Source organism: Uloborus diversus, unplaced genomic scaffold, assembly GCF_026930045.1.
Source record: "Uloborus diversus isolate 005 unplaced genomic scaffold, Udiv.v.3.1 scaffold_1132, whole genome shotgun sequence".
NCBI classification, from domain to species: Eukaryota; Metazoa; Arthropoda; class Arachnida; order Araneae; family Uloboridae; genus Uloborus; species Uloborus diversus.
The window spans coordinates 1-62,842 of NW_026557802.1; the positions used below are offsets into that span (position 1 = coordinate 1).

General features: G+C 34.5%; 1 protein-coding gene across 1 annotated transcript; it reads left to right on the forward strand.

The window, feature by feature from the left end:
* Positions 1-8,321: 8,321 nt before the first annotated feature.
* LOC129232263 (cystathionine gamma-lyase-like) lies at positions 8,322-50,095 on the forward strand (the record flags this gene model as incomplete). Its single annotated transcript, XM_054866465.1, has 5 exons — positions 8,322-8,451; positions 11,467-11,576; positions 28,285-28,416; positions 35,284-35,341; positions 50,018-50,095. Coding segments are annotated over exons 1-5 (508 nt in total), but the record flags the coding sequence as incomplete, so codon positions are not given.
* Positions 50,096-62,842: the final 12,747 nt, after the last annotated feature.

A 62,842-nucleotide genomic window follows, 5' to 3' on the forward strand; every position in this document is an offset into this window, starting at 1 on the left:
ACTTTTATTTCTTTGAAAATTGAATCGTGCGGATTATTTTGCTATTATCCTGCTAGAAATGAATCAATTTGTTCTTCCTTATCTTTCAAAGATAAAAACCGATTTAAAAGAATACATTTTTCTATTCATGTTACTTTTACTGTTTATAGTAAATGCGAAACTAAAAAAGTAAGTTAAAGAAATAAATAAAAAATATTATAATATAATGCAAAATATATCAAAAATAATAACTCTGCTGCTATAAATTACCATTGAAGTTACTGATATTTTTATATCTATATTATCTTGATATATTTACAATCAGTGATCAAATGGATATTCAATTTTGTGTTCGATGTTCAGTCGACTCTCGGAATTTCTTTGCATTTTACGGCAATGCCTGGTAGTTTGCACTACAAAATACCAGGGGAGGGGAGGTCCGTTATCTAATAAGTAGTGTTTTTTTTGTTTTTTTTTTTTGGAAATTTAAAGCTGCTTGTGAAAACACTGTTCTCTCTTGAAAACAAAAAGTGAAAATATTGTTATTTTATTTTTTCTTTTCTTGTAGTTTTTCTTAATACGCTTAACTTGTAGTTTTTCTTAATACGTATTCACAGGATCCAAGATTTCAAATATGTTTGTTTCCTTCGCTTTTAACGGGATAAGATTCTCATTTAAAGAATAACTTTTTATTTTCAGTTATCTTTGAAACGTTAAGAATACGCTTATTTGAGATGGTTTTTGACCGCATTTTTAGCATTTTGAACGTCAACGTTCCCGAATGGGAACATCAATTAAAAAAAAAAAACCTTTATAATAAGTTTCGCTTGCATTTTCAAAAAAATATTTTTATCAACAAAAGTAGATTTATTTTTTTAAAAGAAAAACACTCTTTCATTAAAATTGTTCCTTCAAAATTTGCAAAAAATCCGCTTTCATCGATTTTTATTGTTAAAACGTTTTTAGCTAAATGCTGATGAAATTTCACAGATGATATATATAGAAATCATGTTGATGAACAAACACGACCGATAAAAATGAGCTATCCATAAACCCCCTTCTTTAAGATAGAGAAAGGGTTTCATGCAACTCCGAAACATATGCTTGCTGTTACCTGAAAATTTATGGCTATGAACTTTGTTTTGTCTTCTTTTACTTTTCAGCACACAGGTATTTATTTAATTCTTACTTATATTCAGTATTTCATTCTTTTTATTTTTGAGATGGAAGGCTTCCAATTTCTTTTTATATCAATAAATTAAAGTTTCCGTTTAAAAAAAAATGTGTGTGGAGGGGGGGGGGGGTATAACCCCTTGGTGATTGTTCTGCATTATATCAATCGTCCCCCTCAATAAAGAAGAGCCAGCGACGCCCATGGTTTGTGACATGCCACGGGGGTGAGAATTCACATGTTGAAAAACAAAAATATACTAAAATAAAAATTATTATTAAAAAATTGATGGTAGGTTTAAATAGATTTATTTTTGATGAAATTAAAAATCGTTGTTAAATGAATTGTTACTTTAATTTTTTCTCCAATCACATTCGTGCTGCCATCTATCGTTATATAAGGGATTGAATTGCTATTTCTTTCAGTTAATGTTGAACGCAAACTCGACTTCTAGCCAGGGCGGCAGATCTGAAGGAACGAAAGAGCAACAAAATTTGAGCTCGAAAGCAATTGTTTCTCAAACTTTTTTTTTTAAGTTTTAAATTTGTTTGGAAGAACTCTAATGACAGAAATGTCAACAAGATAAGCTAAATTCGAATCGGAACTGGTGATGTTAATTTACACTGCACACTAGGGGTGCGACATCGATGTCGATGTTTAGGAAACATCGATGTTTTTGTTAAAACGTTGATGTTTTACTTTCGATGTTTTTGAAACATCGATGTTTTTAGTTCGATGTTTTTTCAATGTTGATGTTTTAGTATTTTAATTGAAAATTATAATAAAATTTCTCAGAGAAGCGACATCGATTGAGAACATCGATCTTCATTATGAAAAAGAAACAAAAAAAAAAAAAAAAAACATGGTATCTATAATTGACCCAAAAACATTTAACTCTCAGAATCATCGACATCACCTAAATTTGAAAAGGGCAAGAGCTGTGCTTCTTATTTTAGCTACCATGCAAAATAAGCTCAAACAGGGTTGACACTGCTCCGCATCAAACTGCGAAACTCCTGAGCTCCGCAAAAAAGTTCCGACAGAGCGTTTTCAAGCATGACATAGTGTTTGAAGCTGGTTTTTATTTTGATACTAGGGCTTAAATTGACTATTAAAGCTGAAAGCTCAAAAACAATTTTAGACAAGTGTTTCTCTTTTTTTTTTTTAAATTCCTTTTTTTTTTTTTTTTTTTTTTTTTTGCAAAATACCGAGCTGCTCCACAAAATTCAAAAAATGCTTCTTAAAATCACTACAGATGCTCCTCAAATTGTTTTTCCAAAGGTCGGCTCAGATATATACAGAATCCTCATTGCTTGGAAAATAACATAGAAAAGAATCGAACAAAGTAAATCCGCAGCTGCTTGTGTTAAGATTATCTAAAATTTCCCAAAACTATTTCCGCTTCAACGGAGTAATGAATGCATTCAGAATAAACATAGAGATTTTTTTCAGTGATATTATAAACAATATTATAAACATAAACGACGACAGGAAAGCTTCCTCCAGTCTGATTTGTTTACTTTTTTTCTGTTGACTTGCGAAATGTGGTGTTGTGTACGTAGTTGGTTAGAGAATATATAAATATAATTTAATATTAGCTTTACTTGGAAATTTCTGAAATAATAGCTATCATCTTACGAGTTGACGCAATGCCAAAAAAGAATTTCACTGGTCCACTAAGAAACATTTGTTAGAGATAATCATATATGTAAGTCTGTAGTGTACTATATTCAAAAATGTTTGTTATGTATTGATATAAAGATCGATGTTTTGAAACATCGATGCTTCAAAACATGATGTTTTTGATGTTTTTCAGTCGATGTTTTGAAACATCGATTTTTTCCATCGATGTCGCACCTCTACTGCACACATAGACACATTGATAGGTGACGAAATGATGCTTCACTCAACAAAGCTTCAGTGCAGCCTATCTTGAGGCTAGGCCTTTTTTCAAGCAGTTGAACGAATCAAATCGGTCAATTGTTTTTGGTTACGTTTCGTGTTAACAGTTTTCTTAAACAATTCATAATAGGCCTTGCCCTTATTTCCCCACTAAACACAGATCGTCTTTCTGTACAATTTGTCTACATTTTAGAAGCAGAAATAATCTTTCACATGTATATCTTGCGGTTGAGCAAGTTCACTGTGAGCTTCGACAAGCATTCAATGCGTTTATACAGTAGTTTTCTCCAAAACTATCAGACCATTGCTGTCCAATGTCCATAAATCGCAGTTTGTTGGCAAAAAAAAATCGGCATGTTTCATTTTGAAGAAACATATACCGATTTATGGAACTTTTGCTATTGTGTTGTTGAAAATCTTCATCGGCTGTTAGAAGGAGATGATGGCGCGCAGAAGTCCGTACGGTTCCTAAACTGATGTCCAGCATCAACTAAACGATGTTCTTTTTAGAAGTAGAGAACTTTAGGTTCAAATAAAACACAGTTAAATGTTGTTAACTGCCATGAACGTTGCTTTATTTGAAAGAAGATTCTTTGCCATTTTTATTTAAGTATGATTTCTGGCATATGCCTACCTTGACCGGCTCGCAGAAAGTCTAATCGGAAAGTCAAAATTTATCACTTTTTGCAGCAATAGAGGCCGTATGTCAGTTGGCGAATGTTCTCTTCCAAGACGTCAATCGTCTGTGGCTTATCGGTGTAGACCAGAGACTCCACATAGCCCCACAAAAACTAGTCCAGCGGTGTTAAGAGCCATTATTTTGAAGTTCAGACAAGGTGTGGCAGTGATCATTTTTGATTTTTATAATTTTTTTATATGTCAAAGTAGGTCATGAGAAGTGAACATTCTGAAATTTTTAGCTTTCTAAAAATTTTTTTTTTCGCTCGTTAAAAATTCCCAAAGTTTGACGTTTTGCAGCGCTTTTTAGAAAAATTCTAAAAGTCGCATTTCAGTGCGCTTTAGCTCTTTACAGAAACACCACCCCACGGTTATGTTTATATTTATTGGTTGTACTGTATCTAGTGATGACGACTTCATAGTTATTTTGGTTGGGGGTTGTTGCTTTCTTCAGATAAGATGTCGCAAAGTATGGATTTTATCCGTTTTCGCGCAAGTTGAACCTGCGTTATTTCCCCCAAAAAGCCACCCCTCGAAAAAAATGTAACATATACTGAAAGTTTATACTATGAAGAGAAGTAAATGGCACAAAATTTGTTTGAGGTTTAATTTTTTTTAGGAGAAAAATACCCTGATATTTTTTAAATTATCAAAAATTGGGCTTTTTTGATCGCAATTAACTCAAAACAGAATCACTAGGAAAAAAAAACCTTTTATATATTATGGTACCTGGCTATGTGTAAAACATCATGAAAAAGAAAGCAGCATGGGATCTCTTCTTGTTTTCCAGAAAATAATTTTTTTTGTAGCTCATTTTATGCGTTTTCTTGTATGTAAAACATGTGTCCAGTATGCAGATTAGATCTTCTAAAACTTCTAAAGGATGTAGTAAGAATGTATATATGTGTGTATAGAGAAAGAAAAAGACTAGTAATACTTTATTTTTCTGACTTTTACAAATTGATGGTATTTTAATTGCAGGTAATTCAGAAAACGATAAATCCATATCATATATATATATATATATATATATATATATATATATATATATATATATATATATATATATATATATATATATATATATATATATATATATATCATGAACAATATCTGCTTCACTTTCCTCTAAATGTCTATTTTCTATGTCATCTTCAAATACCTCTAAAAGGCTGTCAGTTCTTGATAAATCAGTATTATTCGCTTTTTTTTTGCTTGGGAGATATCAGCTAAAAACAGTTTGAATTTGACTTTTTGTCAGATATTCGTTCGGTTGGGATATTTTTATGTCTTCAATCATCTCTGTTCTCATTGCATGTTCTACTTGGTCGGACGTCTGTTTTCTGCCGGTTTTTTACCATAAAGGAACTTTTCATACAGAAATTCTATTTGTTTCAATGAAAATTGTGTACTTTTACGAGTTGAGAGAGCCCACCCCTCACATGAGATTTCCAAAATATTTTCTTCTTTGTTTTCTCTTTTGTTGCAGAACATGCAATGAGAATAGAGATGATTGAAGACATAAAAATATTCCAACCGAACGAATATCTGACAAAAAGTCAAATTGAAGCTGCTTTTAACCGATGTACAAAGGAAAAAAAAAAAGCGGATAATACTGATTTATCAAGAATCGACAGCCTTTTAGAGGTATTTGAAGATGACATAGAAAAAAGGCATTTAGAGGAAAGTGAAACAGATATTGTTCATGATATTTCTTCCATTGCTACGGACATAAAGGACATAAATAAGAAAGAATTATTTTGGGATTGATACGATAAATCTATATATATATATATATATATATATATATATATATATATATATATATATATATATATATATGCATGCATATATAAATATATAAATGTACTATATATATATATATATATATATGATATCGATTTATCGTTTTCTGAATTACCTACAATTAAAATAACATCAATTTGTAAAAATCAGAAAAATAAAGTATTACTAGTCTTTTTCTTTCTCTATACACACATATATACATTCTTACTACATCCTTAAAGTTTTAGAAGATCTAATCTGCATACTGGACACACGTTTTACGTACGAGAAAACGCATAAAATGAGTTACAAAAAAAATTATTTTCTGGAAAACAAGACGAGATCCCATGCTGCTTTCTTTTTCATGATGTTTTACACATAGCCAGGTACCATAATATATAAAAGGTTTTTTTTCCCAGTGATGCTGTTTTGAGTTAATTGTGATCAAAAAAGCACAATTTTTGATAATTTGAAAAATATCAGGGCATTTTTCTCCTAAAAAAAATTAAACCTCAAACAAATTTAGTGTCATTTACTCTCTTCATAGTATAAACTTTCAGTATATGTTACATTTTTTTCGGGAGGTGGCTTTTTGGGGGAAATAACGCAGGTTCAACTTGCGCGAAAACGGATAAAATCCATACTTTGCGACCCCTTATCTGAAGAAAGCAACAACCCCCAACCAAAATAACTATGAAGTCGTCATCACTAGATACAGTACAACCAATAAATATAAACATAACCGTGGGGTGGTGTTTCTGTAAAGAGCTAAAGCGCACTGAAATGCGACTTTTAGAATTTTTCTAAAAAGCGCTGCAAAACGTCAAACTTTGGGAATTTTTAACGAACGAAAAAAAAAATTTTTAGAAAGCTAAAAATTTCAGAATGTTTACTTCTTATGGCCTACTTTGAGATATAAAAAAATTAGGAAAATCAAAAATGGTCACTGCCAAAATTTCCGTTTTTTGTCTGAATTTCAAAATAATGGCTCTTAAATCGCATGATCTTGCAGGCCAATGCACTGGTCCATTACGCGAAATTATTCGTTCACCGAACGTTTCTTTCAATAAATCAATTGTGACGCGCGCTGTGTGGCATGTTGTCTATTCATGATGAAATGGCAAACCGAACTGAACACAAAACAAGTGACAGCTATCAAAATTTCACACATATCAAACAGTGTTGCCAACTTAAAATTCTATACAGTCGAGTCCCAACTTACGCGAGGGATGCGTTCCAAGATTCCTCTCGTAAGTCGAAATTTCGCGTTGTGGAAAAATTGTAGGTATAATTTTTTTTAGAAGAATACCAAATTCTTTTAGACACTTATAAACACCCCTTAGACTGCTTTAAAGCATTCCTCAAGTGTAAATTACAGTTTCTTACTTAAAGAACTAAACTTTTACTGGATTTGAAAAATTAAAAAAAGCTGTTTTATTCAACATGTAATACTTTAAGGAGCACAGAATGAATGATCAAAGATTTAAACAAAACAACACGGTATGTACAGTGGATTAGTAATAATAATTATGAGTGAAAAAAAAACAAGATGATGATTTATGTTCCATCATCAGATTATTATTTAAACATTTTAAAATGCGGTTGCTTTGCCTTTTCTTTAATACGTTTCCATTTATGGTAACAGTTTATCTTCCTATTATCTTTAAACCACAATACAAAAGCAGCTTCCATTTTCATAATATTTACTTTGCTTAGACATTACTCTGCAAGCTTCAATATTGAAACTAAGTTCTGAACTTTTACGGATATCGGTATAACTTTGATATACCCCCCAAAAATTACGCGCCAAATCTGGCACACCCTACGAACCATTTAAGGTTGCTGTTTCTTATTTTGGTGTTGCCAATTTAGTTTTTTTCAGTTTTTAGGTTTTTGTTGTTTCCAAATTCAATATTTTCTTGTATTTTGAGTTTTTTTTTTTTTTTTTTAAATTTTGTGGCAACAATTTTTGGATTTCATATATGTTTTAGCGCCATTTCATTTATTCGCCATTTCTTTGTGAAGTGATCAAGCAGATTTCTTATTTGCTGTATTTTGCTGCAAATCTGGTCGTATTTTCCAATTATATTTTTTTCTATTAATTATTTTTATCTTTTAGCTTTCAATATGCCTACTGTATGTAGTGTTGTTGAAAAGTTCCAGGGAATTTTGAGCCATAAAACAGGTATTTTGCTTGGCGAGAAAAAAAAGTCGCCAAATTTCCGATTGGGGGGGGGGGGGTATATCAAAGTAGTTCCCGGATATCTTTTTGTTTCGACTTTTTAATTGTATGTATGGTAGATTCCCTCATATTTTGTGTTGTGCTACCGTTGACGTTTGGTAGTTCTTCAAGCATATCTAGAATCTTAACAATTTTTCGTCAGAAAAAATTTTCCTCCCATCTTCACAAACTTTAGATGAAACCGCGCACTAGATGCCATTATATTTTATCAACTTTAATATTTAGAATGACAAAAAGATAAATGAAAGATACTGATTAGTTATTTGATGCACTAACAGCGCGATGTATAGACTAGTTTAGTGTGGGAACTTTCGCTGTCAGTGATGCTAAACGTATGTAATAATATTCTCGAAATCAGCATTTAGTAGCCGAAACTTCCTTCGAAAATTGTTCGTGTTGTGGATGACGAATTAGCTTTAGCTAGAAATTCAAAAAATACGCGTTATAGTCATTTCGCGTAAGTCGAATCGCGTTGTAGCGGGAGTCGACTTTACTTCTAAAAAAACACCCTTTACAAGTAGCTTCCGGTTCCATACTTGAACACCCGGCATACCTGCTTGTTAAATGATTGATTGTGGTTCACGTACTCCTTTTCTAGCTTTGGTTTACCCAAGCGGCACATGTGCTGTGGTAGCGGTAACACAACTTTTACAAGCTGGGGATCATGCTATTCTTTTTGACTCAGTTTATCATGGTAAGTTTTTTTGTTTTGATCGTTAAAGCATATTTGCATTCTCAATATGTGTGTTTGTCTGTTTGGAGCTGAGCGTTATAGCAGTATAGAGCAAAATACAGATGTATTTAAAACTAACAAAGAAACCTTAAAACCAAATCCCGGAGAGGCCATTTTGTCAATCATAATGAATTAAGGAGATTATATGTTCTTCTAAAGTTTGTGTCACTGTTAAATCTACCAGAGCGTGTTTAAGAATGGTATATTAATGAATTAAAGAACTACGTATTTAATTAATGAAGGAAAGAAATCTGCATAACTTCATCCCTGTTAAAAATATTCGATGTTTTAACTACTCAAAAGAGTAGATGCGTGTGTTCTTAATTTCTTTGACACTTACAAAATATATTGGATGTAAAGTTTGACACTTTCAAATTTAAAGAACTTTTTGTTAGCATCAGGTATTCATTTGAAGAAAAATGTTATTTTGTTTTATAAAAAAGGATATTCACAACAGCAACAATAAAAATAAATACTGCAGATAAAGTACAGAGTTTGTCCAATTCTTCAGTAGTAATAATAAAAGTAAGTAAATTTTAAAAATAAACAGGTATGTTGTAGCCATCACGAAACTTTCTTCTATATCTTTTTTATGAATTCTGGTCCCTCCCCATGCTTGTCGAGGAAGCAATATTCCCAACGAAAACAAAATTACACATGCAAAAACTTGACGACCATCCCAATTTTCAAATTATCGCAAAAGTAAACTAAAGAGCGAAAACTGAAAGTTATTTTAAAACCCTTGTATAAATTACTAACATTTTATTTTTCGACAAACACAAGGTGGCAACAGTTAAAAATATTAGATTATTGACATTTTCCAGTCATTTTCTCACAATTAAAATCACGCGAAATACGCAGACGCAGGCACGCATAACTCAAGAAACGTACCATTGCTCCACCCCCTTGAAGGAATTCGCGCCAAAAACTAATGGGCACAAGTTCTCATAAGGACACATATGTGTACCAAATGTCGTTCTATTTCATACGGTAGTTTTTGCTGTAGAGTAGTCACAAAAAAACAGACACACACATTAGACACACGGACACACACACAGACATTTTTCGAAAAGGATGCAGCACACCTCAAAACTCTCAAATCCGTCAAAATTTGAAAATTTGCACGAAACCAATACTTTCTTCTATATATTAGATATAGAAGAAAGTAATACAAAAATAAGAGACAAAATAGAAATAGTAGGTTTTTCAGCAAAGGAAAAAATAATAAAAAACCTTTTGGAATAGTTCTGAAAAATTTCGGACGGGGTGTGAACGCTAAAAATCCACCCCTAAAATACGGCCCTAAAATCTACTAAGCACTATATTGGTATGCTAGATGCTTAATAAATTAATTTTAAATTTTTGAACATCGCCCAGGCCAAAAACTTTAATGGTAGTATTTTATTTTGATAGTGGTTTGAAATATGGTCCTTTACTCTGATTTAGGTATTTGTTTCTTATCATCAACGCGTCAAATTGTGCGTTGTTTTCCCAGACTGATCGGAATTCATCATATTTTTTGTTACATTTCGGTCACAACTAACACTATCGTCGTAGGATTTCTTTTAAGCTTCTGACTGCTTGGGAAACCGGAGCTATTTATCTTTAGTCAAATAGCTTCTCCCATACGACCAATTCCAAACTTAGTTTTGGAAAAACAAGGCACCTGAAAATTTCGAGTATACTAGTGGTTTCAAACACAAGCCAAGGCAAAATCAAAACTACATGCAATATACCGACAGCCCTTTTAGCATATCCAGAGATCCTGCAGTTTCGTCCTTGTTGTAGACTCAATAGTCTGGTATAGCGAATAAGCGAGCTGAAGGCAGAAGGGCTTAAAATCAATAGGTGAGGTAAATTTATTTTATCTACCAGTTTGTTTTCACTCTCAGCTTCAATAAAATGACATCTGACTCCAGGTCGGTTATTCACTATTTCAGACTGATAAGTCTACAATAGCCGCGTTCATAACGCACTTTTCGACCCGGTAAATCCCCGCTCTGGTTCCACAAAAAAGCCGATTGAAAAATTCCCTGTTTCCATGTAAAAAGAGGTTCTCCCATTATACCAGAGAAAGCGGTTTTTACCCAGCATCCTTAGCGGCTAGTAGACGAACTTGTTTCACGTAATGCATTCTGGGTAAAAACACCGCTTTCACTCCAGAAACTAGCAGGAGTAGAGAGATTCCACATAAACAACGCAAATAACCGGAATGCGGTTATTTGCGGGGTCGAAAGTGTCCATGGAAACGGCCCTAATATGGACGGAACTGCCATCTCTGGATGGGATAACATAGCAAGGCTGTCGGTATATTGCATTATGTTCTGCTTTAGCCCTGGCTTGAGGGCGGTGACTTAGTGCATTAACTTAAAAGTTGAAGAACAAACAGGTATCGGACGAGTGAACTTTCGGTGTGAAACGTCAAAAATAGTCTATACATTGGCTCATGGGCGCCCACTTAGACCATTGAAGACCTTAGACCATTTTCTCTATGATCTAAGAGCGCCCATATAGGGGGGTAAGTGCAGGCTCAAGCCCTCCTTTAGAAGGCGAAATTTCCTTGCTTTTAGTACGTTTTTCTTTGCAAAAATGTAAAAACATTTCTTCTCCAGCTATTAATGAATAAGTTGTCAAATTTTAATAACTCTAATCTGTACTGAAATCGGTTTCCATGGGAAAGTATACTGTTAAACCAGGGGGAAAATATCTTACTCCCCCCTTCAAATTTTGCGTATGGGCACTCATGCATTGGTTAAAACATTTTCCTAACATATATTTTTTCTAATTTAGATGTGAGATCTTACGGAAGCATTTGCAAAAAAATTCGCAAGAAATACCAGTCATTATTTTGGAATTTTTGAAATTTATTTTATTTAGTACAAATGCCGTCTTTATTATTTAATTTAGTTGAAAAAAAAATCTTGTATTGACAAACAGCTTTCACTTTTTAATTTATATGCTTTCATATATTTATAGGTACCAGAACTTACCTAAGCATTTGCAGTGATTTGGAAAGAATCAACGTTTCGTTTGTTGATTTACGAGATCACCATCAACTGGAGAAACACATTCGAGATAATACGAAGGTAAACTGTCATAGAAGATTTCAATTTCTATTAAAAATACGTATTAAAGCATTTTTTTAAAACAATTAGTCGGAAAAATCTTGGGGTAATAATTATCTTTCAAAGTAGAATGATGTGTCGTAAAAATCTGTTTTCATGATCTTCAACCTAAAAATGTTTTATGTAGGTGGGTGTCCCTGTTATAACACTTGCGCTGCAAGTGAAATCTGGCAACAATATACAGCGCATGCCGCATTATCATTAAAACTGAGATTTTTGAAAGCAGACACGAAGAGAGCTTCAAACTCCGTGATATATCTCTAAAACTGTACTCCCACTAAAAGTCTAACTTTGTTATTATTATATCTGAATTAGTCGCACTTGTTACAATTGATGATCTTTTAACACTTTTCATAACATCACCATCATATCATACTCCAGGGTTCCCCGTACTTACCATTTTTCGTGATTTAACCGGTTGGATGGGACGCAACTCTACACAGCTCTGTTTGGTTCTGAATACAGCTCAGATTTTTTTTTTTTAATTTTATTCATCCAGAAAAGAAGCCGATCAATCCCTTGTTCAGCACCTCTAAAGGTATTCATTCACTTGGAGGACTTTGTGATCTCGAATTATTAAAAGAGCCCTAGTCACAACCAACGAACACGGAGGATCTTCGATCGACTGGCATCGAATCCAGGACCCTTCTTTTACGAGTCCGCCGCCTCACCGATCAGGCCACTACGGCCCCTAACACCTATTATTGTGAACTACTGAATGCGAACAAATCCATAAAGGAAAACTATGAATGATTTGACTGTAAAAAAGGGACAACGGTATCTTTCGCCAAAGGGTATACGGTCCGAGTCATGCAATAAAAACGAAGAAAATAGAGCAGAAACAAACAATAACGCGGAAAATGGATGAGCGATAATCCGGAAGTGAGAAAATGAAAGCGAAAACAGTGAAAAAGCAGAGAGCAAAACGCCTCGTGAAAGCGATGGAGGGTTGTGAAAATGCTTCACGAGAGAATGAAAACGTTTTGAAATAAATTTAAATCAAGGTCAAGGACTTAAGAATAGTAAAGATCGATACGTTCCTCGAAAAAGAAAAGGGTGCCGATCAGTCGAATTTCAGCAATCAAAGAATACGTGCGTTCTTTGAGCTTTACGGTTATATCACATCACTTCAGGGCTTCAGACACCCAGGGCTGTGGAGTCGGAGTCGAAGAGTCGGAGTCGGACTGATTTTGGAGCAAAAGAGTCGGAGTCTTTGAAAAACATACCAACTCCGACCTTCTTTTTTTTTTCTCTAATTTTCACTTACTCTCCTTACCTTAAAATAAATAAATAAATAAAAGCAACAGCAACTACAAATTGGTTCGATTTACGTATATAGACCTCCTAATAAAAGAACAACCATTGACAACTATCTGGCTTCTTCACTTATCGAACTTTCACTTTCTGTAATAGCAACAGCTTATTCCACCGCCCCGCTAGTTTGCTTGTTTTTTTTTTTACTTTTTTAAAATAATAGCAACTGTCAGCAAACGGTTTTGTTGCTATAACATTGATACAATAATCACTTTCAAATAAAAATAATAATATATTTTTTACTCCGATCTCAGTTAAATAGTAAAAGGAAGGTATACCTTGAGCAAGTCGGGAAAATATATCAGATTTTTAAATCTAAAGACTATGTCTATAAGCTTGGTTCTCACTAAAATGTATGAAATAAAATAAGTAGGGGAGGTTGTCCCAAAGCGGGTTGGCATTCGTTTGCCACCGTATGGAGTGCAAGCTGCGATGTATGCGTATGTAGTGTTTACTTGAACACCCCTGAGTTTCAATCAGTCATAGCAGCAGTGAAACGGCATGGCGTAACCAAGCTTAAAATAAGAAAAGTGATACATATCTAAACTGGTATGTTGTGGCCATCACGAAACTTTCTTCTATATTTTTCTTTTTTTTTTTCTGATCCCTCCCCATGCTTGACAATATGCCATATTCCCAACAAAAACAAAATTACACATGCAAAAACTAGACGACCATCCAAATGTCTGAATTATTGCAAAAGCAAAGCAAAGAGCGAAAATTCGGAACTCCAGCGCTCCAATACGCTACCTTGCGGTGATTTACAAAACTGCAAATGAAGCGTTCCACGTGTGTCTGTTGACGTAAACAGAGGCAGTTTGTTCTGAGTATTTATTAACGCAATCGATGTGTCTTAGTTTGCTTTCAGCTACAGAAATTAATTCGTCCCTTAGTAGTATTCTCGAGCTCCTCAAAATAATGTTAGTTTTCATTATTTCCTTAATAATTGGTAAAAGCGAAAATACTGGATTAACAAACTTGGATAACGTTATACAAGGTAAAAAATTTTATTGTTTTGTATGAATTTGTAAGAAAATAGGGTTTTTTTTTAAATCTTAAATTAATTAAACTTACCATATTTTACAGCAGCATTTAGTTGGAATGGACAGTATGCAAAATATTTTCTTGAATATATTATCATAGAACAAAATGAAAAATGTTTAACCGAGAAAGAATTTACTTTATTCCTTTTATTCTCAGCTGAAAGGTATCGCCAAATTTGTTTAGGGTTATAGTTTTGGTATTGTGCGAGCAAAGTAGCCTTGGCGAGATTTCGCGTTTTTAGTTAAACCATTTTCAATTTTTATCATGAGTGGAATAAAATGGTAGTAAGATTACAGAATTCGATAAGTAAAAAGAAATAATTGTCAATCAACTGAAAAGAAAACTACCACCATATATCCGTGAGAATTTTGTTGATGATTTGCATAACATGACACAATTAAATCGTAACTCAGAAATTAGAAAAATCGAAACAGAAAATTTTTAAATTAACCGATTCGGGAATTCAAGAGAAATAACTCAGCTACAAATGGAAAACAAGTGCTAGCCAAAGCAAAGCAAAGAAGTATCATCTTCTTTTGGTAATAATTTGTAATGTCATATTAAATTTTCTAGCATTAATTGTTATTCTTGTCAGGCCACAATTATTATTTAGTTTTATCAAGAATTGATAAATATCGAATTCAACATCGTGAAAATGGCTGCTTAGAACTATGAACTACGTATTTTGCATTAATGTTTGACGTTTAGTAATGCTTCTTGAATTCTCATTTCTTTCTACGTGGGTCAGAATATCAACAAGACTTTGAAAATTAAATTAAAAAGAACAAAGCGAAAAAATCATACGTACGAACAAAAATCACAACACTTTTAGCATTTTCTTCGTTACCATGTGCGTTTGTTTTAGTTTTCAATTCCGCCATTAGACAATGACTTCAGTGCCCCCTATAGTTCGTTGGAGTTGCGAATTGAAAGTTATTTTAAAAGCCTTGCTTGAATTATTTATAAATATTTTATTTGTTAACAAACATAAGATGGCAACAGTTAAAAATTTTTAAATCATTGAAATAATATTTCCGATCATTTCCATACAATTAAAATCACGAGAAATACGCAGACGACAATCTATTACGATTTATCTTTCTTATTGTTGCATTAATAAAGCTATTTTTATTCGCAAAAAAAAAAAAAAAAAAAAAAATGAATTTTGTCATCTTGAATTCAAATTATGTTTTTCGCAATCGCGAGTGTGTGTGTATATGTAAGCGTGTGTGTTCGTGTGTGGAGGGTATGTGTGTGTGTGTAGGCATATGTGTTTGTGTCTGTGTGCAGGCATGAGTGTGTGGGTAGTTGTGTGTATGTGAGTGTGTTTGTGTGTGTATGTGTTTGTGTATGTGTAGGTGTATATATGTGTATGTGTGTAGGTGTATATATGTATATGTGTGTAGGTGCGTGTATGTATGCGTGTGGGTGTAGGATATTGACGAAACCTGGAGACGGTTTTCGCTGGAGGTGCAGCATCGTGAGGACCCGGTCGACGGTGATGCTGTGGAGGGTGGCGGTGGGGAAAAATGATAGGACATCAAAAACAGTCAAATGAAAGCAATAAGCAATCGTGATTGCTCAAAAAAAAAAAAAAAATCAATACCTCTTGGAGCGATTGGCGTCAAAATTGAACCAAAGCCTGTTTACATATGGATTAACATATGTTCCAAATTTCAACCAGAACGTAGTATTACTTCTTGAGATAGGGCACTCACAATGGAAAAAAAGAACGGGCGATTGCGCTACTCCCTTTCTAGCTGTTGACACCAAAATAAAATCAGCTCTTATACTCACTAAGGGCTACTTGCCGATAAATTTTTCTTTCATTCCGTTCATTATTTCTTGAGATACAGCAGTCACAATTGACGACAAAAAACGTTCTATAGCTCAACCCCCGTTTGAGTTATTGACACCAAAATTGAATCAGCTCCTGTTCCTGTTGATGGCAACATATGGACCAAATTTTGTTTGATTCCGCCAGTTACTTCCTGAGGAATAGCAAGCACGCGTAACTCAAAAAACGTCCCATTGCTCCACCCCCTTTGGAGGAATTCGCGCCAAAAACCAATGGGCACAAGTTCACATAGGGGCACATATGTGTACCAAATTTCGTTCGATTTCATGCGGTAGTTCTTGCTGTAGAGCGGCCACAAAAAACTAGTCACACACAGACGTGACACACACACACACACATACACACACATATACACACACACATACATACACACAGACAGACAGACATTTTCCAAAAATAGTCAAAATGGACTCAGCACACCTCAAAACGTTCGAATCCGTCAAAATTCGAAACTTGAAAATTTGCACGAATCCAATACTTTCTTCTATATATTAGATATAGAAGAAAGTAAAAAAAACTAAAGGTTTTTAACTTGTGATTAGTCGAAAACCAGTTTATTACTTCCTTTTACCAAAAAGGAAGTATTGTATTCGCGAAAAAATTTTCACCCAAAAATCGGCCTTAATTTCATTTTGCTCACCCCAAATGAGTGTTGAGTTTTTTTTTTCCAACCCGACCACACGTGGATATGTGCCTAGGAACATACAGACACCCGAAATATCCACTTTGACGATCCCCGAGTTATTTACATAGAGTTTTCTCGTGACGTCTGTATGTACGTATGTGTGTATGTATGTCGCATAACTCAAGAACGGAATGTCTAGAAAGTTGAAATTTGGTAAGTACACTCCTAGTGGGGTCTAGTTGTGCACCTTCCTTTTTGGTTGCATTCGAATGCTCCAAAGGGGGTCTTTTGCCCCTTTTTAGGGGGAAATCATTGTTAATTTAGATGTAAACTCAAGTGGTGTTACAATTTGGCGGACACTTGGCGATATATCGCCAGTCTTTTGCTCGCCAAGTTTTGTCACCAACTTGGCAACAAATTTGGCGATTTTTTATTTATTTATTTTTTTTAAAATCTGGTTTTAATTTGGCCACTGGGGTGATATTTAGAGAATAAACTATTGAATCATATTAAAACTACCAATAATGAGATAATGACATTAAATTGAAGTAAAAGGAAGTCATGTGATGCACACATCAGCTCGTTTTTTTTAATGTCTATAACATTACGTTATTCTGACACTATCCACGTCAACTACGATGGTCATTTTGTTTGTTTCTTTCTTAAATTTAAGGTTATAATTATTGAAATTTAAAGCGTGCCTTCGGGCGAAGCGGGTATAAGACTTAATCATATATCTTAATATATAAAAACCTTCTGTGCGGACGTTTGTCACCATAAGGCTTTTAAACGTCTGAACCGATTTTGATCAAATTTTTTGTGCGTAATTAAGTTGTGGCAAGCATGGTTTCGAAGCGCGATGGATCGAATCGGAAACGTTTTTGTTAATTAATTAATTTAAAGATTGGATGGTTATATCTCCCAAATGATTAATATTTATTTTAATCTATTGTTCAGCGAGAACTGAAATAAATATTTAACCCGTTGCCAAAGGACAATAAGAAAGCCAGCTCTGCTTTTTGTAATGAAATTTCCTACTTTGATATGTCAATTGAGAATAGATAAAACGTAGAGAGAGAGAGAGAGAGAGAAGCCTTCATTTCTCTTGAAGGCAACGATTTTAAGTCCCGTGATATATTTTAAATTAAAGTATTGGAAGGTTCACGCAAAACGTATGTTCTGTCGTCGTAGTTGAACCATGTGACCAATGATCAGAGAGTACCGTACCTAGCAACATTTGTTTCTCGGCTGAAATCCATCTGAGTATTGGCATCAATGTCAAGAATACTTTAAGGATTATCTAACTAATCAGTACATTATTAAAGAAAAAGATGATGGAACTAAAAGACGAAACAAATTTTATTTTCGTCCAGATAAATTACAACAGAGTAGTTCTATACTCAAAAGATCAGTGCAGTGAAAGATCTTTATCTTTGGTGGAAAGAACAAATTAGGCAATATATGAAGTTTTAAAATTTTTCGTTCAAAAGATCGGATTTTAATCGATCGAAGCTGGCTTTGCTCACTGATCGGCTGGATTACAGTAACGTGGTGACTTGGCGACTTTGGCTATAAACAATAGAGTTGCGTGATCATTTGTTTACATTTTAAAGCTACTGTTAATGTAATTTATTGTATTTTTTCTTTATTTGGCGAAATATTTCATATGGTTTATTTTACATCGGGAGGGGGGGGGCGGGAGGGTGAGTGATTTTCGGTTATTCAAAGAACTGTTTTTACCTTTATCATTTTTTTAAACGGTATCCTTTCGATTGTTTTATTTTTTTTTTCATATGAGGGATGTTGCAGTGGGATTTCCCTTTTGTTCTAGATGGGCAGTTACTATTTTACACTTAATATCTGAAAACGCTTTTTACCTTTTGAGGATGGCTGAAGGAACAAACCGTCAAATGCGGGAGAAAAAATAGTTAACCTTTTACCTGCCGATGTTCCCAAATGGGAACATTTTTTTGTGAATTTTTTTAGTAACCTAATTATTTGTTTAGACTTGTCATATTTTCTGAAATGGCACATAACAGTATGAATTTATTTTAAGTGTTCTTAATTTTTAAAGTACGTTTAACCTTTATCTTGAAATTAAAGTCAAATTTACTGAGTTTCTGAACTTAGAATTTTTCTAAGTTTTTTTGTATCTGCTTTTAAAGAAAAAGATGTAAGAAATATTTTATTGGCGTTATTTAGTAGCCAGAGGGCATATATTTTATTTCAACTTAACAAAATGTTTTCAATTATTATTTCTTGTGAGTTATTTTCATAAGAACTGACACGTTCCCATTTGGGAACATCGGCGTTTAGAGTATAGTATTTGAGGGGGATTTTAGTCAATCGCGGAATTTGAGTGTGATTCCTCTTTATTTCAAATATTTTGTTGTGGAAGATCTGTTTTGTGTTGAATATGCGTGCTCTGTTTTCTTTCATTCATGAACATACATTTTTCATCAATCAGCTTGCCCTTCACTATTCTATTGTAAATATAACCTTCACACCCGCCTTCATGCATTCTCTCTATTATAAGTAAATCGCGTTTTCGGGGTTGGAATTCTTGTTTTCTACCCTACTCACTTTCTATGAATTGTATGTGTTTCACACTTTTAAAATGTATCTCGTGACTGACGGGTAGATAAAGATAAGGGCCTTTTATGAACTTTGACCAGTCTCATTTCATCATTTCATTTCATTACTCGGCTCACGTGCGTTCTGTTTCTTTTAGCGAGTCTCATACGTACCAACGATTTTGTTTTTAGACTCAGGAATAATGTAGTTTTAATCTATTTAGTGTTTTTGAACTATCATTCCGTATAAACAGGAATCTAGAGATGCTTCGCAAGTTTTTAACGTTAGAAGCTGCGTTAGATTATTTCCACAGCTTATTCAACAGCGAACTTGATGACGAACACGAGCATGATCTTTGTATTTTGCTGCCTGATAAACACGTGAGTCTGAGTGATGAAGAACACATAAATGATGAAGCCTTAAATGAAGTTTATCCTAAAGATGTCTGCGGCCATGTTGACTTGATGCTTAGCGATGAAGATACAGGTTCAAATAGTTCAGATGATCAGCTTCACAATTCAGGATATCAAAAGGGAAACACAACCTCATGCTCGACTCCAGAAGCAAAGAAGCAGAAACAAGAACCCTATCCCAGGTGGAAAAAATATTCTAAGTTGGAAGAAAATCTTCCGGGAAAAAAACTCGAAAAATTGACTGGAAAATTCCCCGAGCTTCAGGCAATGGATCTCCTGCAGTTATTTTTCAAAATACTTCCTCTGGATTATATGCAACATCTAGCTGATATCATATTAACTCTCAGTGAAGGTGTCAAGCAGACCTGAACCTAGATCACATCTTCCTGTTCTGAATTTAAAAACAGATAACCATTATCTTGTCCCCTTCACTCAGAGACGTTGTACGGTTTGTCAGAAGAACCTGCAAAAACGGACATTGAATGTGAAACGAGACTCCGCTCATCTTGCTTCCCCCAATACCATGGACAATAAGGAGGAAAAAGTGTCATTCAGAAGAGAAAAGTATAATAGTATGTAAAATAAACAAAAATATTCATATTTTTTTTATCCATTTCGAAGTAATAAAGTTTCGAGATCAATCCTCCCGTTTACTTCATTCCAAACGCCGATCTTCCCAAATGGGAACATCCTGAAATTCCTATTTAAAATTTTTTTTTCGCCAAAACATGTTTAGGTTAGCTATACTGGAGGTAAATTGAGACATTTAAGCAAAAAATTAAGAGTAAAAATTAAAAATTTGAATTACGGCGTTTAAAAGGTTAATAAAACAACTGCTCAGTGGGCATTAGATAAATCAATTTGTTATAAATATACGCATTCTGACACCAAGCAGCTTAAAATGTTTTCTTTTTACTTATTTTTTCAACAAAACGGTTCAAAGATTTGATAGTTTATTGAAATTTCTTAACTTTTAAATTTACAAAGTTTGAACAGAACAACGTCTGTCGGGTCCTCCAGTTTATTTATAATTTCTTGACACATGGTGCTGACTTCGATTTTCTATTTCAATAATATAAGTATAACTATAAAAAGTTACTTTTTATGATGGCAAGTCTATTAATTTAGTCAGTTATTTCTTTATGTTTAAAAAACAAATGTGCAGACTTTGATTTTCAATTTAACTTAGATAAGTATATTTTTTATGATGGCAGTTAGCTAGTCAATTAACTGAATCATTTATAAGTTCATATTTGATTGGCAAATGTACCAAATCACAATTAGTTACGCTTACCCGCTTTACCCGAACGGCTTACCCGCTTTAGGCCCCCTGGTTGGGTAAAGCGGATTTTCCAAGTGTTTGTAATGTTTGATAATAAATAAATATTTGGTTTGAAGTACTGCAAAATTATTTTTTTTTTTAAGTTCAAACACACTGCTAGGAAATAAAACCAATATTGTTGCGATAAAAATCCAAAAACTACTACTTTGGAGTGTTCTTTGTTAACCTGCCCGCTATGGGCCTCCCTCCCCTACATGATTTGTTGGTTACAATACTCAATAATTTCAATTAATCTTAAAATCTTCATTTTAAGGTTAATTCTAAAGCAGCCAGTAAAATTAAAATTAAAAATTGGACGAAGAAGAAATGTAGGTACAGTAAAAGCTATTCGCATAAGGCTGTATACCGCCGCATTTTGTGTAAAATTTGTTCAAACCGTACATGTACCCGGCCTCTCTTCGTAAAAAAATAATATTACGCTTACATTTTATAGATGCAATATAAAGATTTATTGGAGACATTTTTCAGAATGAAAGAATTTATATATTTTTTTTAAATATAACTCTGAAATTAACTTGGGGTGGAACCTACCACATGGGTGTCATCCGGATCAGACCTCTCCTTCTCAAGAAAAGGTTTTGACTTTGCGAAAAAGGTTTTTTCTCTCTCAAGTTACAGCTCTCAGAAATTGAAAGCACACGATTTGATCAACATTTATTTGTAAAACATTAAAGGAGAGAAAATTAATCGTTTCCAATTTTTTTAAAAAATTTGACTTTTAAGTACTTTTATTTTTAAAATCGTAACTGTTGGAAAATTTGAGGCTCAAATTTTATTTCAAACGTTTTGGGCATCATAGGTTTACAATAAACTACCACGCGAAAACTTCATAAAAAGAATTAATATTTCATTCGCTGTTTAGAGGTTTCTTCCCCTTCCCATGAGGGGGGAAACCGAAATAAAGAAGAGAAAATAGATAAAGAAAAATCTGGGATAAATAAAAATCCTGGATTTTAAATCTATCGTTTTAAAATCCAGGAGTCGGAGTTGGCCAATTTCCTTCCGACTCCGCAGCCCTGCAGACACCGCATAATGGCACGGTTGTCTTGACCTTGACCCAAAAAAGCGAGACTACAGTTGCAAGAAAAAGTAAAAAAAATAAACACTTCAGTTGTTGTGGCTGTTTAGATTATATAATAAGGAAGAGTTCTGAAGGAATCTTTTCATATTCCTGAGTGACCTTCGGATAAAAATGAAAAACAGTTACATAAGTAATCAAAAAGCAGAAGCAAAAGAAAAGAATAAATCAACCTTTGAAAAAATACGATAAATGCCATTAAAAGAAAAGTCACGATCCAGTGGAACAACTTTAGTTCTAGAACGTTAAATGATGACTTTTTTCTTTTAATGATCAAAAAAAAAAAAAAAATTCTAGCACCAAAGGTTAGGAAGCAAATGCGAATATAAAAACCTTGAAAATAAGCTGAATCAGAGTGGAGGTTTTGAGATGACCTTTCAAAAGAGTAGAACCAGAATTCAATGATTTTTGGATACATAATCAATGGTGTGAACAGGACCGAATTTAAGGGAGGGCAGGCGGAGCTACTGCCCCGGGGCCTCCACAACAAAGGGGCCGCCACAATAAATTTTTTACAAAATATCCTAACTTTCACGGGTTGAAAATATCGGATATATACATACATATCAAAATACTTGGATATTATATCAAAGTATCGGATATTTTCGAAAAATATGATGATTTTTTCGAACCCTGATTATGGGTCTCCACTCCTTCATTGCCCCGGGGCCCCCACACTTGCAAATTCGGCCCTGGGTGTGAAGCAACCTTGATTCAGAGTAAAAAATTTAATGATTAGGGAAAAAAAGATCTAAATACAGTTCAAGCAACAAGATTTAGATGAAGAACAGATTTTCAAATTACGGACACTAAATAATGCTTAAAGAAACTAGCATTTTCTTTGAAACAAAAATATTTTTGTATGAAGATACCCAGCGAATTAACATCGAAGAGCTACGAAACAGTTTTCTGAATTAATTTGTTTGTAATTGCTGGAAAAAAAAAATAGAAAGTCTTTCCTCGAAGATTTTTTTTTTCTCCACAGAAATGTCTTCTTATTATTTAGAACCATTAGTATTGATTATAGTGCTCACGTAAATTCATTTGTGCATTCTTTTTTACTGTGGCTGCGGCTTCTGCATTGTAATTTATACGGTTGGTCTCTGTGAAGCAAACAAAAACGGTAAGCGGAGGTTGAATGACGCAAATTGAAAATACCAAATAAATGTAGTGGAATTCAGAAAAGACAAAAAAAAAAAAAAAAAAAAAAAAAAAACAAGAAGTTCTGTCTAGAACTAAACGAGCCTACTATACCCATACTACTTTCTAGTACCTGATCAATATTCTCAAAAATAGCTAAAATTTGCAAATTGTTTCAAATATATTTTTTTAAATATTTTAAGCTGATTTCTTGGAATAAAATATTCCTCACTCATCTTAAAAAAAGAAAAAAAAAGCAGCAGCACCTTTTAAACAAAACATCTAATACACTTTTTTCCATAAAATCTTTAACAGCTTTCAAAACGAAAAAATAATAATTAAAATTAATAAGCTTATTAAAATAAATACATCATATAAAAAAATCGTTTCTTTTTCCCCTGTTTCCAAAAATAATTTTTATTTGAATTAATGCAATTACCAAAATAAATAAAAACAATAAAATGTCAACTTAAAGATATAATTTTCATTGTCAAAAAAAAAAAAAAAAAAAAAAAAAAAATCGTCTGCGTATATCTTTATGTAGAAACATGAATGACTTCGAGTTTATTCGCCGAAAACTGAATGCCTAAATTAAAACTTTAGCGTCAAAATAAAGACAAGTCATACCAACAATAATTATTTCACAGTTGAAACCATAGCTGCGGAGTCGGAGTCAATCTCATTTTGGGATAAAGGAGTCGGAGTCGAATATCCAAAAATCAGAGTCAGTCATCTGTCCTCCGTGTATAAATTTTTGCTAAAGCTACGAGGTCAGAGTCGAAGTCGGGGAGTCGGAGTCCGATTAATTATCGGGCACAGGAGTCGAGTCGGAGTCAGGTGCCCCTAAATTCTCCGAGTCGGAGTCTGGAGTTTGGCGTCAAGAGCTGTTTCCAACAAAATTTGTTTGAAGTAAATCCGCCTTCAAGTACGGAATCTACATTGACTTTCAGTTTCCCCGTAGGCGCTAATGTTAAGGGATTTGAACTGTTCAAAATTGAACGGAAAATTGTTGAAATCAGAAAGATATTTTATACACAAGTTTTTCATCAAAAGTTCTTCCTACAAAGTTTGTTTGAAGCAAATTCACCTCACAGTTTGGAATTGCCTTGAATTTCCCCGAAGGCGCTAATGTTAAGTTTTTTGAACTGTTCAAAATTGAGCAAAAAATAGTTCAAATCAAAAAGTGAAATATGGGAATGAGGTGTACTCGCCGAGATCTTTCGAACAAAAAACAGTTTGTTCGAATCGGACTATTCTTTCAAAAGTTATTAGGGGGGGACAGACAGACAGACCGACAGACAGACCGACCAACAGACCGACAGACAGACAGACCGATAGACATTTTTCCCCATCTCAATACCCTACTTTCCAATTTTTAATTTTTCAATATTTATCTAACTATTTTATTTATTTTTGACTTTTTTTTTGTTTTTCGGGATATTTTTAAGATGCATTAAGCCTTTTTTCATGCTTTTTTCCACTTTCTCTGACTTTTACTGGGAAAGTAGGCTAAAAAGGAAAGAAATCGTTAAAATTGAATTATTTTATTACTGGAAAATCGCACGTCAACGTATGACTTGTGAAAATTGCTTCTACATTTGAAAAAAGCCATTGTCTGTTTGGTGATATATTGATGAGTGAAAATTTAACCCAACTCCAGTGGATTAACCCTAAACTCTAGTAGATAGCGTTCATTGTTGTCCTTTTTTCGTTTCTTCATTCTGCTAAAATGAGGCTTACCAGTGAAACAGTTAAGTTACCGAATCCAGCTCAGTCTTGCCAAAATTAAAGAATTTCCCTGTATGTCAAACATTATCAAAAAATATTATCGAATTATCATGTCGTGGCGCGATTTTCATTGTTGGTGACGTCAGGAGTGTTACTCGATCAGTGAATGGCTATTAGATGTATGAGGATGCGGAGGCTAGGGGCCTGTGCGGATATCTCTACAGGGAGACAAATCAATGCGCAATCAAGGCTTCCAGGGCTTTCGAGAATTTGGTTCTTGGGAGTTTAGATTCCTTGATGAAAAATTCATTAAATATTTTACCGACAAAAATAATTGAAAACTTATCAGCTCTAGCCCTGGATGTTATTTCTCTCTTTATGTTCTATAAGCAGGGTTGCCAGACGTCCCGGATTTCAAGGGACAGTCCCGTATTTTGAAAAGGAATTGCATTTAGGGTTTGAAGGTGCATTTTAGGTTTCGCGTATAAATGAACAAGAGTTAACATTGTTTCCTTATATCGTTGGCCGGGCCCGTGAAAAAACGCGTATAAGTGAAAAATGCGTGTAACAGAGGTCGCGTATAAGCGAGAGATCACTGTATACCGTACTTAGAGAGCAAAAGAACAATTTACTTAAGTCAGGGTGTTTAGCTCATATAGTTAACACTGCATTTCGCCATGCTGTTGTTGCTTTAGAAATTGATGTCAAAACTATTGTTTTAAAAATTTATTCAAATTTTTCTAGATCTGCAACTAAGCGGAATGATCTGAAGGAGTTTTTTGAGTTTGCTAACCTAGATTTTAAAGAGCTACTAAAACATATCCCGACATGATGGCTAAGTTTAGCTCCTGTTGTAGATCGCATTTAATCTTGGCCTTCTCTCATGAATTATTTTATAGGCGAGGGAGAATCCATTCCTAAGCCCCTCAGAAAATTATTGCTTTCAAGTGAAGAAAGTGCAGCTCAAACGTGTGAAACCAATAAGTTTGCATTAGTTTTCCATTTTCTTGGTAATGTGTCCCCCGTTTTTGAAGTTGCCCGTAAAAAACTTCAAAATGAATCTACAACTGCAGCTGATAACTTTATGATATTATGACACATTTGGTGAAACAGCTAGAGAGCCAGATTTGAAGATAAGTTTTATGAATCGTTCGTCACTAAAACCTTAAAACATCTAGATGGTAGAAAAATACAATGTCTGACTGAAGGATACCAGAGATTTTTTGAAACAGCTCTGAAATACAAACACACACACACACACGAGTAAATGGTTTGATTTCATAGATAAAAATCCCCCTTTTGTTTTAAGACCAATGGCTTTAATGGATAAAGTAGTTTTCTGACTTCTCAGCTATTGTAGAACAGTTACATATTGAAAATAAAGTATCAGTAGATGATCTATACGATGACTTTTCAACAATAAAGGAAGTGCTTAATAGCTTAGTTGCACAAAAAGATATGAATGAAAATGATAAGTGGCAAATGATGCATTCAAATTATTTTACTCATTCAGATTTCTCCATTGGCTGGTATGGCATTGAAAAACAAGTTATACTGTACGATTAATTGCATTACTATTTGAGATAAAGTAGCCACATTTAACAAGAAAAATTTTCAATTGCACCGTTTAACTTATAGCGAACGCAAGTAAAAAACTAATTTTTACCTGTTCCTATTAACGTCGCTATGTTTACTGAGCTTCGTTCTATTGCTTGCTTTATTCTTTGAGTTAGAGTTCCTTCTAAAATGTGCTCACCCATAAATATACTGAGAGAAATCTATGGAAAGCTATTATAACATGGTTGTTTATCACTCCTTAAAAATACATAAACAATGATTGTCCTCAACCTCAAAAATCTCTCCCCCCCCCCTTCACTCCTCGAAGCCTGTCCCGTATTTACTGTTCTTAAATCTGGAAACCCTGTCTATAAGTGTCCTGCTTCTTAACTGTTTTTCAATTGCACAATTTTTACACCGTTTTTTAAGAAATTGTTCTGAATAATTTATTATTGAGATGTGAGTTTTAGTATTCCATATCACAATTTTCCACTTTTGATTTTTAAGATTAATAACTGACCATCTACAACAGTTTCATTTACAAAAAAAAAAAAAAAAAAAAGAAAAGAAAAAGAACAGGGGTGATTGTGTTCCGGTATTTTACCGAATTTCCGGTATTTTCGGACGTATTTCCGGTATTTTTATGTCCGAAAATACCGGAATTATGTTTTTTTTTTGTTATACTTTTATCTCCCTACCTCCACATTTTTTAAAAATTATATAATACTCGTCAAATATACCTGCAAGTGCCTTAAGATGGACACCTATCCCTTAAGATGGACAAATGTCAAGATAATTTGTATAACACCAACTCGTAACTTTGTAATCCATTAAAAATTTAATCAAACGTAAACACAATATTTTGACTCAGAACTATTTAATACTATAGCAAAGGTGCACTTAAGTAATAGGGACCAAAGATTCCCCCCCCCCCGTTCTCGCTTTGAAAATTTCAGGTATTTTTTGATGAATTCAAGCACTGTGTGCAATCCAACCTTTTTGAGGATATCGCTTAGTTTATCTCTAAGTAACGGCCACTGTTTAGTGCTTTATCAATTTCGTTGTGGAGGAATATGGGGCTAAGTGAACAAGCGGGTTAAAGTGAAAAGGTGAAATATTTACTCTGCTTTTACTGCCACCAATCGGGTATTATTTTAACTATGCAATACCACATGTAGTGTATTACAGTCAGGAAAAAAATACCGCCGAAGATTAAAGCATTTGGTAATACAGGCAATTTAAAAAAATGATACTCATATTGTAATATTTTGTTGTAAGCCAAAAATTATTTTTGTTACGATAAAATGATAAAGTTCATGCAATTAACATTTTAAATATTAATTCAGACCTTCTAATACTCAGTGAAATATTTATTTAGTTAATATTAAGCTTATTTGTATTTTAAATAAGTTGTTCATTTACTCAAGTACATGGGGCAAAGTGGATGGGGCAAAGTGAAATAATTTATTTCATTTACTCACTCAATCGTTTAATTTAAATCACTTACGGTTTCATTAGAAATTGATTCATTTACATTCCTTCATTTAAAAACTGCCTTATATTTATTAGTTCATTCACTTATTTTCTTATGTATTCATTCTTTAACTGGCTCATATAGTTTTCTTCATACATTAATTGATTTATTCATTTAATTATTCGTTTATTAATTCATTTATTGATTCAATCTTGTATTTACTGATTCTTTTAATCAAAAATACGTTTTAAAATCGAATAGAAAATATTTCATTAGAAAAATATTTCATTTTTCACCTTGCCCCATAAAAAAAAGTGAAAAAATTCAACTTTTTTTTCGAAAACTCAAATTTACTGCCAAAAGTAAAAAATACTGTTTCAACGCAAGTTTTATTATAAAATACAATGTTTTTTCTTTATGTCCTGTAATTTTCGAAACAAATTTCAGATTTGTTCATTTTGAAAAAACTCAGTCTTCTTAACTTTGCCCCACATTCCCCTATTACTCTAAATTTCTTTCTAGATGGTTTGGATAGAGACCCCTTCTAATCCTACGATGAAAATGATAGATATAGCAGCAGTTGCAGCGATCCTGAAAAAATATCCTGACATCTTCTTAGCTGTGGATAATACGTTTATGACACCTTATTGCCAAGTAAGTGCTGTAATTAATTAAAAAAAAAAAAAAAACATGTTCGTTAGTTTGAGCTTTCATAACATGGAAAGAATCAGTATCATAAAAAATAAAACAAATAAATAGAAAATTAAATTCTTTGTTTTACGAGCAAAAGGGCTTTTAAAAATCCAATTGCAAACAACAAGGGAGATACATAAGAAATACCTAAAGATGCTATACAAACAAAATTTCAACCTTCTTCTGCTAGCAACCTTTTGTACATCACGACCCTTATTTTACTAATTTAACAACGTGCGGTTACATATGGGGCAGCGAGAAGCAAAGGGATCTAAATGGACTATTTCAAGTTTCGAGTAAAACGCATTTAACGTTCCTATCCTAGATCGGCTTTCATTATATTTTTTTTACTTCCTTTTACAAAAAAGGAAGTATTGTATTCGCGAAAAAATTTTCACTCAAAAATCGACCTTAATTTCCATTTTACTCATCCCCGAATGAATGTTGAGTTTTTTTTCGACTCGACCACACGTGGAAAAGTGCCTAAGAACGTACAGACACGCGAAATATCCATTTTTACCATTCCCGTGTTAATTGCAACGAGTTTTCTCGTGACGTCTGTATATACGTATGTACGTTGCATAAATCAAGAACGGTAAGTCATAGAAAGTTGAAATTTGGTACTTAGACTCCTAATGGGGTCTAGTTGTGTATCTCCCCTTTTGTTTGCATTCGGTTGTTTCCAAAGGAATCTTTTGCCCCTTTGGGGGGGGGGGGGAATCATTGGTGGTGTTAAAAATTGGCGGACACTTGACGATATATCGCCAGTCTTTTGGTCGCCAAGATTTGTTGCCAACTTGGCGACAAATTTGGCGGATTTTTTAAATTTTATTTTGAAAATTTTTTAAATCTGTTTTCAATTTGGACACTGTTGGTGATATTTAGAGAGTAAACTATTGAATCACATTAAAACTGCCAGGAATGGGGAAATGGCATTATATTGGAGTATAAGGAAGTCATGTGATGCACAAATCAGCACGTTTTTTTTAAAACATCATGCTGTATAGCAGCAACTATCAGGGCTACTAGTACAATCTCTTGCCCTAAAAGAGAGGAGAGTGTTGCCCTACCATTTATACTAATTATCTCAAATTTTAAATTTTGGCACTTACAATCCCTTTGCTTCTCATGGACTCATATGTGAACTCCCTATATACATTGCGCATGTTTTACATGACAATTTATGGCACTTGAAACATTTTATTTATGCATAATAATGCGTTAAACACAACTTTTGTAGAAATCAGAAAAATACATCTTCTATAATTTTTGAAGCATATGTTGACAGAAAGTATTTATTCAAATATAAATTTTCCAGTTTCTCACGCATTTGTGATCAATACGAATCATAAAAAATCAGATTATTTAAATTTACAAAACGCGACCCGCACTACCATTCGTTAGCGACTTTACAAAACATTAATGATGGTGAAACCCCAGTATCTGGGTGCTATAGTCTGCCCATCGGTACTACCTTGCACAGTTCCAGCTGCTTATTAAAATCACATTCTATCTGAAGACATTTGATATTGTAAAGCTGGTGATTTTATAAACCGGCATACCTGCACCTAATGAAATAAAATGTTTTAAAGTTTAAACGTTCTAAAAAAAGAAATGACTTGCTACTGTTGATGTATGTGCTGTTAAATGTATTGATGAATGCACTGCGTTTAAGTGTTTCAAAATACAGTTGACATTTTCACGAAACAAAACGTACATTTATTTTATTAGCACAAGGGTCTCAAATATTGGCGTCTTTTTGTTTGATTAACCGAATTTGAAAAAGGCGTATTCAACATTGTTTGAAAGTTTAAAAAAAATATTACATTCAACATTACCTTTGTTTTATTCATGTTTTATACTTTGTTCTTTAAACTCATTGTCGTATGGCATCAATTTCTTTCCAGACATCGATTGATAAAATAATTTTGATATTCTTGTAATTTTTAACATATTATAGTCTTTTCAATTTTTAGCGAGCTTAATTTTATAAAACGGCGATAGTGATTTAATTAAAGGTTGGTTTTTACTCGTTTGGATACTGTGATGATTATATTCTTCCAGAATTGATTTTAAAAAGTGACTGGTTTTATCATCCATTGATTAAATAATCATCCAATGATAACTGTATTGTGGTATCCTGATCGGTAAGGCATCGGACTTGTGATCGGAGGGTCTCTGGTTCGATCCTGGCTGGTCGAAGATCCATCGTCTTTATTAATAGCGAGTGGGGAACGTTAAATATGCTCGTGGTCACAAAGTCCTCCAAGTGAAACGATACCTCTGGGGGTGCTGGACAAGGGATTGCTTGAGTATCTGGTCTGGATCAAAAAATCAGAGCTGTCTTCAGGGTATCAGGGTCCCATCATCCAACCTTAGAGAAGGAATCAGTAAATGGGGGGAGCACGTCCAATCAATTGCTTAGCAAATGCTCAGGTAAGGACTCCAAGTCACGTGACTCAATAACGACGAATGGTCAACACGTCTGCGTGAAACTAGCGAATGAAACCTGATTTCTTCCAATGCTTTGCTTCAAGATCACGTGACTCGGGATCTTTGTTTCACAAATGAAAGTTTTCACTCCCTCCACTGTATCTCTTCTCAATGCATCCAACTGGTTTAACCATAAATAATGATGATTATCCTGGAGTGAAAAGTGATTACTGTATTAGAAGAGGTTTTCTTTCCCCTGTCTGATAATTTTTCCTCTTCAATCCCTTAATTTTTTCTTTGCAGGAATATTACAATTCCTGTCAAATTGTTTATTTACAAACGTTCTAGCATCAGCACGTGTATTTTTTTCTTTTTTTAAAAAACTTTTATATATTTATTAGGGGCCTTCCTTCTACGAATGTCCTTACGCTTTAAAGGGAGAAGAGACACTTCACGAAGTGTAACATCACGCATTTTTTAATTAAAATATGTTCATGAAAAACAGCATGACATCTGACGAGGGAAAGGGGTAAGGTGAAGTGTGACTCATTGTGACAAGGGAGAGAGGATCAAAATTGTTGAAAAAAGTATGACATTCACACACACACACATATATGTAGATTGCCTCTTTTTGCAATTTACATAATTCGATTTCTGTAATTTAAAGTTTAACTATTGTCAACTCTCAATAATTCGAAGTCCCAAAAGACCGGTTAAAAACTTCGAGTTATCGGTAGCTCGAATTATTTGATCTTCCTTTCCCAGAAGTTTAAAAATGATTTTTTTTTTTTTTTTAAAGAAATAGTGCATAATAGATTGACTACAAAACGTAAAGTTTAGATAAAGTAAATTATTATTTTAGCTCTTCATAAAAAAATATTTTAGCAGTGAAATTCTAGGCCGTCAGCCATGACAAAAAGTAGCCCAATCGGATAGTTTTCAAGATATCTTGCAACACATTAAGGAGCACTATTGTAAATAAATTATCCCTCTTCTACAAGTAGTACAGTAAAAATAGGGGTCGGACCCAAACATCCAAAAAAAAAAAAGCTAAACCTGGTGCAAATTGTTTATTACCCTCCCAATAAGAACAGGTAAAAAGTACCACCCCATTGTGCGTCGGGTTTTGGAATGGGGGGCATCTAAAAATTGCAGTTTTGAGTATTTTTTCAGAATTTTTAGAATAAATTTAAAGTGAGAATATTATGTTATACTAAATTTAAAAGCATAAAATTAAAGGTGTTTGACCCCCAAGAGGGATGACAAAACCCACAAATGCTACAGAGCCCCCCTATCCCCGTAAAGTGAAGCAGTACCCCCGAACCCCCCTCCATACATTTCATATGGAAACATTATTTTATGCTAAGAAAATTGTTAGAAATCAAGTGCGTCCATTTTCCAAGAGCGATGGTGCACCTCCTCTCAAAGCTACAACACCCCCCCCCCCTCTGCCAAAAAAAATAAATCTTCACCCCCCCCACCTTTTATTTCAAGTAGAAGTATTATTTCATGCAAATTTAAAATGCATAAATCAGGACTGTCCACCCCATAAGAACAGTAGCTCACGTCCCAAAACGAAATTATGTACTAAAATATTATTCCCCCCATCCCCTCTGATGGTGCATATTTGATTAAATGGCCAGAAAAATAACGCTGAACTGTTTTTTGCTTTCAAACGATTTCTCCTAAGCTTGTAACAAAAAGTCTTCGTTATCAAAATGTTTTTTGGAATCTAGATCCTCAGCAAAATCGTTATTGTTGCAGCTATGTCTAACACAGTTTGTGCATATAATTGAGCACTTCAGCCCACTTTCAGACTTTTCAAACATTCACTATATCCAATGAACCCCTCAGAGCAAGCACAAGATTTGAGACGCAGAAAGTCTTCTAGAGCAGAAGGCTTGGCTGTTGTAATAGGACTTCATTTATATTTCTGTGGTGCTTTCTTTACACCCATCAAAAATGACACTAGCTTTCCCATACTTACAAGTGACCTACACGCTGCATTGCTGGCATATTTCTTTGAAACTTACATATCATTACCAAAAATATGTTCAAGCGGGTATCTTCCTTCTATTACATATGAGACAGTGCGAAGCAAAGGGCAAAATTAAAAATTTGGAGATAACCAGTACAAATGGTTGGTGAACCTCTCCTATATCTTGGGGAAAGAAATGGTCCTAGTAGACCTGGTAGTTGCTTCTATACAGCATGATTTAGAAAAAAAAATCAATGAAAGTCTACCTAGCATCTTATCTTTAAACGCGTTTTATTCAAAACTTGAAAATGTCCACTTACATCCCTTTGCTTCTCACTGCCTCATATATGACACCAGCTGTTCGTTCTGTGATTTTGGATGAACCTTTTGCTTCAGATAATAGTACTTTAACGATACAGGATTTCTTTCCTTCTGAAACCAGATTCATCGAATACTGATGGAGGATCAGCGCATAACTCGTACCAGAAGTTTTTAGCAATTTGTTATTCCATCTTTAGTTCATACCATTCGGTGTAAAAGATGGTTTGGGCTTACACATCTTTACAGATAGTAACTACTCTCGTAACAGAAGCTAAAGACATAACTGCTTACCTCCTTTACAAAGAAATGCCACAAAATTGTTTGACTTCAATATGATTTGATGTTACTACCCGAACGTTAAAGGTCTTATCGCAACTCACCTTATCATCAGCGAGCAATACATATACCAACTTGAGAGGGAAGAAACTTCTGGGGCTTTAGAAACGGATTGAGATTTCCAAACTGGGAGACAAAAAGGTGTAAATATTTAGCATTCTATTGATGTATTGCTCATTGCTCTCATCAAGACTTGTTCTATCGTTGAATCACTACAGGTTCTAGACCACCTGAATTTGTCACTGCTTTAGATCGATGGATAACTGATGTTTGATGTGATCAAATTTTTTTTATCGCATAATGTACTCAAAAGTTTCAGAGTTGCAAGTATATGTCCGCATATTTAGCATAATTCACATAACCAGCTGCGTAAAAGAGAGGTAGCTTGGTGTTTGCAAATGAGAACCCCCACCGACTTAGAGGGGGCAGAATTGCAGCATTGCCCGTCTCACTATTGGCAATTCCGGTTTGTCCCACCCTTACGGTGATGGCAAAAGATTGTAGAAAAGTTGAAGTAAGTTAATCAAGAAGAAGTAGGGAAACTTTAGTCAATTTGGACTTTTTTTATGCTGCACATCAATTTTTTTTCCAGCGCTCTAAACAGTTTAATAACTCCAGTCACAAATAATTTGGTTATTGAGCTCGCTTAGATCTTTTAGAATTATCATTCTGACATTACCATATCATTGTGAGGCATTTTGTACTTCGGAAAAGTTTAAGTCAGGGAAATTTTTTCGTGAACTTCACTGCAAATGTGCACTCACTGTGATTTTGGAATGTAAATTCAGGGTCCCCCCCCCCTCAAAGCGATGGCGCACCCTTTAAGTGTGACGGAGTACCCAATAAAAATAAAAGTCCTCAATAAAGAAAGAAATACCCCTTGAAAAAACTGCCTTAAAAATTCCAATGACGCAAAGCTGCTCCGTGGACAGCCCCCCCCATCCCCCCCCGCCTGTACACCCCTGTTAATTAGAATTTTTTTTGTGAGAGTTTATTGTTTTACTATTATAGAGAGGTTTCTGCGAGGTTTCAGAATTTTTTTTAGTATAATAGTAGTAATAGTAATTATTTTTATTTAAATAGAGGATTATTTCGTCTCCCCCCCTTCCCCCCAAAACCCGACGCGCAAAGTGCTGGGACTTTTTACCCCTTCTTGCTGGAAGGGTAAGAAGTAATTTGCAACAGGTTTCACTTTTTTTTTTTTGGATGTTTGGGTTTGGCCATTTTTTGGCCTAATTTTACTGTACTAAAGGTGATAGCAAAACAATTTTTTAAATTAGAAAAACCACTTTTTTCTTATTTTGACTGCATTTTTATGCATAAAATTGAAACCAACCTGCGTTAAAACTTCGGCTTAAGAGAAGTATGTATTCGAGATACAGAGACAACTTTGTATTGAAAACACGAAACTAATTTGGGACCAAATGCAAACTTCGATATAAAGGAATATTCGAGTTATAAGGCTTCGAGTTATCAAGAGTCGGCTGCATATGTCTTTTTTTCTTCATGATGAGTTTAGCAAAAAGAAGAATTGTTATTAGAGTTGATTTCAGTGAGGTTATCTTATAGGCAATGGTACTGATGCGATAACCCGACTCATTTTCTCGTTCAGTTAAGCACCCAAGAAGAAATAACCACTCTTAAAGTCAGGGTATAAGTTATTGCAGCAGAAATACACGTATATATTTTGTACTTACAACCACATTCAGTCGTATGTGTGCTTACCATAATACTTTTATTTCTTTATTTTTTTTTTTCAGAACCCATTGCTACTTGGAGCAGATATTGCAATGCATTCTCTTACAAAGTATATGAATGGTATGAGCCGATTTTGTCCGTTTAAAGAGAAATTACAGTCGAAATCGCTTATAACGAGCCCTGATTTAACGAAACCCCGATTTAACGAGGAAATCAGAATTACTTCGTATAATGTGAAGTCTACTGGAGCATTTCTTGTTTTTAACGAGCAAACCGTTGCTTAAAGCGGGCAATATTTTGGGATTCATAAAATTTCTATTGACTTCCAGTGCAGTTTATATTTCCTTGGAAAAATTCCTTATACTTTCTGAAGTTAGTGATGAGTCAGACAGGGGTTTCCCTCTTAACAGCAAGGGCGCATCTCCCTCAATATAGTAAAGAACCCCGAAGCATGAGCCCCCCAAAAATTGAAAAATACTCCTCAAAACACCCCCTAAAAATACCATGCCCCAGCGCCATGATCCCCCCCCCCCCAGGTGGGCACCCCTGAGTCCGAAATCATGAGAACAAGTGATTGCTGTACTTTTCTTTAGTTTATGGAGTAGAGAAGCATTTGAAAAATATTTGTCGAGTAGTCGCTGCCAATGTTATTACTATTGTAGCTTTTATTCAAACTAAATCAGATAAAAACAATCATGATATCAATAACGATAATATCAAATGTGAAGAATTTCAAGCTGACCCACGCTCAACGTAGTCGATGGCTTTTGATGTGCAGAAAAGCAGCCAACTGTTTTAGAGGTCAGGGGTGTAAGTGACGAAGGATATCTAGCCATAAGCATTTCTCGAAAACAGTAAAGTAAGAAAGAGACAATAAGACTAGTTCTAAGCATATTAACTAATATGTTTGGTACTGCACAGAAATTAAAATCACATAAAGCAAATGTGTTTTGAATTCTTATTTCTTCACAAACCCATTTTTTGCGAGCACTTGGTTATAACGAACAAATATCGCGGTCCCTTCGCACTCGTTACAAGCCAGTTCGACTGTATTATTATTTAATATTTTATCAGTGAAATTCTAGGTCGTCAGCCATGATAAAAAGTAGCACAATCGGATAGTTTTCAAGATATCTTGCAACACATTAAGGAGCACTATTGTAAATAAATTATCCCTCTTCTACAAGGTGATAGCAAAACAATTTGCTAAAGGAGAAAAACCACTTTTTTCTTATTTTGACTGCATTTTTATGCATAAAATTGAAACCAACCTGCGTTAAAACTTCGGCTTAAGAGAAGTATGTATTCGAGATACAGAGACAACTTTGTATTGAAAACACGAAACTAATTTGGGACCAAATGCAAACTTCGATATAAAGGAATATTCGAGTTATAAGGCTTCGAGTTATCAAGAGCATATGTCTTTTTTTCTTCATGATGAGTTTAGCAAAAAGAAGAATTGTTATTAGAGTTGATTTCAGTGAGGTTCTCTTATAGGCAATGGTACTGATGCGATAACCCGACTCATTTTCTCGTTCAATTAAGCACCCAAGAAGAAATAACCACTCTTAAAGTCAGGGTATAAGTTATTGCAGCAGAAATACACGTATATATTTTGTACTTACAACCACATTCAGGCGTATGTGTGCTTACCATAATACTTTTATTTCTTTATTTTCTTTTTTCAGAACCCATTGCTACTTGGAGCAGATATTGCAATGCATTCTCTTACAAAGTATATGAATGGTATGAGCCGGTTTTGTCCGTTTAAAGAGAAATTACAGTCGAAATCGCTTATAACGAGCCCTGATTTAACGAAACCCCGATTTAACGAGGAAATCAGAATTACTTCGTATAATGTGAAGTCTACTGGAGCATTTCTTGTTTTTAACGAGCAAACCGTTGCTTAAAGCGGGCAATATTTTGGGATTCATAAAATTTCTATTGACTTCCAGTGCAGTTTATATTTCCTTGGAAAAATTCCTTATACTTTCTGAAGTTAGTGATGAGTCAGACAGGGGTTTCCCTCTTAACAGCAAGGGCGCATCTCCCTCAATATAGTAAAGAACCCCGAAGCATGAGCCCCCCAAAAATTGAAAAATACTCCTCAAAACACCCCCTAAAAATACCATGCCCCAGCGCCATGATCCCCCCCCCCCCAGGTGGGCACCCCTGAGTCCGAAATCATGAGAACAAGTGATTGCTGTACTTTTCTTTAGTTTATGGAGTAGAGAAGCATTTGAAAAATATTTGTCGAGTAGTCGCTGCCAATGTTATTACTATTGTAGCTTTTATTCAAACTAAATCAGATAAAAACAATCATGATATCAATAACGATAATATCAAATGTGAAGAATTTCAAGCTGACCCACGCTCAACGTAGTCGATGGCTTTTGATGTGCAGAAAAGCAGCCAACTGTTTTAGAGGTCAGGGGTGTAAGTGACGAAGGATATCTAGCCATATAGTACAGTAAAATTAGGCCAAAAAATGGCCAAACCCAAACATCCAAAAAAAAAAGGTGAAACCTGTTGCAAATTACTTCTTACCCTTCCAGCAAGACGGGGTAAAAAGTCTCAGCACTTTGCGCGTCGGGTTTTGGGGGGAAGGGGGGGGACGAAAAATCCTCTATTTAAATAAAAATAATTTCTATTACTTAAAAAAAATTCTCAAACCTCTCAGAAACCACTCTATAATAGTAAAATAATAAACTCTCACAGAAAAAAATTCTAATTAACAGAGGTGCACAGGCGGGGAGGGGGGACGGGGGGGGGGGGGAGTTTCATGGAACAGCTTTGCGTTATTGAAATTTTTAAGGCAGTTTTTTCAAAGGGTATTTCTTTCTTTTTTGAGGGCTTTTATTCTGGATGGATACTCAGTCACACTTAAGGGGTGCGCCATCGCTTTTTTTTTGGGGGGGGGGGGACCCTGAATTTACATTCTAAAATCAACTATTGCAGTGGAGGTCACGAAAAAATTTCCCTGATTTAAACTTTTCCGAAGTACAAAATGCCACACAATAATATGGTAATGTCAGAATGATAATTCTAAAAGATCTAAGCGAGCTCAGTAACCAAATTATTTGTGACTGGAGTTATTAAACTGTTTAGAGCGTTGGAAAACAAAATTCCTGTGCAGCATAAAAAAAATCCAAATTGAACAGTTTCCCTACTTCTTGATTAACAAACTTCAAGTATTCTATACAAACTTTTGCCATCACCGTAAGGGGGGACAAACCGAAATTGCCAATAGTGAGACGGGCAATGCTGCAATTCTGCACCCTCTAAGTCAGTGGGGGTTCTCATTTGCAAACACCGACCTACCTCTCTTTTACGCAGCTGGTTATGTGAATTATGCTAAATATGCGGACATATACTTTCAACACTATCTCAAACTTTTGAGTACATTATGCGATAAAAAAAAATTTGATCACATCAAACATCAGCTATCCAACGATCTAACGCAGTGACAAATTCAGGTGGTCTAGAACCTGTAGTGATTCAACGATAGAACAAGTCTTGATGAGAGCAATGAGCAATACAACAATAGAATGCTAAATATTTACATCTTTTTGTCTCCCAGTTTGGAAATCACAATCCGTTTCTAAAGCCCCCAGAAGTTTCTTCCCTCTTAAATTGGTAGTGGTATTGCTCGTTGATGATAAGATGAGTTGCGATGAGACCTTTAACGTTCGGGTAGTAATATCAAAGGATATTGAAGAAAAACAATTTTGTGGCATTTCTTTGTAAAGGAGGTAAACAGTTATGTCTTTAGCTTCTGTTACGAGAGTAGTTACTATCTGTTAAGATGTGTAAACCCAAATTATCTTTTACACCGAATGGTATGAACTAAAGATGGAATAACAAATTGCTAAAAACTTCTGGTACGAGTTATGCGCTGATCCTCCATCAGTATTCGATGAATCTGGTTTCGGAAGGAAAGAAATCTTGTATCGTTAAAGTGCTATTAACTGAAGCAAAAGGTTCATCAACCATCACAGAACGAACATCTGGTGTCATATATGAGGCAGTGAGAAGCAAAGGGATGTAAGTGGATATTTTCAAGTTTTGAATAAAACGCATTTAAAGATAAGATCCTAGGTAGGCTTTTATTGATTTTCTTTTCTAAATCATGCTGTATAGAAGCAACTACTAGGTCTACTAGTACCATCTCTTGCCTCAAGATAGAGGAGAGGTTCACCAACCATTTGTACTGGTTATCTCCAAATTTTTAATTTTGCCACTTGCATCCCTTTGCTTCTCACTGCCTCATATGTAATAGATGGAAGATACCTGCTTGATCATATTTTTGGTAATGATCTGTAAGCTTCAAGAAAATATGCCAGCAATGCAGTGTATAGGTAATTTGTAAGTATGGGAAAGCTAGTGTCGTTTTTGATGGGTGCAAAGAAAGAACCACAGAATTATAATGTACGTCCTATTACAACAGTCAAGCCTTCTGCTCTAGAAGACTTTCTGCGTCTCAAATCTTGTGCTTGCTCTAAGGAGTTCATTGGATATAGTGGATGTTTGAAAAGTCTGAAATTGGACTGAAGTGCTCAATTATGTGCACAAACTGTGAGACATAGCTGCAACAATAACGATTTTGCTGAGGATCAAGATTCCAAAAAATATCTTGATAACGAAGACTTTTTGTTACAAGCTTAGGAGAAATCATTTGAAAGCAAAAAACAGTTCAGGGTAATTTTTCTGGCCATTTAATCAAATGTGCGGTATACGCCCAAAATGTCGCGGCCAAAATGTCGCCGGCCCAAAATGTCGCCGGTCCAAAATGTCACCGGCCCAAAATATCGCCGGTCCAAAATGTCGCCGGTCCACAATGTCGCCGGCCCAAAATGTCGCCAGTCCAAAATGTCGCCGGCCCAAAATGTCGCCAGTCCAAAATGTCGCCGGTCCAAAATGTCGCCGGCCCAAAATGTCGCCGGTCCAAAATGTCGCCGGCCTAAAATTCGCTAGTTCAATTTGTACGAAAAATTTAAATGTACGTCGATGCTTTCCAGCATAAAAGTTGCGAAAGAATATTAATTGCCTTTCAAAGTAAGTTCCTTCAAAAATTCCAAACGTTTTCTCCTGTCTTAATTCGTAAACATCAGATTAATTCCAGAAAATTAATAGTTTTCAGAAAAACACGTTTTTCTGTATACTATTACAAACGTAAACATGTGAAAGGCTGCTGCAACGGAATTCTTTTTCTCGTTTAATCTGATTAATAATAATACTCAAGATGTAACATAAAGGATCAAGATGTAACGCAAGGATTCAGACAAAAAATTGGTATGGAAGTAAAACTAAACTGTTCTAAACGCGAATGAAAGAATAGTGAGGCGCAATTTGAATATGGCAAGAGAATAGGCGGTTTGTATTTTTTGGCGTAATGAAGTAAAAACAAATAACTCCTTCACTCTAGCATATTATTACGGTAGCGACAGGTCAGTCATTTAGGGGATCAGGCGGAATGGCCCTCGACTTTGAATTTTTTTTTATACACAAGTGGGAGTGGTTTTTATAGCAATCCTATGAAATTTGCATTGGTTATACATACGCCCGTTATCCTCCCTCTCCCCTTTCACTGGAAAAATTCGAAATCACGGGCCAGGGTGGAAATAAAGTAGAAAAGTATCTTAATGAAATTTAATTTTCTCATAGATTTATCAACATTACCCTAAGAACTGTAAAGAAAAAAAAAACTATGTTTTCAGTGAGATATACGTTGGTTAAAGTAAGATCAAAACTGCCGTGGGAACTCCCATCTCTTATGAGTAAAATTCTGAAATTACGTCGAAATGTTCACCGTCAAATCTTTTGAAATCAATGAAACCCGTAACTGCTAAAACAGGTGTCTTTCACTCAGATTTTTGAAAAACGACTCTACGCGATTACAAATATTTTAAATTCTCAACATTCATGAAATTTATAATAATCGATAGAACATCAAGGGACAATTTCAGAACAGCTATTTTATTGAAGGTTTTCAAGAGGATATTTTCATGCATGCGAAGTAGCGCTTGTCAGCTAATCACATTTTCCAATTTTAAATAGAAAAGAAAAAATTTCATAATGAAGGGTGAAATAACTGATATCAATGAGATTATTCAGATCAATTTTGACCTAGACCTATTTTTAAAATGAGTTTCAAAAAGTAATAGTTCCAGCTCAATATAGCTTGGTAATTCAGAAAGAAAAGAATATTGATAATAATAATAATAATAAACAAATAAGTTTTTCTCTATCAGAAAAAATTGCTGTTTTAATTAGTGAATTTTTACTACGCAAATTATATAAGAATGCAAACTCAGTTTTTATTTAACACTCACGCTAGTTAAAGTGCTACAAAAATGAGAGGAATACACGGCTAATTTAGATTTTATTGATATCATGCTCAACCTCTCATATATAAATTTAGTATATTTTTCATTGTTTATTTAATTACACTGACTCACGTAAACGATTACGAAACTCAACTTAGAACGAAAATAAGGCTTGTTTTCGTTTAATTTCACTTGCATACTACATTTTTGTATGAATCCTCGCATTACTTCTTGAGATATAGCAGTCACATAAAACGATAAAACTTATTCTCTGATCCATCCTTTAGGATGACTAAAGCCAAAAATAAATGAGCAACTCGCCCTTTAAGATATACCTGTAGACCAAATTTTGTCTTAACCCTTGTACAGTAGACCCTCGTTTTACGCGGGGGTTATGTTCCACGGAAATGCTGCGTAAATCGAAACCGCGTAAATTGAGACCTAATATTAGTGTCAAAATAGGAATTAGGTTCCGTAGATTAAAAAAAATACTTCATTCTAGTGATGACTAATTGTATAATAAGTTTAATGTGTACTTATATCAATTTTTATGCACAATATGCATAAAGAAAACAAACTAATTTCTTTTTCTGTTTATGAAGAAGAGCTGACTATGATAGTTTTTTGGGAGTCATTAAGAATTTTTCCTCTAATTCTTTGCTTAGCATTAACTCATCCATGATCACTTGCGTCATTTCCATGATAGAATCTTCTTTCAGTAACAAATCAGAAAGATCATTCCTATTGTCTACGGATGGTTCGAAAATTTTCAATGTGAGCGTTTTTGGTTGTGTGTCACCGGAGTCGGTATCCGCGTTGGTTTTGACCTCCTTTGTCACTCCTAAAAGCTCTTTTTCCAGTGAGTTCTGAACTGTGTGAGTTTAATCACTTTACTTCTGATGGAAAAAGCTCTGGAACCAATCGCATAAAATGTTTCCAAGGACCCAAGTTCGATTATTAGCACGCCAAAATGCAGTTAGTTACGTGTAATCTGCAATCTTTAGGAGCTTGGGTTTTGAAAGAGAGGAAAATGTTACCTGTTTGCATTGCCACATCTGCGTAAAACCGAAACTCATCTGCGTAAATAAAATAAAGGTGTCAAATCTTCAACCGCGTATAATCGAAACCGCGTAAAATAAACCCGCTGAAAACGAGGGTCTACTGTATTACTTTTTGAGATATATCAATCACAGATAATAAAAAAGAAAGGAAAAAACATTCGATTGCTCCACCCTCTGGTGTTATTGAGCCCAAAATCTGTCCCCCTGCTGCTTCCTAACATTTTATTTGATTCCGTTCATCATTTTTTGAGCAATGACAGTCACGCATATCGATGAAAACGTTCAGTTACTCCACTATCTTGAACGAATTGACGCAAAAAACCACGCAGCCCTAAATCATATATGGGTACTTGCGGGTATCGTTCGAATTCTTACTACAGGTTTTGACGTAGAATTTCCCCAAAAAATCGGTCACATACAAACACACTATTCTCGAAGAAAAGTTTAAAATAATTTAGTGAACGTCAGAACTGAACGCCGTCAGAACGTTTTACAGTTGGTAGATAGCGAGTCACAAGAAATAAGATAACGTAACGCTTGTATTCTATTTGTTTGCTGAAAAACAGTCGAGAGTTGCGAATCAAAACGGAATAATCTTTTTAGAATTTATCATGAAACTCAGTTAGTCCAGTCCCATTTTTAACGGAGACATACATTAAAGGCAGTAACCATTTATTCTGCAAATTTGGTGTTAAACATAATTTTTGTACATTTAAATTTGTCTTACCAACTGAATAAACGAATTTTGGATCTACAACATTTTGAACAGGCGACATTTTGCCCCGACGACGTTTTGGACAGGCGACGTTTTAGCCCGGTGACATTTTGGACCGGCGACATTTTGGATCGGCAATATTTTGGCACGGCAATATTTTGGCCCGGCGATACTTTGGCCCGGCGACATTTTGGACCGGCGACATTTTGGCCCGGCGACATTTTGGACCGACGACATTTTGGACCGGCGACATTTCGCGCCGGCGACATTTTGGACCGGCGACATTTTCGACAGGCGACATTTTGGCCCGGCGACATTTTGGAACGGCGACATTTTGGCCGCGACATTTCGGTGGCGACATTTTGACCCCAAACCAAATGTGCACCATTAGAAGGGGTGGGGGGGAGGATAATATTTTAGTATATAATTTCGTTTTGGGAGGTGAGCTACTGTTCTTATGGGGTGGACAGTCATGATTTAATGCATTTTTGATTTGCATGAAATAATACTTCTACTTGAAATAAAAAGGGGGGGATTTATTTTATTTGGCGGAGGGGGGGGGGATGCTGTAGCTTTGAGAGGAGATGGACCATCAATCTTGGAAGATGGACACACGCGATTTCTAACTTTAACTTAGCATAAAATAATGTTTCCATATGAAATGTATGGAGGGGGGTTCGGGGGTACTGCTTCCTTTTACGGGGATAGGGAGGGGGGTTCTGTAGCATTGGTGGGTTATGTCATCCCTCTTGTCGGGGGTACTGCTTCCTTTTACGGGGATAGGGGGGGGGGGGTTCTGTAGCATTGGTGGGTTATGTCATCCCTCTTGGGGGCAGGGGCGGCATTTCAGCATTTCATTTGGGGGGTCGAGATTCTTAAATATGTACTTCCACAGTGCGTACCAAGCACACATTAGGTAACAGGAAGTGGTCATAAAATCGGTTTAATATGAACAAAAATTAGTGTTTAGAAATAATTAAAATTTTGATTCACTTTCTAATAAGTTATACAAAATATCTCGATACTAAAGTTTTTGTACCTTTTGGAAAAGTTTTAATGCATGATTTTTGGAATTCGGAAGAGCAGGGAATCGTGTTACTAATCTATCAGTGCCCAGTGTCGTGCTGTTTTGCCAGTACAGCTAAATATAAAAGATGGTGAGAAAGCTCATGCCCTTTAGCATGTATGACTTCGTTTGAATATTTCGCCCATTGTGCTTCGAAAATAATTCTCTAACCTCCTGAGACATAAAAAATCTTTCTACTAGCTGAGGTAATTGAAGTAACAAAGTGATGTATGAAAACACTTTTTACATCTTGCTCTTCAAAATCACCCAGGCCAACTTCAAAAATTGTGAGTTGCTTAATTTTTCATCAGTGAATAATCTAGTCTCGTCGGCGCTCTCAGCTTCAATGAGAAGTCATCTGCCTCCAGTTCTTTTATTCACTATTCAAGACTGATGAGTCCATAACAAGGACGAACTGCAGTCTCTGGATGTGATAACCAATCTGTCGCTATATTGCTTGTAATTTTTCATGCCTCGTGCAAAAAATTTTACTCATAACTGAAACATTTTATTTTTCGTTTCAAAAATCCAATCCAGATAATATAGAGCCAACCATACAGAAAAATAATTATCATTAAATCTTGTGTTAATTTCATTCGAAACTGAATCTATTACTTCATACAAAATTTAAAAAATGAATATTTGACTTCACATCATCATGTGGATTTTTGTCTTTTTTTTTTTTTTTTAAGTTTCACGCTTGATTGAAACACACATCTATGTAAAATCTATTTTCTGTTTCAATTGTAAATTAAACTATGGTAGTGTGGTGCACAGATCAGTTGTAGATTGAACTGTGGCTTGAATAGTTCGAAAATTAAGGGTAACGGATTGAAGTTGTTTTAATAGAGTAAAGTATTTTTCAAAAACTTTCCTCAGTACAAAAAAATTGAATAAAAATTCAAACGAAGTCAAATATGCTAAAAGGCATGAGCTTTTTCATCATTGAAAGAATCGTTTTGTAATAATTCTTCCAGTCGTCAATTCACTGCTTTGAAGTTATAGAGAAATATTTTTATGGTTTTAACTCTTGAAGAACATTTTGTGTCACTCCGAGCTTGCATAATTATACGCATAACAGGTATTTGTTGATATGTTTTTTTTTTAAATTCAATAATCACATGCATTTTTAAGAAGTTTTTTTGAAAGCATATAATGCATTGAGCAGCTGAAACGTGTTTCTAGCAGAAGAAAGCGGTGGACACTCATTAAATAAATATACATTCAAAAATGAGCGTAAAATGAATGTAAAACATCAAGAAATTTTCTTGTGAAAACCATGCAGCCATACCACTTTGCACGAGCCTCTCATATTGGACATACCATCGTTACACTGGGCACACAAGTATGAAATATTTAGCCTATATAAGAAAACGTCTTCTTTAGTTAATAAAATTAATCATGATTCTCTATCAGTTTTCTATGTTCTGAAAAGGCCGGAAAATACTTCAAGAATTCCTAAGTCATTATCCAAATAACGAAAAACACTTTTTATAGTCTGGGAATGTGTCGAGTTTCATCAAACAGTTACTGAGAACCAGCGAGATTTCTTTTAATGAACATTGATTTCCGACTTACATAAATTGAATTCACCCATTTTCTATCATTCTGCGCAAAAAATTTGGGGGTGCGACCGCCCCCTCTTGACCCCCCTATTTGCCGCCCCTGCTTGGGGGTCAAACACCTTTTATTTCATGCTTTTAAATTTAGTAAAACATAATATTCTCACTTTAAATTTACTCTAAAAATTCTGGAAAAATACCCAAAACAGCAATTTTTAGATGCCCCCCATTCCAAAACCCGACGCACAATGGGGTGGGACTTTTTACCTGTTCTTATTGGGAGGGTAATAAACAATTTGCACCAGGTTTAGCTTTTTTTTTTTGGATGTTTGGGTCCGACCCCTATTTTTACTGTACTAATAAGCATTTCTCGAAAACAGTAAAGTAAGAAAGAGACAATAAGACTAGTTCTAAGCATATTAACTAATTTGTTTGGTACTGTACAGAAATAAAAATCACATAAAGCAAATGTGTTTTGAATTCTTATGATTTCTTCACAAACCCATTTTTTACGAGTACTTGGTTATAACGAACACATATCGCGGTCCCTTCGCACTCGTTTACAAGCCAGTTCGACTGTATTATTATTTAAGAAAAAAGTATTTCTTGTATGAAAACACACAATAATGTATTTGCCTCAAAACTTTGTTTTCCCAATTCAATTTTATTCGTTATAATAGTATGATAAGTCACGAGAGTATTCACGAGAAGTTACACTGCATACGAATAAGAAGCAAAATCTGCAAAAAATTTCATCGCTCAGATTTTGTGGTTGCGCACTGCTTACACTATATCATTTTTGTACATCATACTCAAGTGAGACACCAGATCAAAGATACTTTTGTTATTGCTCCAGTATTAAGGAGGTATTCTAGTCTAGAAATTCAAAAAAAAAAAAATCAATTTTTTTTTTCTTTCATATTCTCAAAGTTTAGACCTTTAAGAATAAGTTTCTAAGAGGATTTATGGAAACTCAAATAATTTTTGAGTTACAGTTAATTTTGTTAAAATAAACTCTTCTCTGCTGGAATGACACTGCAAACTTTAAACGCGTTTTTCTCGAAACTAGTTTTTTTCGATACGGTTGACAATATATCTCAAGTTCTAATGTACCGATTTACTTGAAATTTGGTACAGACTTTCTTAGTACTATCAAAATTGTCTCGACGTAGGGTTTTTTTATTTTTTTATTTTCATTATTTTTTAAAATACCAAAGTTTAAAAAAGGAGCCAAAAATTGGACTTTTTTTTTTTTTGAAATCGACGCCATTTTGTTTAAAAAAATGTTTTCAAATCGGCTACGTCCAGACAATTCTACAGCCTTGTTTAATAAGAAGTAACCTTAACTATATGTTTCAGACCACCTGGAGGATTAGAATCATGTCAACCAGGAGACCCCCCTTTTTTTTGAGCCCCCACTTTGCCAGCCTCCACCAACTTCAATTTTTTTTTTCAACTATTATGCGTTTTTATAATTTTAAAGTATGAATAAATAACTGATAAAAATGGATAATGAAAATAGCTACTGTTTTTTTTTTTCTATTACGCCCGTAAAATCACCTTAAAATCAAGCAACGCAACCGTTGCAGCTTTCTACCAAGTAAGCTTTTTACTCCATTCCCCTCCCTCGTTTAATTTAGCGAATTTTGAACGTGTTGCGGGAGGCCGTATGGCAACACGCACAAATAACTATCTTTACTAATAATAAAGCTGAAAGTCTCTCTATCCGGAGGATGTCTGGATGTCTGTAGGATGTTTGGATATCTGTGACGCGCATAACGCCTAGACCGTTCGGCCGATTTTCATGAAATTTGGCACAAAGTTAGTTTGTAGTATGGGGGTGTGCACCTCGAAGCGATTTTTCGAAAATTCGATGTGGTTCTTTTTCTATTCTAATTTTAAGAACAAAAAGATAAGATGGACGAGTAAATTACGAAATTATCATAACGTGGAACCATAACATCAGCTCAAGCCAATTGGCGAGATACGAAATTATCATAACGTAGAACCGTAACATGGGTACAAGCCAATTGGCGTGAAAATTCACCACACATTATTTGCAAACATACAGGCGAACCAAAGATTTTTCTATTACGGGCAAAGCCGTGCGAGTACCACTAGTGTTTTAACTATAAGAAAACGTTTTAATAACTTGATACTTAAGATTTTAGATTATGATACGTAGCGGTTCCTTATGTTTGAATATAATTAAAAGACTAACTTTAAAACTCCAGGAATAAAGTGCAAATATTCATATATATAATAGCGAATTCACTGATCGAGTAACGCTGACGTCACCAACAATGAAACTCGCGCCATAGCGTGGTAATTTGATAATATTTTTTGGCAATCTTTGGCATGCCGGGAAATGCTTTATTGTGACACGAATGAAATGGATCCAGTAACTTAAACTGTTTTACTGGTAAGACTAATTTTAGGAGAATGAAAAAATGTGGTCGACAGTGGTCAACAATGAACGCTATCTACTGGAGTTTAGGGTTAATCCACTAGAGTTCGGGTCAAAATTTCAACCATCAAAATATCACGAAACAGGCAATTGCTTCGTTTAAGTAAAGGGTGTTTTTTTTAGAAGCATAGAACTTTAGGTTCAAATAAAACACAGTTAAATGGTATTAATTACCATGAATTTGGTTTCATTCGAAAGATGATTCTTTGCCATTTTTATATAAATATAATATCCGGCATATGGCCACTTCGGCCGGCTCAAAGAAAGTCCAATCGGGAAGTCCAATTTTCTCACTTTTTTGAGCAATTGGAGGCCGTATGTCAGTGATAACGAAGCGAATGTTCTCTTCCAAGACGTCTGCGGCTTATCGGTGTAGACTAGAGACTTCACATAGCCCCGCAAAAATAGTCCTACAGGACAATTCACGGGTCCATTACGCGAAATTATTCGTTCACATAACGTTTCTTTCAATAAATCAATTGTGACACGCGTTGTGTGGCATGTTGCACCGCCTTGTTGTCTATTCATGATGAAATGGTAAACCGAACTGAACACAAAACAAGTGACAGCTATCAAAGTGGCTCACATATCAAACAGTGTTGCCAAGTTAAAAGTTCTATACCTCGAAAAAAAACTCCCTTTAGAAGCAATTTTCTCCCGTCACACCTTGACGGGCGATTTTCTAGTTTATGCATAAAAGTGTATCATTTGGAATAGTGGATTGAGCATCATATAAGTTATGAGTTGTTGTTGTAGTCGTGTGGCAAGTACAAAATGAAAATAGAAAAAGGTTACAATAAAACAAAAGTCAATGATAAAGAAAGACTGAAAGAAAGAGCCAGATTGAGTCGGAGACTTGAAGATGTCACTTGCCATGATTTTTGCCGGAACCTGGAAGGTTAGACTTCTTTGCCTGTAGACTTTATTACTGGAGTGGCCTTCACACCGTTGGTAACCCTATTAGAAGAATCATTGATGAAGATTATAATTGGGATAATAAAAAGACTCATTAAAAAAACTATAATTATTTACACAGTTTATGCATATTTTTAGACCAGTTGCCCAACCGACGGCCAGCGGACCATATCTGGTCCGCAAAGCTGCTCAGTTTTGCTCGTTGTTTTGTCCCTTGTTAGAAATCGAAAAGCACGATTAGTGAATATCTCAAATTTGGAGCTAAATACTCAGAAATTGGTGTCTTGAAAGCTAATGCATTTAATGAAATAAGCATCAAGTAACGAGTGACAATTATCATTATTTTTTAATTTTGTTTTCTTTTGCATATTTTTTCATGTTAATTAGAAAATAATGTAATGTTCTGAACTTGTATTTGTGTTCTGGCCCGTGGAAATGATTCTAATATGAGATGTGGCTCTCGGGCAAAAGAAGGTTGGACACTAATAGTTTAGACCAATATTTTTCTTTTTTGTTTTTTAAATTTTATCTGAAAAAGCTTTCATTTTAGTTTAAGACAGAATTTTGTTACAATTCCAAAATCAGATATTATTACATAGAAAATGTTTATTAAACATTTTAATTAAATATTACTTGAAAACGTTTTTTGAAGTTTCAACTGAAATTAGTCTTTATATGATGTAGGTCATACTGATGTACTTATGGGAGCTATCGCAACAAGTAATGACACGTTGTATGAAAAACTGCAAGTTGTCCAAGCAAGTAAGTCTAATCTTTACTCAGTAAAAATTTAAATATGTTAAACATACAAACGAGATATTGACTTTGGAAGAAACCAATAACCAATATGTCTGTACCAAGCATTAAATGTTGTCAAAAAAAAAAAAAAAAGATATTTTTCAGTAAACTCCTAAAAATTAACGATCCCTTCATATCAGGGTCTCTTAACGGAAGTCAAACGATCCCCCTGAGTGCTATAGAACAAATCAAGGGTTCCACATATTTTTCTGCAGAAAATATATGTATGAAAAATAGCCTGAATGGTGTAAAGGGGATGTGAGGGGGTAAGGTGAAGTGTGAAACAGTGTGCCAAAAACAGGAGGCTCAAATATTGAAAACAAGAATGACCTCATTTTTAAACAGCCCCTACATGAAGAGAGCAACACATAACATTTAGTGAAAGGGAACAAAAAAGGCTCTACTGCATGTCATTTAATTTAATTTAGCGTGCTTCAGCAATTTGCTACTTTACTAATAATAATGCTGAAAGTCTGTGCGTCTGGATGTCTGTTACACGCATAGCACCTAGACCGTTCAGCCGATTTTTATGAAATTCGGCACAAAATTAGTTCGTAGCATTGGGGGGAGCCTCTCTAGGCGTTTTTTCGAAAATTCGATTTTGTAGTTTTTCTTTTCCAATTTTGAGCCCGTTTTACCGAGCGAATTACCACAACACGGATGAGTAAATAACCATAACATGGACGAGCAAATTACCATACCATGGCGTATTGGCGAGAAATTTATCATTCCTTATTTTTATATATACAGGCGAAGCAAGTAACATTTTAATTTTCTACTACGGGCAAAGCCGTTCGGGTACCGCTTATTTCAAATAAATGCAAAAAATATCTTTTACATCTGCATATGTCCGTTCTCAGTTCCACTAGCTAGAAGTATTAATCAACGGAAAAGTAAAATCAATGTAGCATCAACTTTCTTAAAGAGGCTGTGAAAATCGATCAATTTGATGATAAAGTGTTAACGTTATCAGGAGAACGATTTTCATCCGTCTATCAAACTCTTAATTTGCAGTAAATTTTGATTGATTACAGTACATTTGGCGATCGAAATCTACATAACAAATCGTTCTTTATATTTTTCTTTTTTAAGTGGACTTTAACCCTTCTTTTTACAATTATCTTATTTGTTGCAAATTAAAGCAGCATTAAACCTGTTTTTACGATTTTTTATTTATTTATTGTTTTTGAATTTTAATATTACAAAAAATAGACTAAAACATATGTATGAAACAAGACTCAATCAATAATCTTGTAAACGTATCGCTAGTAATAATGATAATGAATAATCATAAAATAATTATACAAACAGGCCCACCATTTGAACTTTTTTTCAGAAAGGCGGCAAAGAGTGGATACTAGGGTGCCTCGTTTTGCTCTTTTTTCCCAGAAGTGAAAAATGCAATACTTGCCAAAAGTTTCCAATCCCCGTGAACATTGCAGATATAAAATATTTTCCTAATCAAATGAAATCTTCTGTGAGAAGTATCGTATCAAAATTCTAATTGTTTAAGTTCTGATACTTTTAGAGTTAGATTTTTTCCATGAACTTAAATAGCAGCATGTGTATTTAAATTAAGAAAAAACCCTTAAGCATGTCCATAACTAGTAATTTACCCAACAAAATGTTTGTTGAAACGTTTTTATAACTTTAAAAAATCAGCTCATTGTAAAAGTTTAAACATATCAACCATTGTAAAGCATTGTACATTAAAAAAATTCTTTTTAATAATTTATTTATTTTCTTCCTCTGTCACTAAATTTGAATATTTTATGACAGAATTTGTTTCTAATTCAGTAAAAAAAAATATCTGCTTCGTTTACCGCCTAAACATTCGAAGTTTTGAGTTTAAATCGTAGCATCGATTAAAACATCGTTTTACTTGATAAAAAAATATAAAATCCCTTTTTAATAGTTGTAATTTACTAAAAAACGTAACAATTAATTTTCGGAAATATTGATTTTCTAAAACATATTGTCATCCAAAGTGGCTATCAAAATCTCTCAAGTGAAAAATAGGCTATTTTCAATGCGCAGTAGCTCAAGTTTGTCACCTTGCATCTTCTTTTCCTTGATACCATTAGAAAGAACATATTTTTTCTATAAAAATAGCTTTTTTCCAAAGGTGTTCTTTCAGATTCCTGAAATTTTAGGCTTCCAGCATGATAAAATTTTCCGCAAAATGAGCTAAAACATAGCAATTTGTTACGACAGACAGAATTTCAAGATCATTTTTTTCAAATCCTTAAACGAAAGAACACTATCGAAGAAAAAACTTATTTTGACGGGGGAAAAAATCTGTTCTCTCTAATGGTTTTAACGAAAAAAAGTTGCTAGGTGACTAACAACAACGCTTTAGTTACAACGCTTTGCAAATAGGCTATTTTCACTTGAACGGTTTGATAGCCACTTTGAATGGCAATATCTTTCAGAAAATATATATTTGAGCTCTATAACTGTACCCCACTGAAAACAACTATTTTTACAATAGAATCACGAAATACGAGTCTTCGAATTATTTTTGGTAAAATTTTATGACAACCTAAAATCCAGGAAAAATTTTAGCCCTCGCACGTTTTCATGAGTTTACATGCATGCTACACAAAATCTAACGAGCTCAAATTCACAAAAATACTTGACTATATTAACGGCCAAACTTCCAAAATTTCAGGCTTCCTGTGTGATAAATTTTTCTGCAATCTTAGCCTAAAGATGGCAATTTGTCCCAAAAAGCTGATCCGCCATTTTGAACCATATTTTTCGAAGATCCTAGATTTTCAGGATTTGTATCTAAGAAGCTGAAAATTTACATAGGTTAGTTTCAAACCCTATAATTTACACTCCTATAAAATTTTATCCTAATCGAAGAGCGTCGAGCAGGGAGGATTTGAAAAATTAGGTTAATTGACGTGGAATGACTCATTTGTGTTATAGCTGCAAGAAGAACGCTATCGGGTTGGATGGAAACGCTGGATTGAAATATCGGGAGAGACACAAAGCACAATTGGTTGAATTTTAGCCACAAGCGATAATAGTTTGCATTGATATTCACCATAAGGTAATTGAGAAAGCTGATGTCTGGAAATCGTAGTTGCCATGCGAGACAGCAGGCTCGTCTAGTTCTTTGAACTTCCTGTCTCATAAATTTAAAAACGTTTAAAATTTTTAGACATTCCTAAATGAATGAGGTCATTCATCCATCACTACCTGCTTTAGAGATAAATTTATTTTTCGCTTATCTATTCATATTTTTACATTTCTAGGAACAGGAATAAGTACGCTCAAAGCCAAACGAGCCTGTTTCACCGTATAGCAATTAATTTTTGTTCATTAAACACTGAAAAATGATGAAAATCTTTAGTCGCCAGTGACCGGTAATAGCCACATTTTTGGAATAGTGGTCACTTTATTTTACTGAAACAACAAGACTAGTAGTGGATTTTAGAGGGGGGGGGGGGCAGCAGCACGTGCCCCTTTTAAAGAGATAAAATTAATTCAACTATCACATTAAATACTTTTAAACTTATTTCTCCATTACACAAATAAGATTTTTTTAGCTAATTATGTTTAAAAAGTTTGAGAATAATAAATTTGATATGTTATGGGAGTAGTATTCGAGTTGAAGGTCAGTGTGACAGAAAACAAGAAACTCACAATCGCACTAGTATTGAATTCAAGGTTACATAACATCGCGATAGGTCAATTAAACCTTCTTTATCAATGATAAACTAGTATGTTGTGGCCATCACGAAACTTTCTTCTATATTTTTCTTTTTTTTTTTCTGATCCCTCCCCATGCTTGACGAGGAAGCAATATTCCCAACAAAAACAAAATGACACATGCAAAAACTTGACGACTATCCCAATGTCTGAATTATTGCAAAAGCAAAGTAAAGAGCGAAAATTGAAAGTTATTTTAAAAGCCTTGCTTCAATGAATTACAAATATTTTATTTGTTAACAAACATAAGATGGCAACAGTTCAAAATTTTAAATCATTGAGATAATATTTCCTATCATTTCCATACAATTAAAATCACGAGAAATACGCAGACGACAATCTATTACGATTTATCTTTCTTATTGTTGCATTAATAAAAATATTTTTATTCGCAAAAAAAAAAAAAAAAAAAAAAAAAAAATCAACACCTCTTGGAGCGATCGGCGTCAAAATAGAACCAAAGCCTGTTTACATATGGATTCACATATATTCCAAATTTCAACCAGAACGTAGCATTACTTCTTGAGATAGGGCACTCAAAATGGAAAAAAAGAACGGGTGATTGCGCTACCCCCCTTTTAGCTGTTGACACAAAAATAAAATCAGTTCTTATACCCACTAAGGGCTACTTGCCGATAAATTTTTCTTTCATTCCGTTCATTATTTCTTGAGATACAGCAGTCACAATTGACGACAAAAAACGTTCTACAGCTCAACCCCCGTTTGAGTTATTGACACCAAAATTGAATCAGCACCTGTTCTTGTTAATACCAACATATGGACCAAATTTTGTTTGATTCCGCCAGTAACTTCCTGAGGAATAGCAGGCACGCGTAACTCGAAAAACGTCCTATTGCTCCACCCCCCTTGGAGGAATTCGCGCCAAAAACTAATGGGCACAAGTTCACATAGGGGCACATATGTGTACTAAATTTCGTTCGATTTCATGCGGTAGTTTTTGTTGTAGAGCGGCCACAAAAAACTGGTCACACACAGACGTGACACACATACATACACACACACACACACACATACATACACACACACACACAGACAGACAGACATTTTCCAAAAATGGTCGAAATGGACTCAGCACACCTCAAAACGTTCGAATCCGTCAAATTTCGAAATTCGAAAATTTGCACGAATCCAATACTTTTTTCTATATATTAGATATAGAAGAAAGTAAAAAAAAAGGGTTAGTGCTGTATGTACCTAGAAGAGTTCTTATAATCAAGGAAACTAAATGCGAAATAATGAATTTCTTTTCCAACTTATAAGAAGCGAAAAACCAAAGAAATCTTATGGTACTTTCTCGGGAAATTTAATGAAAATGGCATGTGGTACCAAAATGTAGTCTCGAACTGCATCATGCTTCACGAAACAAACAGCAGCTACTTCGAAATCTGCGAGGAAATTGCTCCTGAATACATACTTTAATAAAACTTATCAGTTGTAAAACTATGTTTTTCTTACCTGCGTAATATTTTATAGTCAAATAAATCCAATACCTATTGCAAGCGAGTGAGGGGTGTTATAACATTTATTATAATATTCTCCCAAACGAAAAACGTTAAATATGGACAAATTTTAAAAACTCACCATGATGCTATACTGCAGTGCTAAGCGCAAAAGTCATATCTGCAGTCGAGTTCAAAATGAGAAATGGGGCCGTTTCCAAAATTTTAAAAGTATTTTTTTCTGAAATAGTATGCTTAAAAACATAGGATCTGACCATTTTTTTAACAATTTGTTTAAGTTAAGAATTTTTAAAAAGTAACTTAAATCGGTGAGCTTTCATTGTTTACGCTCTTGCCGATGACATCACAAATGATGAAATGTCATTCAGTGTTGCCATTCACAGAGCAAAATATTTAATTCGCATCTTTACTCACGTGTATTGGCAACGATATGGTTGATAGCAAGCTCAATAGCTTGCAAGTAGCCCGCAATTTTAATTCGCTTCTTGATTATCATAACGTGGAAACGCGGAAGAAAGATGCACCACAAAGGGCATCATTTGTGACGTCATCAAGACCACACCTTGTTTGAAAAATCGGACATTTTAAAAAATTAATTAAAAAATAACTGTTGGGAAAATGAAAATATTTTCTGGGTCCATGTTACTATTTTTTTTTTCGCTTATTCTATCAATTTCAGTGACTAAAAGAACTACTTTTAACTGAAGGAAACAACCCCATTGCCGTTTAAAGTTTTGCGCCTACATGCATTTGATTCAGACAAAACTTTTTCAGATTTTAAAAAAAAAATACTTCCCATTGACATATGACCGTAAAACATTGTGTTTAGGTGAAATATGTGACAAAGAATCACCTGATCACCGTAACTCAATTTTGATAAAAAGTGCAGATACGACTTATGTGCCTCGCACGGTGCTATAGGTCTGTTTCAAGAGCTTCATGTTTTTATTACTATGGCGATGTTTCCATAGTAGGGGCAAATCTAACTGGCAGCATTGTAAAGGCTATTCCGATATTAATCACAGCATTACGACGCTGCTATGTTAGGTTTGCCCCAACTGTAGGTAATATTGCTCATTATTATAGCGTTTTGAAGAAAGTATATAAGGTTTAGTATTTAATCGACCTAAAACGTTAAAAAATATCCCACCAAAAATATTCTGTAAAAAACTAGCCAAGTCTCGATGGAGGTGCTTGTTTATCTCTAATAAGTAATGAAATCTAGACAAAGTCAGGACAAGTCTAAGGTTCCTTACTGCGATTTCTTTATTATTATAGTTAATGTTGTGAGACTTGGCCGTTAAACATTCTTTATACGTTAGTGGGTATGAGTCAATTTTGTTTACACGTTTTCCAAGTGGCAATTTTCCATCGTCAATGGGTAGCGGTTCTGGCGACAGATTGGTGCAATGGTGTCATGGAGCACCTGGTTTTGTACCCTTCTGTACCCTTTAACGGTCAAGTCACACAACATTAACTATAATAATAAAGAAATCGCAGTAAGGAACCTTAGACTAGTTCTGACTTTGTCTAGATTTCATTACTTTTTAGAGATAAACAAGCACCTCCATCGAGACTTGGCTAGTTTTTTACAGAATGTTTTTGGTGGGATTTCACTTCTTTTTGTAGAAACATTTAATTTGTGTAATGTTCGAGTAGACTAAAATTAGGCTAGATTAAATTAGAAGATGTGTCCCACTACGCTGGACTTTTGCAATGACAGTCGATTTTTTGATGTATCAATAGTAGAAGGGGGCATTACCGAGGCCTTCGAGATAGGAAGGCCATCCAACTAGCAAATGACGTCACCGTTCGTCGATCCACAATGATATTGGGAAGTGAGCACTTCGATTAGTATTTTGGTTTAATTAAACTATTTGGTTTATTTATTATTGTCTTCTATTATTTTAGTAGCATTAAAAGTTCTACTTTTTCATTTGAAAACATAAAAAGGAACCGATAATCATCATTAAAAAATACACTGAGCTTAATTCATAGTATTTTACATAAAAACATTTATAAGTCTTACAAAGTATTCAAATAACTAAACACGATTTTATTTTTCAATCATGTTAAAACGAAGTGATCAATAAACACAGTTTTATTTTTCATTTGATTTTTTTTTTTTAAACTAATCGCATTTTAACTGCTTGTATATTGTATTGAAACATTAACTCTTAAGAAGTATTCAAATAAATAAATGAACTTTCATTTTACAATAATATCAAAACTAAAAATAATTTTACCATTGTATTTGAATAAGAATTAAATGAAATTTAAAAAAAAATAATTAAGCATTTTTACTTAAGTAAATGGGAAACATGACTGCAACATGTTTCAAAGACATAACATCAAATTAAAGTACATAATACCAGATTATTAATGTTAACTTAGCTGAGCAAACTTATGCTTTTAAAAAGACATGAATGCTTGGGTGCCATCCCCCAAAGTAAACGCTGCACTACCCACTTCAATTATGAAAACTTCAAGAAAAATACCCCAAAAACATCCCCCATCTTCCTTAAAATTTCAAGGGCACAGTTATTTAATTATAGCCGTTGAAAAGCTATCATTACTATGAGACTATGATTCCGACCCCCCCCCCCTTTCGGTAGGCACTCTCGAAAAATTACACACGAATTCAACTTGAAAAAAGTTAATTAAAGAATGAATTATACATCATCATGAATACTGTATGTTGTACATCAAAAAAATGTATTCAATATCTAAGCAGCCTTTTTCTTTTCTTTTTTTTTTTGGAATTTGGCTACTTTTCCATTTTTAGCTTTTTCTGCTTCTAATGATTCTTGTGTGGGGGGGGGGGGGCTTCAATAGTTCATCATTTTAGGCTCTTGAAAAATTATTTTAAAAAGTATTAATTGATGACAAAGTAACCTTTTTCAAAAAACTTTTCATAGAATGACCATTTTAGCAACGTTCTTCAATACTTAACTAAAACCTCATACATGTTAAATTTAGATCAACATTTTGCTGAGTATGCTCTTTTAGGAATTCAGTGTGACAGTTTTGTGACAGGGGGAAGGGAGGGTACAACAAGACGTGTGACATCACGCGTTGTTTATAACAATATGCTCATGTTGAACAGCATTACATGTAACAAGGAGGGGGGGGATTTGTTCAAAATTTTGCAACATACTTTATGGACAGCCCCTTAATTCAAGTTATGTTACAGTTTCAGAATTCCTGAAAGCTTATTAACAGAAAACCCAAGGAGTTCAAAAAATATGTAGTTCAAGACATTTTGCCCTTTTTAAGCATAAACAAACAAGCATAGAGCATTTGGCAAAAACACGTTGTGTACCACTGCTCAAAATTAATCTTTCGCAAGCCCAGAAATTATGAATACCTTTAACTCAACCACAATTTGTGCATAAATATCATAAAACTTAAAGACAACAGTGGAAAAAAAAACATATATATTTTTTAAAATTTACGCACAGAACCAGTGTGTTTGAATAACATTGCAGGGGCGTAGCTGGGGGGAAATGTTTGAGTATCGAACCCACGACCTCCGGCGTTCAAAGCTAATCTTCTACCTCAGAACTACAAAAGCCCATCAAGGAATGTTTTTTGATCAAAATAACACATGCTAGCGTATGAAACAATTTAATCGAAACCGAAAATATAAGATTAGTTCAGTTAAAAGTCTGTTTCAATAAACTTGTTTCAATACATATTAACTGAATATCAACACCAGGTTACGTTGCTTCTGATAGCAACAAGTATATTTGCAGAAAATTTTGACATATGTATATTGTCAGCTTGGAAAATCCATTTCGAATAAATGCGTGTACAAGGTTGAAAAAATAAAGAAATAAAAAGTTGCAAGTTAACCATTTCAAATATTAAAGCAGTACGCTGAAATTAAACTACAGACAAAGATATCAGAAAGGAAACTGACATTTGTTTGTGTAATGAAGGAAAAATTAAGTAACCTTAACTGCATGAACTTAAGCATAAAATGTAAATTTGTTTATCTGAGAAAAGTACTTACCTCCGAACTTTAAAATTTATTCCATGAGGAGCCCAACTTTTTTCTTCGCATGCAGGTTGTTTGGAAGCGAAATCGCTGACTCACTCATTCGGCAGACAGTTGCAATACTTAAATTATATATATTTTTAATTGCCTCTACATTCCGGTACGAGGAAAGGATGAGATAAAATACAACAGTATTGTACTCAAAATGTGCATTCGAAGTTACATACAGTGAAACCTCCCTTAACGGACACTCCCGAATAACGGACACCTCTAAGTAACGGACATTTTGCGAGTCCCAGTCCCTCAATATAGGCCATTCCATGTAATTCACTCTGAATAACGGGACACTCCGAATAACGGACAGTTATTTCACAAAAAATTTCCCTTGCGATCGTAGCACTTCCGATTTTTTTTTTTTTTTTTTTTCACAGAATATCTTAATAACTGCTTGCCTTACAAAGCTTTTCATCCTCCACAACTGTATTCCCCCCACCCCGTCATTTCCTTATTAGTGTTTCTTGGTATTAAAAGGGTGGTAATGGACAGAGGCAGCGATTGGGGCTTAAAAGTTGTGGACAGAAAAAAAAGAACAAAAATACATGGTACTTTTTGCGGGCAGCAAAAAATGAAAAAGAAAAAAAAGTCATAATTTTGTTACGGCTAGTTTTGAGAGTATTGAAGCAGATAAGTGAAAACTGATGTCAGTCTAAGAATTAACGTGCGTTTTTCTTAAGATTTTAATGAATTTTGTACACAATAACTATTTAAAAGTTAAGATAAAAAAGAGGAAACTGTTCGCTTTTTCTAACTGGGGCTCTCGGGAGATGTAATTGAGCAGATCGGCGCCGCGCCGGTAGTAGTCGTCTTTATGGCGCTGTGCTTTCGTTGGGTTGTTTAATTTTTAGACATGAAAAAATTTGCCCATATTCAAGGTCATATTGCCAACTGTCAATCATGCAATAGTGATACTCGAGATGAAATAAATAAATTAACAATAAAAAGTGTGTATGTGTGGGGGAAAGGAGTTGTTCCGCCTAATCGCAGCCATTGGTTAATGGGATATTCGTACCCTGAGATGAATTGAGAGGCAAGCGGAACTTGCTTTCATGCAGCAATCGTAGCTTTGCAGTTGCAAACTTTCCTAAAGGCATGTTTGATTTAGTTGATTTTTTTGTGTGACAATATTATTTGATTTTAAAATGGCAACTAATAGAAAGAGACTGACATTGAAAGAAAAAAAAATAATGTTTTGGATATTGCCGAAAAGAAAAAAATAAGTGTGCGTTGTCTTGTTGTTTTTTAAGTTTGGAAAACTCAAATCCAGCAAAATTTTAAAAAAATAAAGACGAAATTAGAAAATTGTGAGTTCGAATGAAGATTTAAAAAAAAAAGTTAAGTTTCGCAAAACAGAAACCAGTGAAATCGACGAGGTTGTCATGAAGTGTTCAGACTGCTGGTGCAAAGAACGTCCCAATAGCGGAGTATTACTCCAAGAGAAAGCCAGAGAAGTCGGGGAAAACTTTGGGGAACTTCCTCTGATTGAAAATGATGTTTGCACAATTAGAGACTTTCGGAAGCACTGAATACAGTAAAGAATTGAAAAACTTTTTCTGAGCAAAGGGGACACTGAAGGACTTGCTAAGGTAAATGATTTAAATATTTATACTGAGAAACAGGCTTGTAATGCAAAAAAGAGATGTCAAACTGTTTTAACTGATTACTTTAATTGACTAAATGCTTTTTAAGACAAGTGTATGCTGTCAGTATACCTTTATTAAGAAAAAACATATTAATTACACTTGACGTAAAATGTAGTAAACCTTTCGAAATTGTTTCGATTATGTTCTGCAAAGAGAACAACAGCCCATTTTGAAAAAAGTAAATTATGTAGCTCCTCCTAATAGCGGACACCTCCCAATAACGGACAAAACTTCTGGTCCCTTAACTGTCCGCTATTCGGAGGTTTCACTGTATTTCCTATTTCATCTATTTCAGCCAGAACACTACTGTTTACTGGTAAAACGCACTGCTTTCAAAGTTCGCGCCAAGTTCATAGATCGACGACTGGTGGCGTAACGAAGCGGGGGGGGGGGGAGAATTTGTCTGGCCTGTTATCACGTGGGTCTCGGCATTACCATATTCTCCTAATACAGCTGAGACCAGATGAGGGTTCTTCATTAGATACTTCAGACTTTCGATTTTTGACATCAAATGAAGCGGCCCACCAAGTTGAATATTTTTTGTAAAGGCGGTATGTCGATCTCTAATAGTTTGGTCTGACTCTTCTGTTTCCTAATCAGGATCACTCCAGATCTTCGATTAGCCTAGTTTTTATAGTTTTCCTCTTTATGTACTTATCAAATCCTAACTCTGTACCAAATTTCACCTCTCTGAGTTTATGGGAAGTACTAGTTCTATTTTGATGATCGTGAGTGAGTGAGTGAGTGTCATAAATGCGAAACTTTGCTTTCGCTTAACTTCGGAACTAATGACCTACAGACTTGAAATTTCGGATTTTAAGTATGTGATTATAGCTTACTGGATGACGAAAATTTGTGCGTTCTGGTCTCATCAGAAGGTTCTCAAATAGGGGCCTGAAAAATGCGGCGAAATGGTTCCAGTAAAGGGATGGGTACAGCAGTGTTTGCTTCGCGCTCGACTTGGCGGGGCACTGCCGTGCCCCCCGATTTTATATAGTCAAATTCAAAGTAAATTGGACACATAATATTTCTCTACTTTAAAGTTTGTAAGTAATCGTCTCTTTGGGGTAACTTTTTTAAAGGAACCTTGTGAGAACGTTCAAAGAAAAAAAAAGTATGGGAGCAGAGGGCATTTGTTTTTCCTCTCTCTGGTGTCCCTACCAAAATTATTTCTGTACCCGCCCGTGCCAAACAATGCGTTTTTTAAAATTTTTGAAGCCAATAATACAAAATACGTTAATTAATGCGTGTAAACTTTTTTATTTTTTCACGAAAACTGCATCTTGATTTAGGTGGGAAAGATTTTTCCTATTACTTAATGCCTTTTGTCACTTTAAGGTCAATATTTTTTTAGGTGGCGGTCGTTTGTCAATTGAGAAATGATTTTTTAATCGTCATTATTTCATTTTAGTCGCCATGTGGTCGGTCGCTACCGCTAATTCTTCTGTTTAGCTACATGTATATCTCTATTTTTTTAGGACTCCGAATTAATTTCATGAACTTCTTTTGAGCAGTTAAAAATTTTCTCCCGAAAACAGAAGCATGGCACTTTTATACAAGGAGGAAAACAATTTGCTAGTAGAAACGTGATACAAATTCATGTTCGCTAACTTTTAGATGTTATGCTTAGTAAACGCCAACTTAATGTTTTACAGAATAGAAAAAGCTTCAATTAAAACAATGCATTGGTTATCTGTATGCAGATGATACTGATAGTGTGGATGATTTGATTGATGATTGAGAATGATGATTTGATTTGATGATGGAATGATGATGATGAGATTGGATTGAAGTGATGAAATTTGAAACT